Consider the following 63,850-nt stretch of genomic DNA (forward strand, 5'->3'; position numbering starts at 1 on the left):
ACTCTCCAAATTTTAGATTATTCCAATTTTTAAAAACAAAATAAAAAATAAAACACTACCAGACAATCATGACCGCACGATAAAATTTGGACGGTGATGAAGATAGACAAAATCACTATTCATTTTCACCTATAGGCGTTGAGAAAACTTTATATATATATATATAGGAAAATGTTGAGATTAACCCACTAGCTCATATGAACATATGAGCCCAACACCCCAGATCGAATCTGGACCGATCTGGCGATCACGACATCATTTCATATTTTAATTTAAATTTTTTTTCTACGGATCCAAATAATTTGAAATTTTTTACGTGTATTCTTCTCATCAAGGTGCACCTAATAAAAATATTTTAAAACAAAATCGTAAAACTAAATTGACCAAAATACCCCCGAAATGTTTCAAAGGTATTTTGGTCAATTTATTTCTTGCAAATTAATTTTTTGATATTTTTATTAGATTATCCTATTTTTGAAAACAACACACCTAAAATTTTAAATTATTTAGATTCGTATAAAAAATTAAAATTCAAATAAAAAATAAGGTCATGACCGTCAGATCAGCCCATATTCAATCTGGGTTGTTGGACTCATATGAACACATATGTTCATATAAGCTAATGGGCTAATCTCAGCATTTTCTATATATATATATATATATATATATATATATATATATATATATATATATATATATATATATATAAATTTAAAAACTGAAAAAAAAAAAAAAGGTTTATGAATAAAACATTTAGACTATTAGTTTTAACTTTTCTTCAAGAGACTGCCACGTGCATACATCTTTAAGATGGATGTTTGATACAAATATAAGAATTCGTCCCCCAATGCATTCCACTCAAAAAATGGTGATATCTCAAACAAGAGTAATGATCCTATGAGACCTTCTTATAGTCATGTGTATAGGACCCTAAAGGATGGCCATTAAATTTGACACAGATCTCTAGAAAAGTTATTACATGGGTGTGGGATTTGACTTTTCTAGAGATATGTACCAAATTTAATGGTGATCTTTTGGAGTCCTACACACATGGGTGTAGGAGGGTCTCATAGGATCATTAATCCGCAAACAAAATAGATTTGAGAAAAGGAAAAAAAATAGAAATCTGGAAAAGATAGAAGTCCCTCCGACATACATATGGAAGGAGCCTATACTGGTACTCATGTAGATGTACATCATACTAGTATTTCCTCACAATCAAAAGTGGACTATGTTGAAGGCCCAAACTACATCGTAGCTTCTTCGGTTTTTTTCCCTTAAGGGTCAAACTACATTTTTTTCACCACTTTATATGTAGTTCGATCCTTGAAGAAGGGCCATAATCATTGTTCTCCAAAAACGTTTGGAATGTGATATCTAGGTTGATAGGCCAAAAACGTTTGGAATGTGATATCTAGGTTGATAATCCTATTACCCTTCTCAAAATCTTGAACATATATTGAATAATATAGAAAATGTGCCAAATTACCCTTCTCAAAATCTTGAACATATATTGAATAATATAGAAAGTGTGCCAAAAACTTTGGTAACACAGGACCAATAAGGGCCATGTCACATGCCTTCTTCTGAGGAAATAACGGGGGTCTGTCAATGGCAGAAAGATATGATTGGCACACAAGTTTTTGAAGACCTTGCTCATATTGTGCATGGTGAGAGATTAAATGAGGATATGGTTGGCACACAAGTTTTTGAAGACCTTGCTCATGTTATGCATGGTGAGAGATTAAATGGAGGTCTCGAGGCAACTACATGAGGAGGCACCTTGGAGGGGTGAATAGTAATATTTTTAATTTTCAAGAGAGTTACGTTGGAGGCACCTTGGAGGGGTGAATAGTAATATTTTTAATTTTCAAGAGAGTTACGTTGGAGGCATCCAAGAGAGAAGTTGTAATTTAAGGGCTTATTTGATAAATTGAAGCAAGTTCATGAACTGTAAATTGGAAATTTTTAAGTTCTGTAAACTTAAGATGTTCGTAGTTTATATGTTTGATAACCTCTCTAAGAAGTTAAGAAGTTCTTGGTTTCTGTGTTTGATAACCTCCTGAAAAGTTAAGAAGTTCCTGGTTTTTGTGTTTGATAACCTCCTGAGAAAGAAGAACTGAGTATCTATATTGGATTAGAGAAAAAACTGGTTTTCATCCCATTGGCAAGAGTTACATTTTTCATATGTCCACCACTAACACTACATGATTAAAATGCATTTTGGTTTCCAAACCGGCCTATAGTCCTTACCAAAAAAAACATTATTGGGGGTAGATATCATCTTGAACTGGGTATCTGTATTGGATTAGAGAAAAGACTGGTTTTCATCCTATTGACAAGAGTTATATTTTTCATATGTCTACCACTAACACCACATGATAAAAATGTATTTTGGTTTCCAAACCGGCCTATTGTCCTAACCTAAAGAAACATCATGGGGACAAATATCATCTTGAAGTTTCCCAAAATCAATGGCAGTCATGTAATTTTTATTAAGTGTATATTATCTTGAAGTTTCCTAAATCAATGGCAGTCATGTAAATTATATAGAATAGGTTTTGTTTTCTATTTCTTTATTTGTAAAGAATAGGTGCACATAATTTCCATCTGTAGACTTCCACAACAATAATATGTCATATGCAGCCAAAATTAAAGCAGCCTATAGACAATGTTCCATGATAAACTTCCACGCAAATGTTCCATGCTAAACTTCATTGCACCTCAAAATTAAAGTAGTCTATAGACAATGTCAAGCAATAAGAAATCAACCCGTTCAATAATAACTTGAGCACTACTTATATTCAGCACGGATGCATCTGTATCAAGCAACATTCACAATTCATGCATCCATAAAGAAAACTATGTATAAAACCAGCCCATTCAATAATAACCTGTAATAGTTTAAACATACATCATTCAAAATGCAATAGAATGAACACAACATAAAAAGTTAAATGCAGAACAATGTTTAATTACAAGTGCTAGCGACTTAACTAGGCCTCCCACAACTGCGTCGCTATGACATCTCGCAGATTGACGCCAACGTCATGATCAACGTGGCGCTGAATCAATTGCGAAAAACCATCTTCTCCGTCAATTAAGAGTTGACTCTCAACTCTCCTTCGAAAACGTGGTTGTCTTCTGCTATCGGCTCCCCGAGGCATCATGATGTAGTTGTACAATATTGCACATGCAATAACTACATCAACCTGTGTTCGTAAAGGATACTGCATTTGATTCCTGAGTACAGGAAATCTAGCTTTCGAAAGTCCAAATGTCCTCTCCACCACATTTCTAAACATAGAATATTGTTTGTTGAATAACTCATTGTGATTCTGAGGAGCTCTTGGGCCTGAAGTAAATTCGTTTAGATGGTAACGGACACTTCGATATGGTCCTATGAATCCACGTATAGTAGGATACCTACCATCTACAAGGTACTATTTTCCTGTATCATGTTTGTGCAATGAGTATATTGTAAGGTCAACTATTAAACTAGAAATATTGTACAAACCGAAGCAACGAAACATAAGAAGGAATGGAGTTACCCTCAGGTGCTGCAAGCATACTGCCTTCATTACTAATTGCGTCATATAGGACTTTAGAATTTGATGCACATCCTTCCCAACCTGCAAGTACAAAATGGAAGCGCATATCGAAACCAACCGCAACCATAACATTCTAGCTTAGAAAACATTTTCTGTTTCGGAAACGATTATGCAATCGACAACGAACTCGAGCAGGGAGATGAGTGCCATCAATAGCTCCGACACAATCTTATTAAGAGAAAAAATTATACTATTATGTATTAATCAATGGATGCGAGAACAACAATGTGAATTACTTAACACTCGCATACCTTGAAATATGGGTAAAATCGTAGTGTATCACTAGTAATGTGGGCCGGTGTTTTGTTGCTTGCTAGTTGCAGGAACAACGGTTCCAATTGTAAGATGGCTTGTAAAACTCTATAGAAGTAGTAACTTATGATCTGCTTTGAATGTTGGAACCGTTCCTGGACCACCCTATTCCGTTGATCATGTGTGACGGTACTTAAAAATATGGTTACTTGTTCATCAACTGCCAAATATCTTGTATCTGTAATGTTTGTCCTCTCCTTTAACAAATTACATAGACTGATAAAAGCACAACTTTTCATTCGTAATTGATCGAAACACTTACGAAGGTGCCCTGACAGCAAATATTTGACATAATTGGCCCCAGTAAAAATTTAAGTATGAACCCACGTTCTCTTCTTTTGCGTAGCGATATAGCAACATACAATGCACAACATTATATATGCAACATATAATATTACCACCAACCGACGCCGTTGGGGATCCATAACTAGAAATAGAAGAAGGCACCCACATTAAATTAAAGTAATATTTTTAATCAAACCATAATATGAAAGAAGCCATCCACATCCATAGAGAAAACCATGAAACAACATTTGACATTAAATTGAAAGAAACCATCCACATACAAATGAAAGAATTTATCCAATACATATTTGTAAAATGCAAACCATAAAATAATCTCTATCAAACCATAATATGAAAGAAGTCATCCACAAAACCATGAAGGAATCTTTGATATTAAAATGAAAGAAGCCATCAAATTACAAATGAAAGAAGTCATCCACATACATATTTATAATATGGAAACCATAAAGAAAATATAGTCAATCAAGTATTTAGAGGTTTTTCATCTCTTCATCCAAGTAAGACTTTCGTATCCTTTGATCCGACAAGTTTAATGTCTTCAACAATCTTTAAGGCATCTCTCCTAACCTTGGACGGACCATCTACCATAGGAGTACTGTTGTTATATGCGGTTTCACGTGCTAGCATCTTAATGCTTTCGGCCACCTCTATCATGACTTTAATCATGGAGTCATTGAAGGTGGGTTGATTTGATCGGCGTTGTGTTCCTATCGGAGTATGGGACCGTCATTTTTTTAATCCAGATGACACTGAGTCATCAGATGAGGATGAGCTAGATTGGACCTGGACTTCTACAAGGGGAGGGTGTCATTAGAAAATACAGTTTCGGGCCTTTCTGGCTAAATTGTAATGCCACCCCCAATCGATTTGTATGTCCCATCTGTTGTGTTGCCCTCATAGATCTTACTTAGCAGCAAATATTTGGGCAAAGTTTTGTTATGATATTTATTTGCCCATTCATTCTCCTACATATAAAAGATCATAAATTATTTTTAGTGATATTCGTATTTAAACATATTCAAAAAAAATTTAAGCTTATGCAAATGAGTAATTACATACCGTTAAGAAGTCAATCCAAACAGCACTCTCGGCGGTTACTATCCTCCTCCTTTCATCCCATTCAAACCCGGATACATTCATTAGTTTTTTTATGTCACTATACATGGTTTTGAAAAACTTGTACTTGTTTTTTAACTTACTTTCCGTGTTTATTGGCCCAAATTTAATTGTCATTGCTTCTACCATCTGTTTCTAGGAACTTTTTTTAAAGCCCTCCGCCCCCTTTGCCTTGGATACAATCCTACTCACTTTTTCCATAAGTTCAATGAAATGATCATCTTCTGCATGTGTCCATTGCAAGTTTCTTTTGGATCCTATATTCTCATTCGCTATGCTTGATGACGTGTTGGATCCATCCTAAAATAGGGAGACAACAATTTATATTATATATAATTATTGAACCCCACACATCCACTGCACACATCATTATGGACTATGAACCAATATATATGATACAATTATCGAATTTTATCATTCCTTACATCACCACTCATCTATCTCAAAAGAGAATTGTGAGAGAGTCATGAATTATGAGGACTTAGGGGTTTTACACTATCAATTCCGCACAAGAGAATGATTCCCATAATAATTTATACATTGTTTCTATTTTCATTTTTTATGGATTAGCTTTCTATGGATGGATTTGACTCACTTAGGAGCTTGTTTAAGTAAACAAGTCAAGCCAACACAAGCTCGAGTATCACCTTCCCTTAATCAATTGAAGCTCAAGTGGGGTGATTCAAGCTTGAATTAAGTCATGCTTAAGCTAGTCATCCAACCATACGATAATATGCATAACCTCTGTCATAAAAACACCAGTCTCTACCATTTGAGCTTGTCTCTTCTCCTAGAGTCAAAGGGCTATTATGAAGAACGAACTCGGAATTCTACACAAGTTCAGACTCTTGAATAGATCATTAGAAAAATCTAAAGTAATCGAATTTCTCAAACAATTCTCATAAAGTCCCCTAAATAGTTTATATGGCATAATAAAGTGTATAAATTCAGCAAATGCCCATTTTGTCGCATTCCTTTGATGCAAAAACAACATAAATCTATGTGTGGAGTTAATCTATTACACACAGCATGTGATCATCTCTAAATTGATAAATTTGGTCAAGATATGATTCAATTACATCAAGAGAGATGATGGTCAATTAAACTTAAGATGAACACACCTCAAAATCAAATAAAAAAACGAAAAAAAAGCCATTCATTGAATTAAACAATACATTTCTTTTCAAATGTGCCTAAGAAGATATTATTTATGGTTAGTTCAGGCACTGCAGATGACTTTAACTGTAAAGAAAATTGCTATATCATTTTAAGAAATGAAAAGCAAATCAAAATGAATACCAGGTAAGAATAAAAGATGGATTGGGAACTGGTTTTGTAGTAAAATCTGTCCAATAGAATCAAAAATCTAAAATGCAGACGTGTCAGCAAAAGCTCTTGCGATGGATGACTTTATCGCAAAAACTCGAGCATGTAGTTGAAAAGAAGGTAAAATCTAAAACCTTATATGCTTTCCAAATTAAACATGTAATTTGTACCAAATTCTGATCCCAAAATCTCATCTACACTTGAAGATAGATTAAATAGCATTTGAAAATTACAACAAAAAGCAAGTACAATCAATTTACAACATTTGCATGGACAGTCCATATTGGAGTTTCCGTATTGATAGATTCATAGAACATTAAACATTCATAATTTATCAAGAAGGCCATATTGGAGTTTCCGTATTGATAGATTCATAGAACATTAAACATTCATAATTTACCAAGGAGAATTCACATCCAATACACAGAAGCTACAATGTTTAATTACAAGTGCTAGCGACTTAGGTAGGCCTCTCACAACTGCGTCGCTATGGCATTATTACGGACTATGAGCCAATATACATCCATTGCACACATCATTATAGAGTATGAGCCAATAAACATTGTACAATTATCGAATTTTATCATTCCTTATGTCACCACTCATCTATCTAAAGAGAATTGTGAGAGAGTCGTGAATTATGAGGACTTAGGAGTTTTACACTATCAATTCCACACAAGAGAATGATTCCCATAATAATTTATATATGATCTGCACAAGAGACATAAAAAAATTGCACATATGTTGTGCTCTCTCTCTCTCTCTCTCTCTCTCTCAAGGCAAGATTATAATGGCACACGACATTTGAACATACATAGAATAACCTATAATAGTTTAAACATACATAATAAAAAATGCAAGAACTAATAAATCAGCCCATTCAAACATACATGCACAATGCGAGCAGTAAGAAATCAACCCATTCAATAATAACCTGCAATAACTTGAGCACTACTTATATTCAGCACTGACGCATCTGTATCAAGCAACATTCACAATTCATGTATCCATAAAGAAAACCACGTATAAAACCAACCCATTCAACAATAACCTATAATAGTTTAAACATATATAATTAAAAATGCAAGAACTAATAAATCAGCCCATTCAAACACACATGCACAATACAAGCAGTAAGAAATCAGCCCATTCAACAATAATCTGCAATAACTTGAGTACTACATATATTCAGCACTGATGCATCTGTATCAAGCAACATTCATAATTCATGCACCCATAAAAAAAACCATGTACAAAACCAACCCATTCAACAATAACCTGTAATAGTTTAAACATACATAATTAAAAATTCAAGAACTAATAAATCAGCCCATTCAAAGACACATGCACAATGCCAGCAGTAAGAAATCAGCCCATTCAACAATAACCTGCAATAACTTGAGCACTACGTATATTCAGCACTGATGCATCTGTATCAAGCAACATTTACAATTCATGCACCCATAAAGAAAACCATGTACAAAACCAACCCATTCAACAATAACCTGTAATAATTTAAACATACATAATTGAAAATGCAAGAACTAATAAATCAGCCCATTCAAACACACATGCACAATGCAAGCAGTAAGATATCAGCCCATTCAACAATAACCTGCAATAACTTGAGCACTACATATATTCAGCACTGATGCATCTGTATCAAGGAACATTCACAATTCATGCACCCATAAAGAAAACCATGTACAAAACCAACCCATTTAACAATAACCTGTAATAGTTTAAACATACATAATTAAAAATGCAAGAACTAATAAGTCAGCCCATTCAAACACACATCCACAATGCAAGCAGTAAGAAATCAGCCCATTCAACAATAACCTGCAATAACTTGAGCACTACGTATATTAAGCACTGATGTATCTGTATCAAGCAACATTCACAATTCATGCACCTATAAAGAAAACCATGTACAAAACCAACCCATTCAACAATAACCTGTAATAGTTTAATCTACATCATTAAAAATACAAGAACTAAAAAATCAGCCCATTCAAACACACATGCAAAATGCAAGCAGTAAGAAATCAACCCATTCAACAATAATCTGTATTAACTTGAGCACTAGTTCAGGAAATTGAATCGAATACCAATAACATGCACATAGTTATGATATCATTGCCCAATTATCATACAATCTCAGAGTAAATAAAAAACAATTACTATATACATCATCTAATATCTTAGACCTGTTTGGACAGGCTAGTTAAAAAGGACTAACAACGATTTTGCCCCCTTCTCATTTAGGAGAAAAAAATTAGCAGAGCATTGCCCACTACTATTCATAGCAAGCCCATTATGCAGCACCACTTTTTCCAAAATGGCCCCAACAGTGGGAAAAAAGACTTCTTTCCAAATTTCTTTTAAACTACCTTTAAATGGCCCAAACAGTGGGAAAAAAGACTTCTTTTCAGATCTCGTTTAAACTACTTTTCTTACTAGAGTTGTTTGGCCATCCGAATGGGGCCTTATTTTATTAAAGAGCCAAGCTGATTGAACTCCAAAAAAGGTAATGAAATGAATCAATTCAACAAGGATTATGTAGTCGCAAATTAGCTTGCTCCATCTCATTATTCTTCTTCTTCTTCTCTTTTTTCTTTTTTGTTTCGCAACTTTGTTTTTTCCCTATTTAGTTTGAGTTCAATCTAAAACTCATTTTAACACATTATAAAACAGAAGAAAAAGATAAATTAATCCATGGAATTGTGAAGTATATTCCACTAGCTAATTTTGCCATAATCCAAACAGTAACACAAATCATCTGCAGTTACATAAGATAGAGCAATTATCATGATATGAGACATAAATTAAATGAAAAATTATAATGCAATAATGAAGAGTTAGTGTAAAACCACTAGATTCATGGATTAAACATGAGTACAAGAAACTAAGAACTAATATCACAAAAAGGAGAGCCATTCCACCATAAAAATAGGGGGAAAAAAAAAAAAAAGCAGAAATATAGCATAAGCTGAGAAACAAGCTTAAATCGTGTAATGACTCGAACAAACCCATAAAACCCTAGAGATTTCTAATGTTTAAGCTCAGATAAAAGCTTAAAAATCAATTAATTGATCAGAGAGAATATCAGAAAGCCCTAGAAATGGTTAAGGAGAAGCCCTAGAAATAGTTTTTGTTTTTATGTTCAAATCTAGGAGATCCGAGCTCTTGAAAACTTGGATCAGAGCTCAATAAAGTTTTTAATGTATTCGTACTCTGATAAAAGTTCAAAGATCAGAGCTCAGTGAAGTTTTTAATGTATTCGTACTCTGATCAGAGCTCAAAGATCAAGCAACCCTAAACTCGAAGAAGAGATAGAGAGAAAGATTACAAAGAAAGATTATTATGAAAGTCAAAGTCAATAACATACCTCAAGATCAGCGGGTAAACTCGAAGAACAGAGGGGTCGCGCTGCGAAGAGAGGGGTGCTTAGCGGTGAAGGGGTGCTCAGCGGAGAATGCGTGCTCAGTGGTGAAGGCGTGCAAAGAGCCTAGGGTTATCGAAAGGTAGGAAGTAACGAACTTCCTATTTTGAGTTCTGACCTTTGGTTCGGAAATTTTTTTTAACGCGAGACAGGAAGATGGAAAGTTTTGATACGAAGTTCCTTTTTTTTATCAAACACAGAACTTGAACAGTACTGAGAACTTCTCAACTTCCAAGAAGTGTCTTCCTATTATCAAACACGCCCTAAGTGTGGGTGTAATGGATGTGGGTTGTACGATCTGGTAGGCCATGAAGTTTGAGTATATGAGAGAGAAATGTATGGGCTATGAAGATTTTCGAGCAGATGACAACGAAAGGGGCCTATGAGAGAGGACTCCCTTCTGGGGGTAGAGCGTCTTTACCCTCATTTACTGTTTGTGATGATGTAATTTCTTTTGAGTAGTTTATGAATAAAAGTAGATAACATTCTTCAAAAAAAAGAAACAAAACATAATAAAACAAAAAAGAGCTCATGAGAGGCACATAAAACCAACCCAACAAACCCCGATCAAATTAATCTGGAAAATGGAAATGGCATTGCAAAACCAGGAAGTGCAATTCAAAGCTGCAGTCCGACTAATAAAGAACCAGAGTCGTATCATCAATTGACACATACGCCACTGTAGAAGGTCTCAATAACCACTTTATTTACTCCATCTCTGATACCATGAAACCGTTGCTTCACTCATAGCTCAATTAACCAAGTATAACAACCCAACATGTTCCACAAAAAGGAAAGGATAAGAGAAGGAAAATTGAAATCATCAAAAACAAAAAAAACCAAAAAAATAAGAAAGAAAGAGAGAGAGAGAGAGGAAAAATTGAAGCAACTCCACAAAGTTAAATGCATAAAAGTTATTTTTGGTGAAAAGAGGACTATAATAGGATAGGGTGATTATGCCATCAACACCAATCGCAAACTACCCATCAAACCCCTACAACAAGGCCAAAGCTCTACAATATGGCAAGCCAATATATGTTTTTGGGGGAATGATCTTATGAATTTTCAATAGAGTGGTATGGTGTAAAAAACATTTCATACCTTTTCTTTTGATAAATTCCTTAGGCCTTTGCTCTTTTCTTACTTTCCTGCTCTTAACCGTAACAAAAAGAACCATCAGCACCTCTTTTTTCTCCTTCTCTCTCAAACTCAGTGCTCTCTCTTCTGCTTGCTCTCGCTCTTCAAAACTAGACATATTCCCCCACTTGCAATATCTCTACAAAGCAAGATTAAAAACCATGTATTGCTCCCTAAAGCTATGTTGAAAGACCTATATATCTCTTTTCAAAAACCACACATACATCCGCTAAAGAGAGGAGCTACCGCCTTCTTGAAGCTCAGCCTTTACCCCTCTTCCTCACCAACTTCAACCACTAAAAGAGCTTAGGTGCTGCACCCTCTTTTCACACATGCTAGCTTTTTCTTAGCATCATTTTGCCCTTTTTTTTTACTTTTAAAGTATTTGCAAGTTGGGAGACCACCCAGTCAACCTCGTGTTTTCTCTCCCTTGCTCTGCAGTCTGCACCATCAATGAAGGTGAAAACTCAAAGTCCTTGTAATTTTGTGTTTGCATTTCCTTTTCTTCTCCATTAACAAGACGAAAATAGAAAAAACCAAGCCTCTACTAGATCTCAATGGATTCCTCTTTCTTGACTGAGCATCTCGATCACTCTTCTACCTAATGTAGCCTAACACAAATATTTCTCCCAAAATTTCATCACTAGTTTCAAGACGGCAACAAAAACCGTCGCAAGGGATGAAAGTGCTAGAAAGGTAAAGGGAGGAGAGGGAAAGATGAGGGTTTTAACAGGAAGAGAGATAAAAGGCATTCATTTCTTTTGATTCCTCTACTTAAGAGAGAGAGAGACCCCATACTTGCATCTTTGGCACCCGAGGGGGAAGGGGAGGGGGGAGAGAGATAAAGACCCTCCATGGATGGATCTTTGGCACCCATAGGAGAGAGAGAGAGAGAGGTCAGTGGGGGAGAGAGAGAGATGGGATGACATTTGGGGAAGAGAGAGAGTGGTTATTTGGGGGAGATAAAAAAGGGGAGAGAGAAATGGGATGACAGTAGGGAAGAGAGATAAAGGGGGAGAGAAACAGGGAAGAGACCGGCAGTTTGAAAGAGAAGAGAGAAAGGCAAAAAGGTAAAAGTACAATTTGACTTAAAAACACCTTAAGGTGGCATTTGAGAACTCTCTTTATAGTTTTCCTGGGAGACTCCCTGCTGATTTTCTTGGATTCTGGGAAGTAGGTGAAAATTTGGTAGCCTGAAAGCTGGGAACAATGTTTGATAAACTGTGGTACTGGTATTTTCACTTATTTGGTAGAGGAAAAACTAGAAACTGCCTGTCTTAACCATTCATTATGTATTTCATTGATTTGATGAGCAAAATGCATATTGTGAATAATATTTCCTTGTTGCAACCCAACTAATGCATTTCTTATAAAATTTATGAAGGAGATTGAAACATAATAGCTGAACATAAAGTATAACCTACCAATATACTTCTCATTGTTTGGTAGAGGAAAAGCTAGAAACTGCCTGTCTTAACCATCAATTATGTATTTCATTGATTTGATGTGCAAAATGCATTGTGAATAATATTTCCTTGTTGCAACCCAGCTAATGCATTTCTTATAAAATTTATGAAGGAGATTGAAACATAACATCTGAACATAAAGTATAACCTTCCAATATACTTCTCATTGCTACAATTCTGTCTTTGAGAAAGAAATCACAAAACAATAAAAAGAAAAGTACTAGAGAGAGATAGGAATGAGCTCAAGGGGGAAGGTCAGTGTTGCAAGGCACCACAACACGACTTTGTAAGTTTCATTCCTACATTCGGGTGCTTGGAACTCTTCCTAATCCATTTAAACAAAATAATAAGTAAAGCTCTTGATTTATGTGATCTCGAGTGAGTTTTTTTTTCTTTTTGGTCTTTTTGTTCATCTTTACCCCACCAATTTTGTACAAAGCAGTTTATTGATGCTAGCGTATGACACTATGGTAATGCCTGTAACACGTACATACATAAAGCTAACATTTTCCGGAGAAAATGGCAGTATATAATCAGGAAATTAAACAAGCAAGTCTTTATAGAAACTGGTACAACTAATATGAAAGGGGAGCAACACAAATCCTCAAATTATCTAGCTATGTAATAGTAAACCAAGAGAATGCAACAATCTAACAAGTATTGATAAATGCACTAAAATGCAGAAAAAGGATACATATCTTGCGATTTAGATTAATATTGGAATACAAATCTTGTATCAATGAAATGGAGATAACGGATGCAAGGTTTTGACACAGACTTTGGATAATTCAATAGTTGGTCTCATCCTTTCAAGGCAATATTGGGTAACGGGCATACCATCAAGTGCCTGCAACTTATTCTGAACAGCTGATACACAACCGTCACACTTCATATCAACTATGAAATCTGTCCACAAAAAAGCATCAATGAAATGGAGATAAAGGATGCAAGGTTTTGACACAGACTTGGATAAGTCAATAGTTGGCCTTATCCTTTCAAGTTAATATTGGGTAACGAAACTTATTCTGAACAGCTGATATGCAACCATCACACTTCATATCAACTATGAAATCTATCCGCAAAAAAGTCAATGGATTCAAAATTTTGCGTAGGAAAAGTTAGTCCAAATTTCACCTGATTTCTTTTACTCTTAGCCATAATTTTGTTAGAACTTTGTCAAAATTTTCCCCAACTTTTTTTCTCCAAGATTTTGTGAAGTGCTTCCAACTTTCTTGTAAATTTCAAAATTCCTGAATTATGAAATACTAGTTTACCTTTCACTGAATGGCCTAAAGTAATTGGATTAAGCTCCCATAAGAACAACATATTCACATAATGAACTATGATTCACACTTCAAGAATATTTCAGCAAATTTAAGTATTCATTTTTCCTGGAGTTCACTATGAAGTTTAAATACATTTTTCTTGGATTTCAACCCAAATTTTCAGTAATTCCCGCCAAAGTGTAACAAATTATCTACCCAAACTTATTGAAACCATGTTCAAAGACTACACTTACCAGCATCTTAGGTCAAAAAAGTCCACCATCCTGCAAACAAAAGGAGATGGGAAACAAAAAGGAAAAAAATGGAAAACAAAGAGAAAAAAAAAAAAACAAAATATCATAAAGCTCAATTCCACAACAAATATTCCCTAAAACAAAAAAAACCCAAAAACCTTGATCATCATAAAGAATTTCGTTTTCTTAATCTTACCAGTTGATTTCTATGGGATTGGTATCAGATGTTGCGGGATCCATGAAAAGAGAAGCTCTCAAAGGCTTAAATTGTCCAAAAAATTGAGAAGCGATCTGTATCATGTCCGAATTTCACTACTTTTATTGTTTTCAAACAAGTGAAAACCACAGTAAAAAGGAAAGTAGGGTACTTTCCACTGTTTACGCGTTATCAAACGCCACCTAAAAGTTATCATGTTTTGACATTTATTAGAGATTTGAGATGGACGGTCTAGAATTCACACCCCACTACTAGACCAAGATTTTCTTAGTGAGGCAGTTGCCGATATGGATGATAATGTGAATGTTGCAGCATCCAATGAAGGACATGACAATGGACATGGATGACAATTATACACAGGATGAAGATGAGCCACAGGATGATGAAACAGATGGGATAATGGAAAATAATTGACAAGAACCAATCATACAGGAATGTGAAGGGGTGCAACAGGATGCGGTGCCTGACGAACAAGAAGATTTAATGAGATTGGCTTGGGAGGAAGTCCAGGCATTGAGGCAAAGGAGTTACTCAACAAGGGAGAGACGAAGTCGTAGTCGTCACCGTAACCTGGTTATTCATGATGATGACAATATTGAAGATGTTGAGGGTCATAACACAGAACAGGGTTGGGGTAACACAGGAGAAGGTGCGGGTAACACAGAACAGAACAGGGTGGGGGAGAGTATGAAGGCTAGACGAGTCTAGGAGACTTTGGCCAAGGCGGTACCACAAGAAATATTCCTGACTGGCAAGGGGGCACAACTGCGGCATTACAGACTCCACCAGGCCTTACTCAGATTTTTCGCCCCGTAAATCCTGATAGTGAAACACAACAATATCATGATCCCCCTCGCCACTCTCATTACTACTAGTATTGTTAGTTGGACATTGTAACTACATTAATTGAATTAATGTCAAATTCTAAATTGTCTTGCATATCTTCATAGTATTCAAATATTAATTTATATAAAAAGTTGTTTCAATTTTTTTTGTAAGATAAATGTATGTAATATAATAGTATACACTTAATCTAAGTTTTTCTATTTTTTTTCAATTTTTTTTTAATTGTTTTGGACCATTTTTTTTTTAAAAAAGAACTACTTGACCGGTTAAAACGGTTAACTGCCACGATTAGTCCGGTTCCGGTTCAAACAGCTCCCAGCCCCAAAATCGGTTAACCGTTCCGGTTCAATTTTGCGAACATTGTTCTAAACCCATATGGGAAATCTAATATCAATACAAAGTAATAAATGAGTCTAGCAGAATGATGAAGCATCTCTTCCTTTATCTATCTACATAACTCTTCCACAAAAAGGAACCCACTGATCCACATAACCTCTTAAAGAAGATGGCAATGCCTTCCTCTAAGCCTCTCTATCAGGTAAAGGGCCCGTCAAAGCAATGCAACTCTCTTCCTTAGCATAACCCAGTTGCAAGATATGCACTTGTCCCAGAAAAACACTCTCCATTACCTTCAATGTCTCCATCATAATCGAATGCCCATCTCTCGAAGAATCCTCAGGCTCCACAAACTTTCCCCCATAATTGATCATTATTCTTCCCCTATTTCTCAAAACCAACTTCAAATTCTCCCAAGTTTCTCGTTCCTGTAATTCTGGTATGACCCTACCCTCCGAGAACAAATCAATTAAAAGACCTGTGAATCCTCCCTTAACATCAGCTTTCAATGCATCCCCCACATTAATATAAAGCCTATGTTTGTGTTGTTTCTCTAGCTTGTAAAGACTGAAAAACTCTCTGGCCATTGCAATAACAGATGGGTCAATCTCCCAACCTATGATTTTCACTTCAGACCACAGCTCCAGCAAAAGTCGAGCAGCTGAACCAGCTCCAAACCCTAGAATTCCTATGGGTCCAGAGTTCAAAATTGGAGGAAAGGTGGCAAAAACATCAAAATAAGTAGCCGTTAAAAGTTTGAAGAGGAAAGCTACGCTATGGATATCTGGGTTGTCGAGGAGGAGAAGGCGGGAGCCGGCGAAGGGGTGGTCGGCACTTCTAGAAACTTCAAGAACCCTGATGAAGTTGTATCTAGACTTGAACCTGGCTAGGGTTTTGACAAAGTTCGCAAGAATGCCCTCGTCTGGTGAGACCTCAGCGTGGGGGGTTTGGTCTTGGGTTTTGGCTCTTGGGGTTGAGGAATTGGGCTGGGGGCAGAGAGAGAATGTCAAACCCCAAGAATTTACAATACTGTTATTCCTGAGATGTGACAGACAAAACATATATACATCTATTGATAGGACAAATTTACAGTGGCAAGGTCTTACAAAGTAAATAAAGAAAGCTAGTACAATAACAGTATCTTCCAAGGTTGATCTTGACTATCACTCAAAATGAATCCGCAGCTATCCTGAAAAAATGTTTACCATAGTTTGATGAGTTTGGCTACTCAGTAAGTGATCATCAGAATCCTAAAAATAATCATGATTGAAAGATATCAATATTTTCCAAAATGAGATCTATTAACCGAAATGCATCAACAGTTTCACTTTCAATAAATGCATAATTAAGTCTAATCCGAGTAATTGAAATGCTTATAACACTTTTAACGGCAGTACATAATTCAAATGATTTCACAAAATACCCTACTGGCGTCCCAAGTAGGTCACCTATATACCCCATCAGCGTCCTGATGGGTCCACTTAATCCCTATCGGCGTCCCAGATAGGTCCACTTAATCCCTGCAGGTCCACTTATACCTCACCGGCGTACCGGATGAGTCCACTTAATCCCTACCGGCGTCGCAGATAAGTCCACTTATACCTCATCGGCGAACCGGATGAGTCCACTTGCATACTTAAATTATTTCTAAATCTCTTTAAACATTCGAAAGTAGCAATATCATGTACTCAACATATCACTGAAACCATTAATATGAATTTCACTTAAACCATTAATAACAGTCACTCTCTATAATATTTCAAAAATAACCAATCAAATATTTTGGGCTCAAATTTAGAAAGGTAGCAGTTTGTAAAGGCATTCTAGCATAATTGCCAATTTAATATGTATAGAAAAACTCTTATAAAAATTCAAGAATACGGAATTATCACAATTTATGAAATATCAATTCACAAATAAACGTTTCACAACAATACTATAATCAATTGCAAAAATGTCAATTTTTAAATAATAAGGCAGTCATTTGCACATGAATTTTACAATGTCTAAATATTCAAAACAGTAGAAAGAAATATTACAATTTTACTAAAAGCAGAAATATCACATTTATTTCTAACAATAGATAAGAAAAATAAATAAATTTATTTTTCTAATTTACAGCATTCAAAATTTCTAACATAGATAAAATATCACAATTTTTATTAAAAAGATTATTTTTCAAGATAATGAGGTCACGTGCGCATAAAATTTATCGCGCCTAAAATTCATGCTAATAAGCAGAAATAATTATTTCATTTCATTTTTAAAAAGAATGGATTATTTTTCGAGATAATGGGGTCACTTACACATAAAACTTATAAAATAAAGATCCTGGACGGAAATATCACTATTTATTAAAAATAGACTATTTTTCAGAAAGACGATGTCACTTACCCACAATTATTTGAGAGGGAGCTTCCGATAAAAAAATTCGGTTCGAGAGAGAAGTTCACTGTGTTTCGACCAGAGAGAGAGATCTCAAAATTTTGTTTTAGGGTGGGAGTGCTCACATCCCCTATTTAAATTCTTATAACGTATTATTATATTGTTTTATTACGCTCTACCTCATACCTAAGGTGTCGCGTTAAAAGCAGACTTTTATCGTACGAAAACCACATCCGCTAAAGGACGTTGCCAGCTGCAAGCAGCAGGAGGCAAAAGCAGGCAAAAGAAAAAAAAGTAAAGGCAAAGGCAAATCTTTTGAAAATAGTGATGGTCCTCAAGGACCATCATATTCAAACAGAACATCACCTATTTAAAAGCATATTTTCTCCTTTTTCCTTTTTCCTTTTTCTTTTTTTTTTTTTTTTTTTTTTTTTTTTTTGAAATTTTAGGATTGTTACATTCTTCCCTCCTTAAAGAAATTTAGTCCTCTAAATTTGTGTACCTGATTACTAAAAAAGATAGGGGTATTTTTCTCTGATTTCGTCTTCTCGTTCCCAAGTCGACTCTTCTCTTGAATGGTACTGCCATAATACACGGACTAAAGGAATCTCCTTGTTACGCAACACTTGCACCCTTCTATCCAGTATCAAAATTGGCTGCTCAATGAAGGATAGGTCCTTCCTGATCGGTAAAGGTTCATATTTTAATATATGGGACGGGTCGGGCTGATATTTTCGTAGTGAAGATACATGAAAGACATTATGGACATTTGCCAATTCGAGTGGTAAGGCAAGTCTATAAGCGACATCTCCGATTCTTTCTAGGATTTCAAATGGTCCGATGTAACGTGGGCTCAACTTTCCTTTCTTGCCGAATCTCATAATACCCTTTATTGGTGAGATTTTTAGGAAAACTCGATCACCTTTCTCAAATTCAAGATCTCTCCTTCGGTTATCGGCGTAACTCTTTTGCCGACACTGAGCTGTCCTAAGCCTTTCACGAATTAATGCTATTTTATCTGTGGTTATCTGGCCAATTTCTGGCCCCAAAAGCTTTCTTTCACCAACCTCGTCCCAACATATGGGTGACCTGCATTTCCTTCCATACAGAGCTTCATATGGTGCCATCTGAATACTGGCTTGGAAGCTATTATTATAAGCAAACTCAATCAGGGGTAAATGGTCATCCCAGCTTCCTGTAAGGTCAATAACACAGGCCCTCAGCATATCTTCCAAGGTTTGGATGGTCCTCTCCGATTGTCCATCAGTTTAGGGGTGAAAGGCAGTACTAAAGGTGAGTCTCGTCCCCATGGCTGACTGTAGTCTAGCCCAAAATTTAGAAGTAAACCGAGTATCCCTGTCCGATACAATACTGACAGAAACTCCATGCAACCGTACTATTTCCTTAATGTACAACTGAGCCAGTCGATCCAAAGTGTATGTCGTGCGAATCGGTAGAAAGTGGGCAGCTTTGGTCAACCGGTCCACAATGACCTAAATGCTATCATGTCCTGAATTTGTTCTAGGCAAGCCAGAGACAAAATCCATAGAGATGTGCTCCCACTTCCATTCTGGCACGGGTAAAGCTGTAACAACCTAGCGGGCCTTTGATGTTCAGCTTTTACTTGCTGGCATGTTAGGCATTTAGACACAAATAGTGCTACCTCTTTTTTCATATTATTCCACCAAAAGGTTTTCTTCAGGTCCTGATACATTTTAATACTTCCGGGATGTATCGTATAACGAGAATGATGTGCTTCTTCTAAGATAGCTTTCTTTACACTCTCATCATTCGGGACACAAACCGGACCTTTGAATCTTAGCAAATCCTCACTACATATAGAGAATTCAACTATCTTTTCTTGTCCTCACCGCTTCTATAATTGTTATAAGCTGAGGGTCTTTCTTTTGTGCCAATCGAATCTGTTGGATTAATTGGGGTTCCGCCTTAATGTTGGCAATCATTCTTACCACACCATTAATGAACGGAGTTGGATGCCAATCCACTATTTCCTTTAACAATCGTATTTCTTGGATCATTAGATGAGCTAAGACTCCCGTAGATTTTCTACTTAGAGCGTCGGCCACAACGTTAGCTTTTCCTGAATGATAATGGATTGTACAATCATAATCTTTTAAGAAATCCATCCATCTTATCTGCCGCATATTTAAATCCTTCTGAGAGAAAAGGTATTTCAAACTCTTATGATCGGTGTATATTACGAATTGCTCACCATATAGATAATGCCTCCATATTTTCAAAGCGAATACTATTGCAGCTAGCTCCAAATCATGAATTGGATATTTTTTCTCATATTCTTTCAACTGTCTGGATGCATATGCCACTACTTTCCCATATTGCATTAATACACAGCCCAAACCTTTATGTGAAGCATCACTATAAATCACAAATCCCCCACTCCCCTCAAGAATAGTTAAAATAGGTGCTGAAGTTAATCGAACTTTTAGTTCTTGAAAACTCTCCTCACATTCACTTGTCCACTCAAATTTGACATTTTTCTGTGTCAATCGAGTCAATGGGATTGCGATTCCAGAAAATCCTTCTACAAATTTTCTGTAATATCCTTGCCAATCCCAAAAAGCTTCGAACTTCAGTCACATTACTTGGTTGTTTCCAATTAACAACGGTTTCAACCTTTGAAGGATCAACTGATAGACCTTCTTTTGATATGACATGTCCTAAAAATGTCACTTGTTCAAGCCAAAATTCACATTTACTAAGTTTGGCATACAATTTATTTTCTCTTAATATTTGTAATACCATTCTTACATGCTGCTCATGTTCCTTCTGATTCTTGGAATAAATTAAAATATCATCGATGAAAACCACAATAAATTTATCCAAAAAGGGCCTAAAGATTCGATTCATCAAATCCATAAATGCAGCCGGTGCATTAGTTAATCCAAAAGGCATAACTAAAAATTCATAATGGCCATACCTTGTTCTGAAAGCTGTCTTGAGTATATCTTCACCTTTAATCTTAAGCTGATGGTATCCAGATCTAAGATCAATTTTTTAAAACACTTGTGATCCTTGTAATTGATCAAATAAATCATCAATTCTAGGTAATGGATACTTATTTTTCACTGTCACTTGGTTCAACTGTCGATAATCAATACACAATCTCATAGTCCCATCTCTCTTTTTGACAAACAGTATTGGAGCACCCCAAGGTGACACACTGGGCCTGATAAAACCTTTATCTAATAATTCTTCCAATTGTTGTTTCAGTTCTTTAAGTTCTGCAGGAGCCATTCTGTAAGGTGCCTTAGAAATTGGTGCTACCCCTGGCAATAATTCAATGGAGAATTCAATTTCCCTGTCAGGCGGTAATCCTGACAATTCTTCAGGAAAAACGTCGGGAAATTCTTGGATAACCGGAGTGGTATCCAAATTTATTTTTTCCTTCTTATCTTCTTTGATATAGGCAAGAAAGCCTTGACACCCTTTTTGAAGGAGGCGATTAGCTCGAATACAAGAGATTAAATATGATGGGGAGTCTTCTTTGACACCATTGAAGTAAAATACTGGTTGATTCGGAATACTAAAGGTAACAATTTTCTTATAACAATCAATACTTGCATGGTATGTAGAAAGCCAATCCATGCCTAATATTACATCAAAATCTTGAATTTTCAGGAGTATTAAATCAACCAACAGTTCCTTTTCTTCTATCTTTATTACACATGATTTGTACACTATATTGGTGTTAATTGAATCTCCCATCGGTGTGGCTACCTCTAGAATGTATTCTAATTGTTCTGGTTCTACCTTTAAGTGGCATGCAAAGTGTTGTGACACAAATGAATGAGTAGATCCAGGATCAATCAAAACATGAGCTACTTTTTGGAGGATAGTAAGAGTACCTTGGATCACTGATTTTGAGGCCTGAGCGTCTTGCTCGGTAATCACAAATACTATTCCCTTCATATGAGGCTTTGGAGCTATCTCTCCCTGCTTTGGAAGCTGTTGTGTCTGTAAGCTAGGACATTGTTTAATCTGGTGGCCCAATTTTTCACATTTAAAACAGGCTCCGGTATTCCAATAATAATGGCTTGATCCATGATTTTTCCCACATTTTCTACATGGTTCTATTGGGTTTTGAAATGGAGAGCGCCTTGGCTTCTTGTTTGGCCTTTCAAACTGTTGTCGATTAGATGATGTAGGTCTAACATGACTGTTCTGATTTTTCTTCTTTTGGTAATCTTCAAAATCTTTTTCGACAATTTGGGCATGATCCACTATTTCAGCATAAGTTCTTAATTTCAAGACTGATATTCTGCTTCTAATAGCTGGCCTGAGACCCCTTTCAAATTTCTTCACCTTTCTTGCCTCATTGTTAATCATATGTGGTGCAAACCTAGCTAATTCAGTAAACTTGGCCTCGTACTGTGCTACTGTCCTATTTCCTTGGATTAATTCTAGAAATTCCATTTCTTTTTGGTCTCGAATAAAAGCTGGGAAATATTTTTCATTAAATGCCTCTAAAAATACTTCCCAAGTCAAGGTTTTATTTTCTTTGACCAATACTCCTTTTGCCATTCGCCACCAGTGTTGTGCCTCACCTTCTAACATAAAAACTGCCAAGGCCACCTTCCTATCATCAGGACATTCCATAACCTCGAATATTTTTTCCAATTGCATAATCCATCCCTCGGCCTCCAGTGGGTTTACAGTACCCTTAAAAGAAGGTGGGTTTAATTTCTTAAATTGTTCGATATTACTCCCACCATTTCCTGTAACTGACTGCCTGGGTGGATTGTTGTTTTCCATCTGATGTTGCATTAGAGCAACCATATTTTCCAAGGCTTTGTGAATTCCTTCCATATTGGCTTCAGCCATTCTGGATCTTGACTTTATCCCGGTCTGTACACACAATAAATGTGATTTTTTAAGTACATTCTTTTTAAATTTTCTAAGGATCTTAAACCTATTGCTCTGATACCATAATTGTCACACCCCAAGAATTTACAATACTGTTATTCCTGAGATGTGACAGACAAAACATATATACATCTATTGATAGGACAAATTTACAGTGGCGAGGTCTTACAAAGTAAATAAAGAAAGCTAGTACAGCAACAATATCTTCCAAGGTTGATCTTGACTATCACTCAAAATGAATCCGCAGTTATCCTGAAAAAATGTTTACCATAGTTTGATGAGTTTGGCTACTCAGTAAGTGATCATCGTAATCCTAAAAATAATCATGATTGAAAGATATCAATATTTTCCAAAATGAGATCTATTAACCGAAATGCATCAACAATTTCACTTTCAATAAATGCATAATTAAGTCTAATCCGAGTAATTGAAATGCTTATAACACTTTTAACGGCAGTACATAATTCAAATGATTTCACAAAATACCCTACTGGCGTCCCAAGTAGGTCACCTATATACCCCATCAGCGTCCTGATGGGTCCACTTAATCCCTATCGGCGTCCCAGATAGGTCCACTTAATCCCTGCAGGTCCACTTATACCTCACCGGCGTACCGGATGAGTCCACTTAATCCCTACCGGCGTCCCAGATAGGTCCACTTATACCTCACCGGCGAACCGGATGAGTCCACTTGCATACTTAAATTATTTTTAAATCTCTTTAAACATTCGAATACAGCAATATCATGTACTCAACATATCACTGAAACCATTAATATGAATTTCACTTAAACCATTAATAACAGTCACTCTCTATAATATTTCAAAAATAACCAATCAAATATTTTGGGCTCAAATTTAGAAAGGTAGCAGTTTGTAAAGGCATTCTAGCATAATTGTCAATTTAATATGTATAGAAAAACTCTTATAAAAATTCAAGAATACGAAATTATCACAATTTATGAAATATCAATTCACAAATAAACGTTTCACAACAATACTATAATCAATTGCAAAAATGTCAATTTTTAAATAATAAGACAGTCATTTGCACATGAATTTTACAATGTCTAAATATTCAAAACAGTAGAAAGAATTATTACAATTTTACTAAAAGCAGAAATATCACATTTATTTCTAACAATAGATAAGAAAAATAAATAAATTTATTTTTCTAATTTACAGCATTCAAAATTTCTAACATAGATAAAATATCACAATTTTTATTAAAAAGATTATTTTTCAAGATAATGAGGTCACGTGCGCATAAAATTTATCGCGCCTAAAATTCATGCTAATAAGCAGAAATAATTATTTCATTTCATTTTTAAAAAGAATGGATTATTTTTCGAGACAATGGGGTCACTTACACATAAAACTTATAAAATAAAGATCTTGGACGGAAATATCATTATTTATTAAAAATAGACTATTTTTCAGAAAGACGATGTCACTTACCCACAATTATTTGAGAGGGAGCTTCCGATAAAAAAATTCGGTTCAAGAGAGAAGTTCACTGTGTTTCGACCAGAGAGAGAGATCTCAAAATTTTGTTTTAGGGTGGGAGTGCTCACATCCCCTATTTAAATTCTTATAACGTATTATTATATTGTTTTATTACGCTCTACCTCATACCTGAGGTGTCGCGTTAAAAGCAGACTTTTATCATACGAAAATCACGTCCGCTAAAGGACGTTGCCAGCTGCAAGCAGCAGGAGGCAAGCAGCAGGAGGCAAGAGCAGGCAAAAGAAAAAAAAAGTAAAGGCAAAGGCAAATCTTTTGAAAATAGTGATGGTCCTCAAGGACCATCATATTCAAACAGAACATCACCTATTTAAAAGCATATTTTCTATCTTTTTTTTTTTTTTTTTTGAAATTTTAGGATTGTTACAGAGAAAGATTGGGATGTTGAGACATGGAGGATTTGAGGTGGGGTTGCAGAGAAATGAAGGTTAGAGCGGGGATATTGAGATGTGTTCTTGGATAGATAGACAATTTGAAGTGGGGTTTTGGAGTTATGGCAGAGTGGAGGTGAGTTTTTTGAGAGAAATTGGAATGGAGGCCGGGATTGGATATGGGGAGCGACTGTGGAAGAGGAATACATGGTGCCACATGACCCTATCTCACTTGAGGTTTCATTTGCATGCTTTCCAAGTATAAAGGATGATGTGAAAATACAACTGATTGAGAGAGAGCGGAGGTGTACGCAGGCGTACGAATCCAATAAGAAACGGATTTATGTTGGAAAAGTGTAGAACGCGGAGATGCATACAAGAAGACGGCTTAATTTAGATACAAGGAGGTCCCTTTAATTTGAAATCGGGTGGTTGAGCATGAGTTATTGTTTGGGCACAATGTCCAAAATAAAATTTTGTAAATGTTGTGATGTAATATTTTCTGCTGGATTTCATATCGAATGGCTAAAAATAATGGTGACTTATTTGCACCAAAAAATTAGTAATCTTGTAGATGTCATTATAAAAAGTGAGCTTTGCATAAGGTTGTAACCTTAAACAAACAACGTCACACCGCCAAACTCTATCATAAGCTGCAATTTTGGTGTTGAAATTCTTAAGATGGCTCAAGAGTCTATTTTCATCTCTAATTATGATTTTGAACTCCAAAAGCGGCTCAAATCTAGCACATTTATAAACACATGAAAATCTCTATAGTTCCCTTTTCCTCTTTTGGTTTCCTAGAGCTGTGCCTTTCTCGGTTCGAGTTATGACTTGGAATGTCTTACTATTAGGAAGGCTTTCTACTAGGAAGATTTTTCTTAAAATTTTCGGGTTTTTACTCTTTAAGAAGTTAGAGAAGACGACAACGTAATTACATCATGTATGGCATGTCGAACTCCTTCGTTTTATCAACAATTACATCATGTATGGCATGTCGAACTCCTTCGTTTTATCAAACATTTTAGAATTTTGAAAACAAGGAGAAATTTTGATAACAGAGGTACAAATTGAGAAGGAACAACATAGGACATCTTTGACATGACTTAATGTGATTAAAGGAGATATATTAGTAGCAAAGTTCTCAGGTCAAAGTGGTTGAAAAAAGGGGAGTTGAATACAAAGTTTTTCCACTCGATGCAAGTTCTAGAAGACAGCATAATGACATCTATGGAATTGTAATGGAAGGGGTAGAGGGAGACCAAGAGGGGTAAGAGACATAAATTATTAATCACTTTGATAAGCTTTTTTCTTGAGAGTTTGATTTCAATGTGAATTTGGAAGGAATTATTTTTAAGAAATTACCTGAACAAATCATATTTGATTTAGAGATAGAGGTCTTCTGAAAAGGAGCTAAGGGAGGTAGTTTTCTTTTTGCTACGAGACAAAGCCCCTGGCCCAAATGGTTTCCTATTGCTGTTTTTTCAAAAGTTCAGGTAATGGTGAATTATTAAATATGGGGAAGGATTTTATGGAAAGGGGAATTGCGAATAGGAATATTAACTCTACACTTATAGCATTAATTCCAAAGAGTTCTCCTATCTTGGGTATTGATGACAATAGGCCTACAAGTCTTATTACTAGTATCTACAAAATCATTTCTAAGATCCTTGTTAAGAGACTCAAGTCGGTGTTGTTGTTTATTACCTCAATTACATAATTAACTCTACACTTATAGCATTAATTCCAAAGAGTTCTCCTATCTCGGGTATTGATGACAATAGGCCTACAAGTCTTATTACTAGTATCTACAAAATCATTTCTAAGATCCTTGTTAAGAGACTCAATTATTACCTCAATTACATAATCACAATAGGATGATCATGGTAGCACCCTAATTGCGAATTTGATCACTCTAGACATGTGAGTGGTGAACTTGAAATTATGTTGAAGCTTGATATGGAGAAGGTATATAATATGATTGTTTGTGATGTTTGCTAAAGATAATGAAGGGAATGAGGTTTGGTAAAAAACAAAAATGGAGGATGTGGATCAGGGGATGCTTATCTAATGTTTACTTTTCAATGCTAATTAATGGCCGTCTGTAGGTTACTTAAAGCTAAGGGATTAGACAAGGTGATCATCTCTCACCATTCTTTTTTACTTTGGTGGCTGAAGCTTTTAGCTTAATGCTAAAGAATGTTGAGGCTAATGATCGGTTAAAAGGCTTAAATATTTATGAAAATAGCCAATATATCTCCCACCTACAATATGCATATGACTCAATCATTTTTGTGATCCGAGTATATATCAAATTCTACATGTAAGAAGATTTGTGATATGTTGTGAAATGGCAGTCGACTTCAAAGTTAATTTTACATAATAGTTTTGATAGGGGTTGGATGACATGAGGAGGTGTCTTATTCTTTGCCTTATCTTTTGCATTGTCAGGTTGAACCTTTCCCTATCATATACCTTGGAATGCCAGGTTTTTACTCAAGATTTCCTAGAGCAATTTAGGACTCAATTAGAATAAGGATTCATTTAAAATTAGATTTGTGGAAGACAAAATATCTTTCATTTGGGGGTGGGATTACTTTGATAAAATCATCTTTGTCAAATCTTCATATATATCAGGTGTCAATGCTAGATATGTTGAGCTCGACTGTTAAATAAATTGACAAGATCATGATGAATTTTTATAGGGATTCAATGATAATGGAAAAAAGTTCTTTTTTATTATGTTGGGTTAGAGTATGTATGCCGAAAGTAGAAGGGAGTCTTGGCATTAGAAAATTAGAGGCTATGACCAAAACATTGATTCTGAAGTGGTGGTGGAGATTGGTAAAAGGAGATACTTTTATGTGGAGACAGGTGCTTAAAGCAAAATATGACCTTAATAGTTGTTTGTTGCTTATAGGTGGGGATGAAATGGAGCAAGGCAGTCTCATCTATGGAACAGGATTACGCCTCGTAGATTTTGTGTTGCAAATTCGATAACTGGTGGGGAAGGGAGATATTATATTTTTTTGGCGCCATAAGTGATTAAGAGATAGAGCTTTGAAACTTTATTGCCTTGAGATATTTGATAAAGTAACAAACCCAATAGGACGATTAATAAAGTATGTAATTGGAGTAGTCAATGATTGCCTTGGGGTATTAGGTTGTGTGTATAATAGAGTGTCTGATGGGATATTGCTGTAATTTGTAACGTTAATTAAAGAGTTGGAAACTCAATATCTTTCACATAAATACGGATGATGAAGGGATTTGGGAGGCTACAAAGAGTGGTTGTTTTTCTGTTAAATCAGCTTACTAGATTATCTATCATGAGAGGTTGAGATGGAAGCAGCCGACGTTGTGGAAGGTGTGGAAGTTCGCACAAGGTTCGGGACTTTCTTTGGGAGCAACCGACTTATTGGAAGGTGTGAAAGTTCACATAAGTTTCAGGGTTTTCTTTGGATTTTGTTTTAGGGTAAAACTTAATCTTTTGATAATCTGAAAAAGAGGGGAAGGATTGTGGTGAATGAATGCTTATTTTGTAAAAATGATGAAGAAACTAGTGATCATATGCTTTTGCCTTGTTCTCGCTTATGATTTGTGGACGTGGGCATTGCAAAAGATTGACTTCATATTGAATCTTCCTATAAGACACTCTAATATTTTGGAGCACGTGGAATTAAATGGATTACCAAATGTTGGAAGTATGATTTGGAGGATTTTTTAGAGCTTCTTTGCTGTAGGAAATTTGGTAAGAACAAAATAAAAGGACATGTAAAGGGAGGTGTTTCACTATGGATCTTAAGAAGACCAAGATGGCTTCTACCAAGGACGGCATTAGAATTCGCAAAGCCCATGTTGATCTAACTTACAGCATTAGAATTCCCAAAGCCCATATTGATCTAACTTTGGTTCAGCTTATTACTTTGCAATTTGTGGAAGGAAGATCTAAAGGAAGATGGATTCTACCTATGGATGGATGTCTGAAATTAAAATTTAATGAAAGTTCAATGGCAATCCGAAACTAGTTGAGATTGGTGGATTAGTGAGGAATGTTGAAAGATATGTGGTCTTTCATTATTGGGGGCCTTACGGAGACATGACAGAAAATGAAGCCAAGATTCTACATCTTTCTTCAAGTACTAAAATTATTGAAGGAGAGGCATGTTGGTGGCTATTATATAGTAGAGGGCGATTATCTCAATGTTATAAATTGGTGCAATTTTGCATCTAAAGAACCTTGGTTGGACTTTAAGATCATTTTTATGGAGGTAAATCATGGATATTACAATTGAGATGTGGATTTCTTTTACGCATATTTATAAGGAGGTTAATAAGGTGGCCGATGGGTTAGCTAAGCGTGGTATTGCTGAATAAAAATTGTTTTATTTGATGTCTTAGTTCTCTAATGCACGTCATGTAGTTTTATCAATAATATCAAATGGTATATGTTAAAAAGAAACAAACAAAGAAGATGGATTCACGGGTTAGAAGATATGATGTGGGGTTAATGTTGTCCATGGGACATGGGGAAAGAATGAGAATGACATGAGGTCTTACCCAAAGGGTCCATGAAAGTTCAAGAGAGATTACCAGGCCACCTCAACTGGAGAAGATATTGTCCACAATGAGACTATTTACTCGTAGTATAAAGAGGTCACAATCAGTTTTAACCATTGAATGTGAAATAAAAAATTGAAGCGAGTCACATCATCGAGATTTTTTGTGCCCAGTTGATAAATCATATCCAACAATCAAATTTCACATCTAACTATCTATAATGATTGTGACCTCTTTATCAAGTGAATAGTCTTAAATAGCAAAGACATGCAATTGTGCAGCCGCACAAGCATACCAAAGCATCATAAATAATGTTGCAGCTTCATGACTAAGAGGATCCATCCAAGCGTGTTTTAGAACACACGCGTCCCCAACTCACAATTCCCCTAAAATTTCAAACAATACTTTCCCTCGCTGACTCCACTCAGAACCTCGCCCCTCTCTCTCTCTCTCTCTCTCTCTCTGGGGCATTGCTAAATCCTCATCTCACATTCAGCCATTCATTTCTTGCCCTAAATTCATTCTGGATATGGAAATGGTTCGATACACCCAGGCACTTGATCCATTGACCACTCATGCATTTTAAAGGTGAATTCTCACTATTTTACAATACAAAAATTTACTTAATGTTCTCGATAATTCCTGGAACCTCTCATATCTCTTTGTTTTTAAGAGTTGGGAAATCTAGTGTTTTCTTGTGCATCTTTTCTAACATCGATGAAAATGTTATAACTGAATATTGTTGTGGATAGAACATTAATTATCACATTTTTCTCCAATGATCCTTTGTTTTTTTTTTTTTTTTTTGAGTTTTTGGTGATCAATAATAGTCGTTTTATGAATCGACTCTCCTATGCTTGCATTTCCTCTGTTCTTTTTCATTATTTTTTAAAAGCCAATGACTTTGTTACTCGTCTCACCTTTAATTCGCTTTGTCAATCAAACGTTCTTTATAATTAATCTTCGCTTCTTATCTAAATTTTCTTTTCCATTGATATCAAAATCACTTCTTTTGTTATTTTTCTACCATCGATTTAGATTGGCTGATCTTATTCTTACTTGTAATGTATGAGTGAGTAGCTTGCATCATATTGGTTAATTTACTACTGTTCTTTTGTTGTTATGCAGAGAGAGAAGTTTTATTTTATTTTATTTTTCGCTATTTATTTATTTTTTTTTTGGGGGAGGGTGGGGTGGGATAGTTAAGAGGGGAGAGGAATTTATGCAGGAATTGTCGGATTTTATGCATCTTGGTTAGAATGGCGAAGGTGGCTGTCCATGATTTCTCCTCTTCATCAACAATTGCACATTGTGCCTCCAAACTCCAATTTGAATCCACCACGAAGAGAAAGACACCTTTGGAGCTGAGAGTAAATTCATGAGCCTATCATTTCGTATTTTCTAAGCTTTTATTTGGTATTCATAAGGGATTTACTTGGTTTTTGACTTTTTTGTCATTCAAAGATCAAATGGTCATTGATACCTTTTGGAATTGTGTGAGAGAGGTTTACATAACCAAAATTGCAGATGGGCGAAGGTATCAAAATCAGAATGGATGTTATTTTGGGTTTTCTTTCTGGACCTTTGAATAATGTGTATGCATTAGTGTGAAGTATATATTTGTTACTTTTCTGTGTATGTTTTACCATTGGAAATGATAATTTTGGGCTTGAGTTATATAAAAATATATTCTTATATAAGTGTAATTGCAGTATTTCTGACTGATGTGATTTATGTTTGTAATTATGAATTCTTTGCGATGTGCAATGAATATCTTAAGAGAACAAAGGTTTTGCTTGCAATCTAAGATAAAAATTTAAAGATTTTAAATCAAATTCAGACGCATTGATACAATTGGGTTTATCTAATTTCAAATTTTAAAATACGTCTTCTACTTGGACCATTGTTTAGAGAGTATCCAGGCTTACAAAGTTCATGAGGGACAATAATGCTTAGAGCTGTGTCTAGAAACGGTTAATGTGTAATTGCAATCACCTTTTGATCTATATGTTTATCTAACTAGTGACAAGTACTTCTTATAACACGTGGCCTTAGTTAGCACTATTTTCAAAGGATTGTATTTGAAGCATTAATACCCAAGTGACTATCATACCATTTCAAACTGTAGTATTGGGGAAAACCACCAGCCATATGGTGGAAAACCATTTGCAACGACTATAAGTGGAAAACCATTTTCTTTTCTCTTTCACCTGCAAGTAAGCTGCTAGAGGAGGGCTACCTTTACCGTGTCTTTTTTGGTTTAAATCTTCTGCCATTCGTAAAGCATGGCTAACTCCTTTTTCTTCACCACTAGCTGGCATGGACTTGCTTTCCAAATGTGATTTCAATTGCTAGCCATCAAATGCAAATGTTGCCCATTCTTTAAACAACACTCTTTGCGTAGGTCACTAGGTGTTGATGGGTGGTAGTGGTTCTTTGGAAATATGATAGAATATTTCATATCACTAACAAACTTGCATGAGATATATGACACTAGGATATGTAAAATGTGCATGTATTCCTCACATACCAGGCATTCAATTTGGGTTAGAAGTAAAGGTTTCAGTTTGAAGACTTAAGTGTTTTTTTCTTTCTTTTTCTTTTTTTTCAAAGTACTCATGATACAGCAATGTCAGCATTATGTAATTAATATTTATCAATATTGAAATTGCAATGGCTCTGAGGTCCTAGCGATAGGATGCCACAGAGGAATAAAAAACTTCTATGAAATCTTTGTATTTCATTACAAACCGTATATAACTGAAAAATAGTTTTATGTAGTCTGTGGTTGCATTTCCTAACATGGTTCTGTTACACCCTTTGTGTTTCTCTTTATAGTTCCTCAATAAGGAACATATACTTTTCGACACTCTTCTCTTTGTTTGATCGTGGATACTTGGACAGTGGCCAAACCTGAATAACAATAGAAGTTCACAACCGCACATTATTCACTTGAGCCCAAGCACAATACAAAAAAATATTCTAAGTCTATTAGCTCCCAGTGAAAATTTTCTTTATCTTTAATAAGTAATCCTCCAATGAGCCCCATTTAAGTATACCAGTTCCCTTTGGATGCAGTGAAATTTTATGTCCTTTAATAAGGAATCCCCCAATTGGTCAATATGCTTGGCTAAGATAGACACTTGTCCATTAATTCATCTCTGATTGGCTAATTCTTGGTTTTGGTTTATTTTTTGCTTCTAAGAAGATACTAATATTCAACAAGTATTGTAATTGTATTGCACATAAACATATATGTTTTCCAACACAATACAATTCATATGTTAGTGGCAAGCCTGTTATTAATTTCTAGATCCATTCCTTAGCTGATTTTGAGAGTAAATTTCGCTGACAATTAGCGAAGTTGTTTAATTGCAGAACTTTTGGATCCTTGTGTCATAGTTGTCTTCCATTAAAAATTCCTAATATAACTGTATGAGATAAGATTCTTGATTCTATACAGAACTGGTTAAGTTTTTGATGCGTACCATTGTTCTTTCCTCTTAGGAAAGTTTAAACTTTGAAATAGGTGGGACAGTAATAACTGTCAGTTATGCTGTATGGTAACTGTTCTTCTATTGGAGAGGATAGATCTGTCTTTTGTGATTGGACATCCTCCAATTTTGAGTAACATATGCACTTCTTGGTCATTACGTGGTTGTAAGGGCAGCCTAGTCATTGTGTATAAGGCCAAAGGGGTTCAGTTAATTTTCTTTTTTAAATCTATTAACTGTTTTATATTAATTATGGATAGTTACAAGTAACAATGACATAACAAAAAAATAGGCACATTTTTTTGTTTAGTAGCTCAAAAAGGTGTTGGAGGACGTCTCTGAAGAGTTGTTAAAAGCTCCCTCCCTAGTGAGAAGATTGGCATCAGCATTGGCTTCCCTCCATACACGCCTCCATGAGATGCTAAGAGAGTACTAAGTTGCAAAATTTCATCGAAGAGATGGACCAAACACCATGGGCATGGGGAAGAGGCAGAGGCCTAGGAAATAGTGTTCTTAGAGTCACCTTTGATGATCAAAGCATTGCCTCAAGTCGGATTGAACTTTCTGAGACCAACAAGGAGAGCAAGGGCCTCAGGAAAGGTGGATTCAACGTGGCCGCTGGGGATGGAGAAGGAGATGAGGTTATTGCCATTATATGTTCTAAAGATGCCGTCAATATTCGAGGGGGCCCGAGTTGTCGAGAGAGCAACCATCAAAGTTAAGTTTGATTGTGCCCCTATCGGGAGGTCTCCACAAAGAGGCATGAGAGCTTCTGGTGGGTCGCAAATTCAGCTGGGCTGCCAATTCTGGAGGAAATCTGAGTAACAGAAGTTCCTGAAAGTCTTATGGCCCAAAAGGTAACGAGGTCAAGGATCTCGTCAAAGCAGTGATGGGCCGTGCTTCTTTGCCCTCCGACAATTCTATTGTTTCCCTTTAACCAAATTGTCCAATTTGTCGCTGCAATAGAGTCTCTCCAAGGAGTCCGGATTTAGACCATGGGGGTGAAAGTGAGGTGCAAAAGACATGGGGAATGGACTTTGGGGTGACCCATGTCCAATGGAAGAGGTGCAACAGTTTACTCCAAAGGGTGCTAACGAAGTCACATTGGAGGAAGACATGGTCATTAGTTTCGTCGTCTATGGTGTACAAAGCACACCTATTGGATAAGGCGAGGCCCCTACTTTGGATTTGATTGACGGTGAGGGCTCTATGGGAGAGGGAAATCCAAGCCAACATCTGAATTATGAGGGTTCAGTTATTTATTAACTGTAATAGGTAATTCACTTCCATCTCATTACCATATATAAGGTTTTAGGTGTCCTTAATGCAGTTATGAATGCTTTAGGAATGCATACGTTGCTGGTTATCCTTTCCATGGATATGATACCTTCATTTATGGGGTACTCTTGGGTCCATAGCTTACATCTTCGAGTAGCAAAAAGTAGCTCATTGTCGCTTGCCTATGTATCAATGTGAGATGCTGTGAAATGCCTTGCATTGCAGCTTGACTTCTTTCTACTTCATCCAAGATCTCAGAATTTGGTTCGCTTGTCCATAATATATTGACTGTTGTGACAAAGAAGCCATATGAATGGATGCATGCATATGTATTTGGTTATGTATATGCATTGTTTGTCCATATTCATCTATTGATTTTGTCTATAAATTTATTTATTCTATCTATCTATCTATTGGTCTGGATCTATATGCGTGTTTATCGCTTTATCACTCTGTCTATACACATACATGCAGAGAGAGAGAGAGAGAGAGAGAGAGAGAGAGAGAGAGAGAGAGAGAGAGAGAGAGAGAGAGAGAGAGAGAGAGAGAGAGAGAGAGAGAGAGAGCGAGAGAGAGAGAGAGAGAGGGTACTTACATAGTACATACATATATACAATGAATTTATATGCTTAGAGTGATTATCAATTATGTATCAATGTTGTGGGAATGCAAACTAATTTGTTGGTCATTATATTTGTCCTGCATCTTGGTAATTCGAAAAAAACCTTCTTGTTATGCTTTTGATATACTAGCCTGCATGCACGGTAGAATGTTACAAGTTTGTGGTATCTCATGCTATCTGTTTTCTTTAATCCACAATATGTTTATGTTTGTGTCTTCTCTACCTTTAAAAGTCCATCGAGTTCTCCCTTTGCTTATTCTCTTAGGCTATTTTTCATCTGTTTATCTTCTTATATCTATTCTCTTGACATATTGTTGTGCTCACTTTGGAACTTCCATTTGTTGATGTGCTGGATTGCACATGTCGTGTTCATTCTTTGAGTTGGGTTTGTTTCAAATATCTGTTCTTGATTTGTCAGTTCATATATGTTGTTTCAGCTTATTTGAAATGGATTTTTGTTTGGTGACTTTGCTCTGTAGAAGGTGTTAGTTTCCTGTGATTATTCCACATATTTCGTTGCATTTCCTATTAAGGTTGTAATGACTATGTTTCCTTATTGGCTTATCTCCTCTTTTATAGGGGGAGCAGTTGAAGCGGAAGCAATTTGGAGATCCTGTAGAGGGATCTTCCTCTCCTCTTTTTGGTGGTGATTGGTAAACATGAATGTTATCTTCTTCAGGCATTCTGGATGTCAAATCTGTCCAAAGAAATTTATTGTGACTTGTGTTTTTTGGGCACATTAGTGAAATACGCCATGGGCAAAAGAAAGCAGAGTCAACAAAGACACCAAGATACATTGATACTCGTGTTGATGATGTTTTCCCTGTTAAGAAGTTCAATGACTTGTTGCGGATTCATAGTGAAAAGCAGAAGGTCAGATTCTTGTTGAAAGAGATTTTTTTCTACATTTTAAATTCTTAATCTGTTTGACTTGACACATAATCTGTAGGTATCAAATCATGGAAATATATTCACAGATAGCATTTAATTGTCCTTAATAAAAAGAATCTTATGTAGAAAACTTTTGCTCATCTCAATCAAGAAAATGCTCTTTCTGCACGAGGGATTATTTTGAAAAGCCCATTCGAGGCTTGTCATTTGGCAGTGAAGAAGGAAGGACCACTTCCATGGTATGTTGTCCTTATGATGATATATTGTTCTTATTGGAGTGAAAGTTTAATTTTGTTTAGATGTTGTTGGAGCTCATTCTTGATGGAGTTCTTATTTAGTGTGATTTGAGGTTGTTGGGGGGACTTTATTGAGTGTCTTAAACTTCTTTATTTCTTGGCAAGGCAAGCACTTCAGGTTCACACAGTGGGCAGAAATGCTCTGAGAGCACATTTCGTAGTGTTGCTGAGCTTTCTCGTGGAAGTGAAGCATCAGGAAATCCACTTGACTTTGATATGGTAAACATTACAATTTTAGTTGTTTCATTTTGTAGTCGAAATTGCTATTCTTTGTTCTTCTTCAGGCAGTAACCTTTATCTTTTTTAGGATAAAGCACTCAAAGGACTGGGAACTTATAACCTTTTCACAGTCTTCCCTATGATTGCCAATTCCACTGGAATTTTCGGAGGGTTCCTCATCATCACACTCTTTGAGAATTGCTTGTCATGAGATTCACATTCCCACAGATAAAGTCCTTCTAGATTTTACTTTGAAAGTATGCTTGCGATTGGTTTCCTCCTCATCGATTAGTCCTTCTAGATTTTACTTTGAAAGTATGCTTGCAATTGGTTTCCTCCTCATCAATTAGTTGGTGAGTGTTATAGTTTATGTCTATGGTTTAGTTATGCATCTATCTTTGAATATGATTTGGTCATATGCTCATAATTGTTATATTGCCTTATCCTGTGTATTAGTCCATCGTTCTTACCTTTTCAATAACTGTTATGTGGATCATGCTTGCATGAATGCATACACATATTTATGCATCTATTTGTATGTGCTTATTTGTGTATTGTTTGCTAGTTATCTATACTAGTGTTGGTTTCAATATTCATCACCATCATCATCATCCGAGCCTTATCCCAACTATTTGGGGAAAGGTTGTCAAAATTTTTGGGCTTCTTATTGTGCAATTGTTTTGTTTTTACTGGTGAGATCTTACTTATCGTATCTATAATGGCACAAATTCATTGTAAATTTGTACAGTAATTCTAGGAGAAATACTTTGCAATATTAGTATGGTTTCCATATTTCCATAGTAATTCATAGTAAATTTGTACAGATCTTTGATAGTGGATGTTATCCTGCCTTGGCTTCCTTGATATGTAGTGTGATAATTGACCATAAAGGATTGGATCTACTATGTGCACATCTGTATAAACAACATTGTCCAGGGTTAAAGAATTAACTGGATGGCTAATGTTTCTTCAAGGCAAAATAAGTCACATTTGTTTTTGGTAGAAGTAAGCAATTTTCATTAAAATAAAATAAAATAAAAGATACAGAGGGTGGTTTGCATTGTAATTGAGTAATCGAAAACAAACTCCCAGATATTATCGCCTACGGCATAGCCATTAGCGATTAGGACTGTAGTCCTGACAAAAACAGTCTTAACTCACGCTCATGATCAAATCTACAAGATAATTTTATAACCACACGAGAAATCAATGACCATGATTTTTCATCATATAATCCAATACTTAAATCTGTATCTCGGTCTTCCAGTTGCATCCCATGAGATATGATATCCAACAGAATTTGGGTATGTATCCCACTCCTGGTATGAAGTCATATGGCAACCAATATTCTCCATTTTGTCTGCTGCGGTATTTGCTTCCCTATGCACATGTGGAATTTTCCATGTGATTTTGTTTAACGAAGCAATTACATTTTTCCATTTGGTTTGAACACACCAAGGTACCAAATTGGATCTTTTGGCCAAAATAATACCAAAAGCGTCACATTCAATCCAGACATTTGTGAAACCTTTTGTAATGATATATTCCACACCATAAATAAATGCATTAAGCTCCACGAGATAATTTGTTCCCATAGGAATAGGTCCTGAAAAAGAACCAAGCACGAATCTCTTAATATACCTCCAAAGCCCGACCTTCCTGGATTCCCCTTAGAGCATCCATCTATATTGAGTTTGACACATCTAGACACAGGTGGAAGCCATACCACCTCCAAAATCAAAGGATCTTTCCTTGGATTTTGGGTTATACCAAGCCTTCTTATGAGTAGTAAATCACTCACAGACTTTGCTTTCAAATCTCTCCAATAGACATGATTTTTTCATCAATAGCAATGGCATTGTTTACAACTTTCCAACTCATCAAGGAAACTCTGGGATGGATGCACTTACCAGAGATAGTATGTTTCCAAATTCTTTGATCCGGTATAGGGGCGTGGGGCAAATCAATTCCAAATGCAGCTCTTAAAAATTCATTTAAAATTGTAGAATGAACCATAGGAAAACACCATGCTTGAGGGTTACCTGAGATGAAATGTGACACCCTTGCTTTTGAGTTCTTGAATGCTGACAATAGAAGACCTGATTGAGAGGCAAGTGATGTATTTCCTACCCACACATCCTTCCAAAAATCAATAGATGAGACATTTCCAATTATCCACCTACATCTTGAAAGTAATTTCGGCCATACTTTTAATAAACCAGGCCTCACAGAAGAAACATGCGGTGTCGATCTCATAGAAGTATCCTCCTTGAAATATTTAGCAAAAATGAACTTTCGCCAAGTTGCATTCCTGTTTAAAACATTCTGGGCCAATTTCATCAAAATAGAGAAATTAACATCTCTTAGCCTTCTTAATCCCAAGCTACCTTCTTTGATAGGTTTACAAACTTTGTCCCAAGAGACTGTTATTCTTTTGATAACTCATGATTCCCAGTCCAAATAAAGTTCCTCATCTGTGTTTCCATCTCTTTTATCAGATTTGCTAGCCATTGATAGATTGCAAAGGAATGAATAGGCATACTCGCAATAACATAATGCGTCAGTTGAATCCTTCCTGCGAAACTTAAAATCTTACCTTTCCAACTCAATAATTTATCACGAATCCTTTCTAGTAGAGGTCTCAATAATCTTGCTCTGGGGCTCCTAAAAAAATCGGCACACCTAAGTATTTGAGAGGTAAGCATCCAATAGAAACCCAACAATCTTTTGATAACATATTGTTTGGATTGAGGGATCGACCCCCAAAATAACTCTGATTTGGAAAAATTTATTTTTAAACCTGAAGCCCCTTGGAAATTCAAAAGAAAATCCTTCAATCTTTTCAGCTGACGATAGTCTGCTTTCACAAAAATAAAGACATCATATGCAAACATAAGATGTGAGGGTACAACCACACCTCTAGGCCCATTCAAATATCATTTTCTTTTGAACCATATTAGCAATTCCTTTACTTGAAACCTCTTCTACTAGAATAAACAGAAGAGGTGCTAGAGGATCATCTGCCCAAAAGGTCCACCATTTACCAGAACCGAAATGTTAGCTGAATGCAGAATTTGCTTTACCCAAGACACAAATTTCGCTATAAACCCAAACTTGTTTAGTACTTCAAGAAGGAAAGGCCATTCAAGTGAATCCTATGCTTTTTGAAAATCAATCTTCAGCCCACAATGTCCACCATGAAGCTTTTTTGGAAAAGAGTTTAGCAGTTCCGAAGCCATGCAAATATTTGAAGATATTTGTTTGCCTTTGAGGAAAGCACCTTGTTCTTCCGATATAAGCTTTGGAGCAAATTACTCTCAACTTGTTGGCTAGAATTTTGGGAATAATCTTAAAAATAAAATTCCCCATACAGATTGGCTGAAATTTAGATAATATATCTGCACTTTGTTCCTTGGGGATTAACGTGATGAAATTATTGTTGTAGCCCTTAGGAATACATCCATCAATGACAAAGCTTCTACAGCCCGACAAACATCATACTTCATAATCTCCCAACAATGCTTGTAAAAAATTCCACCAAACCCATCTGGACCAGGTGAACTAAAGGCATCCATTTGAAAAACAATATCCTTTATTTCCGAGGGCGAAGGAACAACTTCGAGGAAGCTATTATCCGCCAGGTCTACCATATTTGGAATGAGGTTAAAGAGATCATTATTCATGGAACAACTTTTTGCTTTGAAAATTATTTTATAGAATTCCTCACAATAAGAGCCAATAGAGTTAAGATCGCCCAATTCCTAGTTTGATTCAGTCTTCAGAAATCGAATAAAATTTTCGATTTTTGAATTTTTTCCATTGAGTGGAAGTATTTTGTATTTCTATCACCCAATTGTAGCCATCTAACTCTAGACTTGGAAGCCCAGAAATTTTCCTGAATTGCAAGAGCATTGTGGACCTTCGTTTTTGCCAGACGTTCCAGCTCATCAATCATAGAATTGGCCCCAACCACTTCTTGTAATTCCTGGATATCACCTAGTTCAACCATTGCCATCACAGCATTCCTATCCACATTTCCAAAGATATTCTTGTTCCACATCTGTCCAATATGGCTTTAATGTTTTTTGTACCCTTCTTATTATTTGTCCATGAATGCCTTAGACCAGTGGTTAAAAAATCGGTGATCTGATCCGGAATTGGGCGATCTGGATCCGGTATCGCCCAAGTCGTTCCGGTTTTAATGAAAAAACGGGATGTGGATCAGTATTATTTTATTATTAATAAAACCTTGAACTTTGCTGCTAACCTGCTCTTGCCGCGTCAGCCAATTATTTTATTATTAATAAAACATTGAAATGCGCTACTGACGTCACATAATGTCACGCACCCACCCTGCTCCTGTTGTGTCAGCCAATTTTTTAATAAAACATCCTACATAATAATTATACCCCACATGGTGTAGCCTTCTTACACATCACACATGGCCATGCCACTCAACTCGTACGTATAGGTGTATACAAGTAACTTATATGTGCCATTCTTATCCCACATCTCTTCAATGTGGGACATTCTCTTTCAGATAGCCCAACGCTTGCACTACAAAACATAAAATACATCGGAAATTTTTCAATATTTTTAATGTAAGGAATAAATTTCCCAAATTTCTATCTAAAATAAAAAACAGCTACTACTCCAACTTAAAATGCAATAAATATTTTATTGAAATTTAATGTTCAAATAAAATATTTTTTTTAAAATAAAATACTTTCAACCCGATGGAGTAAATTTACAAAATGCTCGTGTTGGAGCACAACCGAATTAAAGGTTTGCTGGTATAAAATTGGCCTAAACCTCCGAAGTTATTTTTTATCAAATTCTACCCAATAGCATATACAATATTTTTATATAAAATATATATTTACCTACTTTTATTTACAGTATAATATTTTCAATCTCAGTTGGCTGGTATCTCAGTTGGCTGGTCAGTCCAACGGTCTGATGGCCAGTATGATATGAGGAATGGCTTCCACTTCTTTATTCTTATTTGTATAGTAAAATGATGATAAAAAAATGATGATAAAAAAATATTTGTATAGTAAAATGATGATAAAAAAATATAATACAAACCAATAATTCTAATTTCAATGTATAATAATGTGTTTAGTTAGGTTTTAATAAATGTTTAATTAGAATCATCATACAGAGAAAGAACATCTCAATATTCGCATGTTGATTCAAAAAAATGAAAGTTATTAAAGTCGTACACTCATTTCATATTGGATTCATATAAAACAACATTTATAGTGATGTTTAATAATTTTTTTGGATCTTTTTAAAGCTTCATCCGGCTGATCGGCAGATTCCCGATCCTGATCACTGATTCACCGATCCGAATGGGTTTTCGGGGTGTCCAATCGGTCGCACCGATCCTTTTTTTAAACCATTGCTTTAGACCTTCACAAGTGGGCTGAATAAGATCCAAAGAGTTTACAAAATTTGCAAACTCCTCACAAGAAGTTCTAATAGGCGGATTTCTCCCCACTTTCTCAGAAGAGACAAGGATAACATTAAAATCCCCCATATAGCTCTTCCCATATGATGCTACACCTAACCAAACTGGTTTGAGTATGGATTATACAGAAGAGCATCGATTCACCATTGCCATAAAAAATCACTGAAATACTTTGTTTAGAACAAGCAATAATATTCGGTGCTTTCATTGTGTTTTTCCAAAAAAGCTAGAGATTTGACTTTTGATTATTCCTAGAATTATGAACAAAATTTAAAATCAAATTCCAAGGAAGATAAAAGACATACAGGAGCCTTTGAAGGTATAATCATGGGTTCTGCAATGGCTAAAATTTATGTATTTTCTGATTTTAGCAAATTGTTGAGTGCAGCAATTGCCCTTTTATAAACTATCCCCCTTACATTCCAGAAAAAGATCTTCATTGGGATAACTTTGTATTCTTTAACTGCACCTTTGCAGCAACTCTGTCGGATCTCCTAGAGGGTGATATATCCACCCACTCAGACTTCTTTTTTCTTCCTCTTTTTTTCTCCCCCTTGACAACTTCCTATGAGACCTGATATTTAAGAGCCTCATCCTCTTCACCACGCTGTTGTCTTTCATCCTGAGAAGAAAGTTTTGTATCCTCTAGATCATAATGCACATCTTCATTATCTTTTTTCCCGCTCATCTCTTCTGCAAAAATCAGCTGTGGCTGCTGTTACTTTGGAATGAGGTCATCAATTTTTTGTACTTCTTGTACAAAATAAACAATGGCCATATTTCCAACCAATTTGGTAGAAACCACCTGCCTCTGACTGGTTCCTTGGGCAATTTGTCCCTGATCTTGTGTCTCTGGTACAATCTTCGATTGGGTTCCTTTTTTTGAACTGTGTTTCTTCCTTTGAGCGGACCATTCTTGATCTGTGGTTCCATGGATAGTAGAAGATGCACTTGCAGCCATATTACACTGCCAAGTATTAGATAAATCCGGTGTTGCATCAATTCTCTAATTATTATCTTCATTAACCCGTAAAGTGGCCAAACTGGTAGATTCAAGTTCCTCCACAATCGGGGCCGCAGCTTTTTCCTTTTTTTCTATCAACTGTTGTTGCATATTATCACCATCAGTAATTTTCTCATGATAGAACTAATTACTTTGTCTTTCTTTAGTGTGCACCTCATCTCTCTTTAAGTTTTTGCAACGTTTTTGCAATTTACCACATCATGGCCAATCAATTTACAAAAATTGCACTGCTTCGGTGGATTTTCCAAAACCACTTTTTGCATGAAAGATACTACCCCTGTTCCATCAATCTTTGGTCGCTCCACCATTATCTCTCTTGGGTATTCTTTATTGATATCAATATCAATACAAACATGGGCGAAATGACCACATGTTAGAGCTCTAGTATTTTATCACTATCGATTGGCGTACCAATAGCTTTGCCAAAGTGTACAAAGTCTCTGGCTCCCAATATTCTTGTTCAAGGTCCAGGAAGCAAACCCAAATCAAAGCATGATCCATCCTTTGCATTGATGGATTAAAATCCGGCCTCCACTGCTGTAGCCAAAGAATTTGCCCATCCAATCTCCACGGTCCTCCCTTCCACACAAGAATCATATCATTTTGATTCTGGAATTTTATATGTATGAACCCTCTTCCAAGAAGAATCAAATTGATTGGTGAAGTTAATTTCCATAGATCTTTTACAATAGATCTTATTTTGAAGATACTGGTAGCAAACAAATTTATTCTACCAATTAAAGAGAACTTACAATATTCTAAACCTCTTTGATATGCCTGATTTGGCACACAAACTTTCACGAAAGCTCCGACTCTATCAGGAGATGGGAGATCTTCGACAACAATTGATCTTGGCTGAACCCCCGCTGTAACATCAGCAAATGATCTAGGTTTTTTTGGTAGATCCTCAACACCTACCAGTGATTCAAAAAGCGGACCACCCAGCGCTTAGGCAGTCCAGAAGGAATGGGCGCATCGCCTAGGTGTGGGCGCATCGCCTAGTCCTAGGCGGCCAATCTGGGCGGTAGTCCCTGAGCCTAGGAGGTACAGAACCCGCCTGTGCCCCGCCTAGGCGGTACGGAACCCACCTAGGTGGGCGCCTCGCCCAGAGGTGGAATTTTTTTTTTTGTATTGATTTTTTTAACAAAAATATAAAAGGTTAGAAGGATGGTTTTAATTTTATTTGAAACCTAAAACTAAAAGGAGCCCATTTTAGAAAGAGAAAGGCTCCAAAAAACTAGTTTTTGGTGATTTCTTTAGGATTGAAGGGTTTATCAAAGTCGACAAAAATTGATCAAAACATCACTCATTGATATTAGATTTAATTTTTGATGTTTTATAAATCTATTGGGGGGTTTTTTAGAAGATTTTGAGTCCTTAGAAGCATCTTTAAGGTGAAAATTTGAAGATTGAGCAGTCAAATTCAAAGTAAGTGCCCTAAATACCTAATTTTTATTTTTTATACTTTATATCTTTTTTTTATTCAAATGGGTATCCTTTTTGGATTCGACTGGGCTGCCTAGGTTCTGGGCACCCGCCTAGGCGCTAGGCGGCTCGGACCCCCCCAGGTCGCTTAGGACCTGCCTAACATTTTTGAAACACTGACACCCACACGCCGCTCCATGCTTAGAAGGAAGATGTCTAGCATTTTTTACTGTACATATTGAAATTGGGTTTTCTAGTTAACTGCTTTTGTTGTGATGTAAGCTGTTGTAGGAAGGTCATGTTTGCCAGTAAGCAGAAATACCAGATGCTAATTTTTTTATTGTGGTAGATCAGCAGAACAACTTTTCTCTAGTGGTAGGCTCTTTTGTAATATAGGATTCTGTACTTTCCTTTAGTCCGGTAATTAATCTTTTTAATTATGTGACATATTTGAAATTGATCATATAATATTGTGTCATTTCATAATATTGGTAAGCTCTATGATATTGAGTTGCATTTATGGCATACTAAAACTTGCTGTTGTGTTCGTTGTGTTGATTGCCTGCAAATATGTCGGTTTTAATTTCATGCTAACTTGCTTTAAAGATTTCATTGAAGTAGATCTATATCTTTATCTATGGGACATTTTTGGGGAAAATTTCAGACGCTTTCAATTATCATTTATGAAAATTTGTCATGCAAGTATAATCTTTCTTTACAGTATATGGAGTTTGTTATAGTATTAGTTCAGGTAGTACTAATACAGCTTATTACTAAAATAAAGAATCCGGGGTTACTTCTTGGTTATGACCTTACTCGGAATTATATTTCTTTATCTTCTTCATTTTTCTTTCTCATTTTCTCTCTCCGATGAAAAGCCTTGTTGATTTGTTCAATTTGCTATATTTGTCATAAGCTATCATTTATTTTTATAATTAAATGTTTGTCAAGATTCATCTGTGTTGTTTTTCTGTTGTCAAGTAATTTGAAATATTTTATTGTCCCTTTGTGTTTTCTTATGCTTACCTATTTTTGTTTTTATTTTGTTTGTCGTATTGTATTCACTTTAATGGGCTGGTCATGGAAATTTCTAATATCACAGAATTCCTTGACTATTTTGCAGTTTATACTTCGGAATTTGTGGTGTTATTCATTGGTAGTGTTATTCATTGGTAGTGATTTTCCAGATATAAAAAAGCACTCCTGTAATGCCTATTTTTCTCGGTCCACTCGTGGTTTGTGAGCCTTGCTTTGGGAGAATGTGAGTTATATGCTGCCATTCTTTTGCACTTTTGAGGCTTCTTGTTGTGATGCGTTTAAAGATTCCCTCCAGAACATCAATCTTGGGTTTGGCAACTACTTATTTGGTTTCTATGGTTATATACTTAATTTAGATAATTGATTTCAAGAAGGACAGGGCAATAACTAGGAGAACCAAATCTCTTTGTTCCAATTTGGGAAAGATTCATCAATATGTCAAATGTTGAAGAGACTGTAATATAGATTCATAAAAATGTTCTAAAAGAATACGGGATTTACTATCCTTGTGGTGGTTAAGTTTAAACCAGCTCATGAACAACTTAGCTCTGGCCTTTGAGCTATGCATTGACTTTTATCACGTCTAGCTTGGCCATCAATGTCATTTCCATGGGCTTTAGGCATAAACTTGCTGATCTTTACTCCTAATGAGTGGTGCCTTAAATCATTCCTTTTGTACGCCATGCTCAAAATAGGGTTGTCAATTGCATTAATTCATGATCATTTTTCTCTTTTATACTTGTCACACTTCTTTTGCTAGAAGTCACATTCTTTTGGTTTTTGCAGGAAAGCTGAGTTTATCTGTTGAAGAGCTTTGCTGATGCCTATTTACTACTTTGGATTTGGAGAATGTCTCATCTCTTAGTCTTTCTTTAGTAGTCGATGCATACAAACATAAACTGTTTACGTAACTTTCAGTTGATGTATCATCATTAGATGTCACTAACTTATACCAAAAAAGTCTTTCCCATTCACCTACTTTTGCCACTTGTATATTTCTTACTACAACAATAATAAAAGAAAGAGATACTAAGCAAAATAATCGAATCATCAACATCGTCAAAGCCTTTTTCAACTAATTGGGGTTGATTACATGAATCCTGGTCTGCCATTGCTCTATTATGGGCTATATACCCTCAATGAAGCCATAAGTTCCCATATCTTTTCTCAATACTTCCAATCATATCCCTTTGGGTCTATCCCTTGCCTTTTTTTAGCCTTCCACTTGAACTAAATTACACCTCCTAACAGGTGTTGTACTGGGTCTGCGCTACACATGGCCAACCCATCTAGGTCTATTCTCTCATCTTATCGTTTATTGGTGCCACACGTAAATTTTTCCAAATATATTCATTTCGAATTTTATCCCTTCTTGTCTTGCCACTCATCCATCTCAATGTCCTCATCTCCGCTACACTCATCCTATGAGCATATTGTTTTTTGACTGCCCAACATTTTGCCCCATAGAGGAAAATTAGTCTCACAATTGTCCTATAGAACTTGTCCTTTAGCGTCATTGGTATGCAGCGATCACATAAAATTCCAGTTGCATATTTCCTCTTCGCTCACTCAGCTCTAATTCTATGTGTGATTTCCTTAGGGCTAATTTGGATGTACCCAAAATTAGACTATTTTTGGATTGCAATAAAAAAATCTTGTGAAACCTACTTTGACTGTTTGGACAACTGAATGCTTTTCCTAGATTTTTAGTTTGAAAGAAAAAAAAAATCCCATATCAAGGAAAAAATTGCCATCCAAAAAAATTCAAGTTAGACTTGAATTTTTTTTGGCTTGAGTCACGTTTCTCACGCCTCTCTCTCTAACCCTCACGCTCTTCCCTATCCTCCCTCCTCATCTCCTTCTACTCTCTCTCATGCGCGAGAAGAAAAGCATTTGTAGGAGAGGCACAAGAGAAGGGAGAGACACCGAGTTGTACGCGGCTAGAGAGAGGAGGAAGAAAACCTACAAGAGCTTCTTCGTGCCTCTCTGTAATTTTTTTCTCTTTCTCTTACATGGACACAGAGCACCTATGGTAAGGGCTCCTTCACGTGACTCTGTTTCTGCGTCTTGCATGCAAGAAGTGTTTTTTAACTCTGAGACCTGTTATGATCAAAGCTTGTTTTTGCTTCGTTTATGTATTGAAAAGGGCGATAAATCATGATATTTATTGTAGATCTTTGCTTTGGTCGTGCCTTTTGCCTAGAAATTGTTTTCTGGAGTATGAAATGAAGAAAGCTTAGGTAGGAGCTTTGAAGACTGATTTTCCTTTTTTTTCTTAGTTTCTTCTTTGTTTATGCTTTGCTTTTGACTAAGTTACTGAGAATGATATTTGGATTGAAGGAGTTGGAAGGAAACATGAATTTATTTGCTTTATGTGTTAGCATTTTAGCACTTCATCTAATTTTCAGCAATAGATCTTCGAGTTATTTGATCGAAATAAAGTGAAAATTATGACTTGAATGAACAAAAGAACAGAGTCCAAGGAGCTTTTATTTGATGCCTTTAGGTGTTGTAGATTAGATTCTTGAAGGGTTTTGACGAATATTAAGTGGAAATTTTTGGATTAAACTAGAAAGAGATGAAGAGGACATTGCATTTATTTTCCTTTTTTTGAGTTTCTGAGTGCTTCTCCTTGCTTTGCGATTGCAGGTTTGAGGCAATTGTGGTGGAAAAGCTAGAAAGAGCATTGATAGTGACAAAAAGACATAGGGTGTTTGCTTCTTACTGTTTGTACACCTCTTCTATGATGTTATGGTGTTGAATTGTTGGGAGCGGGAGCTTTTTATATAGTCTATGGTTTCTTAAGTTTGACAAAAGTATAATACATGGTAAGGAGAAGAATTATTGAAAAGGGCACAGAGGACAAACTTACCTGCCATGTTTACGTATGTTAATATTAGCAAAGTAAGGAGCCAGGACGTTTATCTGTAGCAATTGAAGTGTTTGGAATTGTTTTACCAAAGTGAAGAACCATACAGAAGAGGTTCAACGAGCAAATAAGAGCAAGGACGCTCTATTTTGGGTCCCTTTTGTTTATTATTGTGGAGCAAATAGGAAAAATATGAATTTAGAATTTATTGTAATGCATCCAAACAAACATATCTGGCAAATAAAATTTTCTTCTCATATTTTAATAGACATCAGAACAGTCTACCAACACAATAAAATAAAACGATAATGTTTTTCAATTGAAGAAGAAAATAATTGCATTTTTTTCAATGTGTATTTTTTTCTTTGACATCCAAATTAGGCCTTAATCTCTCAATTTTCTTAGATTATCAATCAAAGATATCGAAAGTGTGCTCTTTTTGGTATTTCTTGGCCATCAATCTTAATTACTTATTGTCTCTACTCCTATTATTACTAAAATTGCATTTTATATACTCTATCTTAATCCGCCAATTCTAAAACTTTTAGATTTTAAAGCATCCCTCGAAAGGTTTAACTTTGTGTTGATACCGTTTTGGGTTTTATCGATCAAAATTATATCGTCTACGAACAACATGCACCACAATACATCATCTACCTCATCTTGTAGGTGCTTAGTTAAGTTGTCTATAACAGAAAAAAAGGTATGATCTCAATGCTGACCCTTGATGTAGACTTATTATTATTGAAAACTCACTCATCTCTCCACTAGTTATTCATATCCTAATTAGCACTCCATCGTCTCTCAATAAGTCGATGTAGTGTCTAGAGACTCCTTTCTTCTCTAACACTAACCAAATCAAATCTCAAAGTAATCTATCATAAGTTTTATTTAGATCAATAAAAACCATATGGAGCTATTTTCCCTTCGCCCTAAACTTCTCAATTAGTTGCCTATGTAGGAAAATAGCTTCAGTTGTTAACCTCTTCGGCATAAAACAGAATTGGTTTTTTGATACACTCATTTCATTCCTTAGTCATTGCTCATTCACTCTCTCCTAGAGCTTCATAGTTATTGATCCTTCAATAGTTCGTATAATTATGTGTCTCTCCTTTGTTCTTGTAGATAGGTACCATAATACTTTTCCTCTATTTGTCGAACATTTTCTTTATTCAACAATTTGGTCAACTAGTCAATGCCAAGCTTTCTCATGCACTTTCAAATCTCTATTGGGATACCATCTGGTCTTAAAGACTTTTCTATCTTCATCATTTTCAGAGTTTCTTTCACTTCCGATATCCTAATCCTACAAATATATCTGTAATCTCTGCCTTCATTTATGCCAACGGTTCCTTCTACCGCTATGTTCCCATTGTGTTCATCATTTAATACTTTTTAAAAATAAACTCTCCACCTTTTGTTGACCTCGTCATCTTTTACCAAGAATTTTTTTATTAATGCATTTAATATGGTCTATATCTTTGCACTTTTGCTCTCTCATTTTTGCTAATTTGAATGCATATTTTTTATCTTTTCTATTGCACTATTAAGTTTTATAACATGATCGTTTTTTGCTAATGGCCTTTTGAACTTCATCACTCTACCACCAAGTGTCTTTATCAGAATTTATTTTCCCTCTAGATTATCCAAAAATTTATTGTGCCATTTTCTTGATATAGTCAGCCATCTCATTCGTCATAACATTGACCTCATGTTCAAAGTTCTATTTTGCTTCTTTAGCTAATTTATGCCTAAATAAGTTTATTTTTTCATTTTTAAATTCCAACGCCTAGTTTTTGGACACTTATTAATTTTACCCCTTCTCTTCCATGTTTTTATACAAACGTCCATAACCACGAGCCTATGTTGCCCAGTGAAACTCTCTTAAGAGATAATCTTGCAGTCTTTACATGATGGTCGATCTACCTTCTTAACTAAGAATAGTTATTAAATATTCATCTCCCGTTTTAAAGTAAGTATTTGCTATTGCTAGATCGTAGGCTATAGAAAAATCTAGAATAGCCTCATCCATCTCATTTCTTTCACCAAATCCATATCCCCCATGTAACCCTTCATGTCCTCTACTATCTTTCCCTACATGACCATTTTAAGTCTCCTCGTAAAAAAGTCCTCTCTTCATTGGTATGTCTTGGACGATTCCATCCATGCCCTCCCAAAATTGTCTTTTAATTCTATCATTTAATCCTACTTACGGTGTATAAGCAGTAATTATGTTAATTATCTTTTCCCCTTATACAAGTTTAATTAATAGGAGCCTATCACCTATTCTCTTGACATTAACTACTTTATTTTTTTAATTTTTATCTACTATTATGCCTACGCCATTTCTATATTTATCCTTTCTTGTCTATCAAAGTTTATACGAATCTATTTCTTTAGCTTTCTCTCCTTCCATTTAGTTTCATGTGCACATGCTATGTTTACTCTCATTCGTCTCATTGTATCCACTCATTCCATATTCTCACCTGTAAGCGTTCCTACATTCTATGTGGCTAGAGGAATCCTATTCTCTTAGATTAACTTCTTTACCCGTGCTCATCCAGAATGTCGTAGGAACCCTTGCCTATTTTTTATCATTTTGGAGAGCGCCCTAGCCAACCCTTGCTCATTTCTCATTGGACGCAGGTTGCAGTATAGCGCATCGCCTCTGGGGATCGTCCTAGCATAAGCAGATAGTGTAGTTTTAGGATTCATGATAAGTTTTGGCAATGTTTTACGTTGGCTGCCTACCCTATTACAACCCAACTTATTTACCCAAGCATAGGACGGGTTAAGGACAACTTTAAGGTTCTCACCCTTCTTAGACCAGTCCTCCAACAAAGGTTCTCACCCAATCTAATCCTAAGACTGATGGGTCAGGCATAACTTCTCCAGCTGTGTCCAGATAACTGGAATGATCAATTTTATTCAAGAGTCAAGACGTCAATTTATATAATGACATATAAATTAAACTACCATGTCATTTGCTTACCTTGATTCCATATTTGAATTCAACCAAATGTAATAGGAAGAGGACCAGCCCAAGTAGGTGCAACAACAACAACTGATGATCCCTTCACCAAACCTTTATTTGCTGCATGAAGCGCTATATAACTAATACACGAGGGCAATATTATCTTTTTGAGAAAATTGCTCTTTACTCAAATTTCTTATACTGCATCGAGGAAAAGCAATCCAAATCTAATGATTCATCTATAGAACTAAGAATCTGTATCATAATAAGTGAATCTGATGCCATCCCCTCTTCATAATTTTAGTCAAAAGAATCCCGACACTTCCTTGTTTCATTAAGAATCCAAGTCATGATAAGTGTGAGAGAGAGTATGTTGGGGGCCAAATATTGTTGGTGGTATAAGATCAAGGAGCTAGAAACTCAACTTAAAAATTTTCGGTTATTTGAAACCATAAGGATTTAAATGTTGAAAAACTTGAGGGAAGAGATGGATCCACTCCTAAGATTAGGACTAGTGTCTTGAGACTATCGATCGCAAAGATAAGGCTTTTACCAGATCTGTAAGAAGTTTGTAAATTTCAATGTCCCTTTTCATGGCCATGAAACTCTTCTTAAAGAGGGATGAAGGAGGTTGTTCTCCAACGTTCAGCTTCCTCCTGAAATCTTTGAGAAAACGTGGCCCTGTAATTTTGGTAAGTGGGTGGTTACTTTCTAGCCATTAGATAACGGTACTTTCTCTCTCTGAGAATCATCCCTCTTTTAGTGATAAACATTAAATTATAAAAGAGAGAAATATTGCATGTTTAAAGGTCTCATGGCCATACACACGTACCAACATCTTCTACTTGGCCATAAGGGCCAGATATATTGAAATATCATAATCTTTACCACTTAATGAATTTAACATTTATGTGCATATTTTTGTCATGAGGCTTTCATGCAAATGCGGTTATACATCTCATAACAAAAAATATCCAAAGTCATGTCATGGTTTTTCACGCTAATTGGTTTTTCCTCTCATGACCAAGACATAAAAAAATATCCTATTTGGGCGTCCCTGACTTAAATATTTCTAAGTCTCATCAAAGCTATATGCTTTGATAATATTTCTGCACTCAATCCCTTTGTTAAACTGTAATCATATATGAAGATGGCAAATAACTTATAGTTATTTCATTCTTTCCAATAATATCATAAATATAATGATAATCAATTTCAATGTGCTTATCCTTAGAACTATAAGCTCCATTTCTAATTAATGAAATAGCAGCAAAAAATTTTAACAGGTCCGTTAGCTATATCAAGCTTCAAATCATTTATGAAGCGTTTAATCCAGATGGCATAAGTTGTAGCAATGCTACAAGCAATATACTCGGCTTCTGTAGTATACCGAGCTACACAACCTTGTTTCTTACTAGACCAAGAAACACATACACCTTCAAAGAGGAATACAATTCCTGAGGTCGATTTTCTATCACCTGGGTTTCTTGCAAAATCTGCATCAGAGTACCAAGTAACCTCTAAGTTGTCAGCTTGGAAGCACAACTTGTAATTTTTAGTTTTCTGAATATATCTGAATATCCTTTTTACAGCTTGCCAATGAGCCATCATAGGATTAGTCTGAAATCTACTTACAAGACCATATGCATGACTCAAATCAGGTCTTTTACATAACATGACATAATTTATGCATCCTACTGCTTGAGCATATGGAATTTTTTCCATTTCAGCTTTGTCACTATCATTTAATGGACACATTTTCTTTTATAATTTGAAGCCTTTATAAACATGTATATCTATGAGTTTGTAATTTTTCATCTTAAATCTCTTTAAAATACTTTCTAAATAATTTTCTTGAGATAAACATAGAAGTCTTGTATTTCTATCTCTTGTTATCTTAATGCCCAATACATAGCCATGATTTGGTATGGTCAATCATGCCAATATTATTACCGGCTATCAAAATATCATCCACATATAGTGACAATATAACAAAATTGCTCCCACTAGACCTTTTCCTTTAGGGAAAGATTTCGTAGTTAATTTATCAGAAATACATGGCTCACATGTTTTGAACATAATTTCTCCTAAATTAGGGAGCAAGCCTCTTTTAACCATTTGATTCATTTTATCTTTATTTATATGTCCTAATCTTAAGTGCCATAAATATGGATCATCTATACATATGAAAGCATCAAAAGAAGCATCAATATAATTAGAAAATGATGAACTTTCATCAATATTCAGTCGGTACAAATTGTCAACTTTAGTACGTACACCAAAGCTCTAGAATGCTTCCCAATGGTAACCTGACCAGACCTGAACCTTATTTCATAACCCTTGTCGTCTAGCCTTGGGACAGAAATCAAATTGTGTCTCATATTGGACGCATACAAATGTATCAGTCAATAAGAGATTTGTTCATCCTGGTAAACATAGCTTGAAAGTACCAACATCTAAAATATCGCAGTAGGTGTTATTTCTCATATAAATCCGCTGGTTACCGACTGCAACTCTTTCAATTATGTGAATCCATCCTTAGCCCTCAAGATATGTCGAGTGGAGGTTGAGTCGACCCACCAATTTCTCAGGTCATGATCGACAACTATTGATTCTAAGACTACGTAGATCAAGTCCTTTATCTTATTTTGATTATTTCGAACATGATTGTTATTTTGGTTTTTATTTTTATTTTTTAGCTTAGGACAATTAAACTTGATGTGCCCAATTTTCTTACAATAAAAACCGGTCTTTTCAACCTTATTCTTTTGATTTTTAAAATTTCTCCTCATTCCCTTATACCTATTATTTTTCTGATAATTGAAAGGATTTTTGAGGATCTAAGAAGATGAACTTTGGGCAAAGTGGAGCTCATTTGATTTGTTCATCATTCTTCTTGATTTCTTCATCATTCTTCTCTTAGCTTCAATACTAAAATGTATGGGAAGATTTAACATGGTTATCCCTTGTACATAATGGTTCAATGCAATTACAACAGACTCCCAAGATGGAGGGGGACTGTTAAGGCCAATGGACATTTGCATGCGATCGGGGACTGGATTCCCAACTGAAGCAAGGACCTTTGTGAGCACTGACATTTTATTGACATGCTCGGTCAATGAGTCTGTTTCTTTCATTCTGCAAGAATTGTATTTTTCTAACAACAATTGTACATGGGTCTCAGAAGTGGTCCCATACTTTTCAGATAGGGCGCCTATCATACTTTGAGCTGTGGTGTAATCCTCGAAGACTCTAATTAAATCATCTTCCATAAAGCTCAACATAGTAGTCCTAGCTATTTTGTGATCTTCTAACCATTTTTCAAGTCGCCTTCTGGCTTGACCATTGGCATTAGGCTCTAAAACTGGTGGTTCTGTTTTTAGGACATAATCTACCCTATCTTGAAAAAGAATATATCCAATTTTTTTTTTTCACATAGAAAAATTGGTCCCATTGAGTTTTTCAAGTTTGGATAATTCTGGCATTATTAGCCTAGATGCCATTTTAAATTTTTAGATAGTACCTAAAAGTTCAAAAACAAATTTAATTGTGTTTAAGAAAAGGTTGTCTGCTAGCTAAATCAATAAGTTTGCCGACTCTCAGTGAGTTGCAACTTTAAAGAAAAATTTTCTCAAACAGTTTATGTTTGCATTGCTGTGTTGCAACAAAAAATTAATAAAGTAAGGCAACAACTACTTTTATGTCAAATCTTGCATAAGAATAATTTTCATAAATATGTGAATATGTCTTAGGACAACATAGAGAGTCTACAATGATATTTGATATTTTTCAACAAAAATATGGCATTGCATAATCATCACAAAAAAAAAAAAAAAAAAATTCACAAAATCAAGATCATGAAATTTTCTAACTTAAAGAGACCAAAGCATAGGATAATTATGCAATGCAATAACAATTATTATGTAAATAAAATATGTCGATAATCCCTAAATTATAGGTCACAAAATAAAATAAAATAAATAAATACATGCAATTGATATGTAAGCCTTTACTCCAATAGAATTGGCGTGTGCATAATAAGATTCAATAATAAAAAAAATATGCACTTAATTTTCAGCAACAAAAAGATGGAAGAAAGAAAATGTCAGCCGCCTGATTTCAGTAGTCCATGGTCAGTAAAAAAAGTTTATAAGAATACACAAATTTAGATGCTCAGCTACCGTGCATAAAGTAAAAGAAAATTTTGGATAGTCTTTACAAATTACTATTATTATTATTATTATTATTAATTTTATTAGAAAATAGAGAGAAAAATTATTTGCCTTATTTTCTGTTAGTTGACCGTGGGCTCAAGTATATACTATATCAACAACTTGATCTTATAGAAAGAGAAAATAACTACACAACTTGTTCCTACTCTAGAGAGAGAGCCTAATATTGAGGCGTTTGCTAAGTCAAGATAACTTTTCTGCAACAACCTTAAACTTATTTTCTCTCTCTTCCTATTCTTTTGATGATTCTTCTAGCGTCTCTATCTCTTTAACTTTTTTCTACAAAAGATTAAACAGAGGATTTATCCGAGTACGCTATGATCATGTAAGCCAAATGCAATCTAGAGAGAGAAAATATGGCAAAAAAAATTTACTGAGAGAAAATATTACAGAACCAACAATACCAGTAAAAACAAATACTGAATTGCAAATGAGGAGCAGTAAATAAAGAGAGAAAAATTCATAAAAATAAATAAATAAATAAATAAATTCAGACTACTAAATTTAAGGTTAGAAAAAATTTACATCAAGATATACGTGAATGACCAAGCACAATATCAAAGTTACTGTAACTTAAACTCAAGAAAAAAAATAAGATATAAAATACCAAAAAAAAATTGGGACTTATAGGTTATGAGCCCACACGCTTCCACAACCTGCTCTGATACCAACGTTGAAAAACTTGAGGGAAGAGATGGACCCACTCCTAGGATTAAGGGCAATGTCTTGAGACTATTGATAGCAAAAATCAGGCTTTTACTAGAACTGTGAGAACTCTGTAAATTTATGTGTCCCTTTTCATGGCCATGAAACTCTTTTTAAAGAGAGATGGAGGAGGTCGTTCTCTAATGTTCGGCTTCCGCCTGAAATCTCTGAGAAAACGTGACCTTGTAATCCTGGGAAGTGGGTGGTTACTTTCTAGCCATTAGATAACGTTCCTTTCTCTCTCTAAGAAGCCTCCATTTTTTAGTGATAAGCATTAAATTATACGATAGAGAAATATTGTACTTTTAACGGCCCCATGGCCATACACACATACCAACATTAAATACACTAACCTTTTAAAACAAAACCATAATATACAAATTTCAATCAACAAGATTGGCTTATACTACCTTTAGAAGTAAATAAATACAACTCCAATAAGTTCCTTTTCAAGTCCCAACAATGAAAAATACAAAATTCATCATACTTCTCAGTTACATAAATACTCTCATTTACAAATACAAAGTACATGCTAAAAAATCCTCATCGTTTCCAAATCACATGATGATTTCATCTTCAACATTCATCCTCACAACATTATACACACATATTACATGTGAACATGATTAACCAATCACAATATCCACTTGCATGAGATAAGGTTAACATTTCATTGTAAGAGTTCACCATATGAACATTAGAACAAATACTTACATACATAATATGCTCGATTTATCTATAATATAAAAACATTATATGATTATAATTACATTAAATAAACGAGAAATGATCCTATAGGACCCTCCTCTACTCATGTGCGTAGGACCCCAAAAGATCACCATTAAATTTGGCACGGATCTATAGAAAAATCAAGTCCCACTCTCATGTGATAATTTTTTTAGAGATCCATGCCAACTTTAATGGTGATCCTTTATAGTCCTACACACATGGGTGAGGGAGGGTCCCATAAGATCATTACTCTAAATAAACATGCAAGGAATTATTTGGGAAGCCATAGGTCAAACCTTTTGTATTCGAGTCACAAACGGACCTTTTAGAAACTTAGTGTTATCTCATAGAGGAGTGCAATAGTGGTTTTATTAGCATAATATGAGTAATCCAAATGGGAACCTTAATACACTTTTAAAAACACTTCATAAAGTCTAATTGGAGTGAGTAATATGATAGACATCAGTTTACATGAAGAAAAGAGATTAGACTCAAAACGAGCCAAATATGAGCATACTACATTATATGGTCCACCGGTCCACCAATACTTTTCTCAATGTGAAAAGATGAACTTTAATCCAACAAATAAACTTCTAATATGGATATTAATTATATTAACTTGTAGATTAACATAGGATATACTCAAGAAAATTTAGATTGAAAGGATCTATCAGAAACTAGACAAGATTCACAAGTAATCAAGGTACTCATGATCAATATGAAGGACCATACTATGTAATTCCACATAGAGGTCATACAAAACTAATAATAAAAGGAGTTTAAAACTTCTGTAAATATGAATTTATAGCAAATTTGATCATGATGAAATGAAGATACGAAGGAAAAAATCACAAATAATTAATACCTTGATGATGTCAATTGATGGACTTGACATTGTAAAAGGAGGGAGCACCATTAAAGATCATGTTATGATCAAAGGGAACCAAGAACATGAACCAAAGTGGGTTGGACATAGAGCTCAAGTTTGTGATCTCTTTTTACTCTCTTAGCTTACAAAGGTTGTTTCTTTATTTAAGGTTTCAATTGGACTTATGGCATATTTATATAATGGAAAATATCTCCATACCTCTCATTTTTACGTTTATATCTCAATAGACCCAAAGTTTCAAAACATATATTTGGTTATAAAAATTCTAAGTTTTTTATCTTTTAACCTACTAAGCTAACTTTATCTCCTTTAAACCTATTTTTTTGCCCCAAACAAATATAAAAAAGACGTATCTTTTCTAAACACTATCATTTCTCTCTCTTCACATGATTTTCTCTTAAATCTCTCTCTACCTATTTTCCCACTCTCTCTTCCCCGTGTCTCTCACTCACTCTCTCCCCCATTAGAGAGACAAAGAGCGTGAATGTTAGAGAGAGAAATTTGGGAAGAATATATCACGTAAATAGATGAAGGGTTTAGAATGAGCATGTCTTTTTTATATTTGTTAGCGCTAAAAAAAAGTTAAAAGTGGGTAAAGTTAATCAGGGGGTTAGGAGATATATTTTGAATCTTTGAGTTTATTGAGATATGAAAACAAAAAATAAAAGAGGATATTTCCCCTTTATATAAAGTGTTTAAGTATGAAATAGATGCAATCCATTTATGACACATGAGAGGTCATCATCTTAGCTACTCATCCCTGTCCAACCACTAGGATGAAGGGATGAGATTAAATACATTTTCACTCCCTTCAACCCAAGGTCAAGCCATATTACCTTTAGGTCCTTTGTCCCATACTTTAAATCCAACCATATCCAACATGGTGTTTAAATAAAACCCCTTGATTTTGATTAAATCCATTAGTGTAGTAAATGGACAAGGGCAATGGCAAAAAAGGTAAAAGGTAAAAGCCTTCATGAGAAAGGTAAACATGCTTATGACACCACCAATATAATTTAATCAACCCACATCCTTCACATGTACCTTACGCCATTGACATAGGTGACATCCACATGTTTTGTTCATATGCCATATATCCCATGTGGAATGTAATTTCAAAAATAAATTTTACTTTAAAATTTTCTTTAGTTTCACAGATGCCAAGCATGTCACATATGTGACAATTAATTGTTACGTAAGTTATAGCAAAATATAACAACTTAACATAAGATTTCAAATGAAACCAACAGCATAATGCCACCAAGGCCCATTACCTAGGGATCAATGCCCAAGATGACGTGACTAGGCTGGTGGGGCCTTGGGGTGCCATGTGGCCCCCTATGGCCACTTGGGTGCCACATGGCATCCACGTGGATGTCCTTATACGGTATTTTACTCAAACAAATTTGAAAATCACATTGTTAGTGATTTAAAAAGTTCAATTTTTTTTTCAAAAATCCCAATAAATATTTAAAACATATTTGAACATTAATACATCATTTCTCATAAAAAATAAATCGGACCAAAGGTATATGAGATCTATTAACTTTAACTCTAGGTATCAGAGTACTCCATTAGGTTAGTACCGAATGATTTTCGCAGTCTATGATATAGACACATAATTGGTCATATCAAAGTCATTGAGGTAGAGCTTCCCATAATTAGGTTCTCAATAGATTACATGTGCATCTTTATGGGACATACTATTGCTCTAATACAGAGGCCCTCTCAAAGCACATATACATTGGCTTTTCTATGTCGGATAATACTTTAAAAGAGTGGCTTCTCATGCGACTGGAAGTACATATGTCATGGAATGGTCTCAGGTCAGAATAAGAGCTCACGTCTTATAAGCCATAACCATTTCATACAGGACTAACTCTCAATAAACACTCGAGTTCTATTATACTAAATTGGATTCTCTAAGCTCCGGCTAACCGACACAACTATGATGCATCCTAATTGATATAATCCTGACTCGGAGGTGATCCTTACACCTCTCCGAGATATTAATCTTGCAAAACACAAACTCTCCATACCTTATATACTCGGGGTATGAGAATCTAAAGCCTCAGTTAGCTAAACACCCAAATTCTATCTCTCTTACTCCCACTGAGTAAAAGAATCTTGGCTTTAAGGCCTTGAAATGTCATATTGCCAATAAAGACAAATCCTAGATCTGTCTCTTATGTATGCATACACAAAAATAATTTACAAATAAAACATTGTCATATTGATATTACAAAAGTACTAATCGGTTTTAAATAATGATAAAAACCTAAATGTGTCCTTAGAACCATATATACAAAATAAAGACGAAACATACACACTCTCACATGAGTCTCTAGAACCACATATCTAAAACAAACATAAAATATAACACTCTTAACAATAGGAATGGATAGACATGCTTTTTTGGGGATTTTGGATTGGAGTTGCTGTGATGAACCCAAGAAAGAAGGGAAGTGGATCTGCCACATATTCAACGTTCTCCCTCAACCAAAGACTAGGTACCACACGCTCTTGCTAGATGTGTTTTTCTTTTTTATTCTTCTGTGAATGTCTCTTGTTTGGTGTGCGGATATGAGTAGTTCTCTTAATTTATTTTTATGTATTCAACCAATGATTAAAAAGTAGTCTGCTCGACCCCCTAAGCGGATTTTTGGAGAAAATACCTTGGTGTTCTTAATGCACCTAATTTATTTTTATGTATTCAACCAATGATTAAAAAGTAGTCTGCTCGACCCCCTAAGCGGATTTTTGGAGAAAATACCTTGGTGTTCTTAATGCAGACACTATTAGGCGGCCAGAACTAAGCACCCTGCATGAATTTGGCGGAAAAGTTTTTTGAGAGGGGGCAAAAAATGTTATTTCATCGCTTTAAAAAATAATATTAATTTGTAATTATTGATTTATCAAAAATTCTTTTTGCATGTGATAGTAAATAATTTTTTAGAAATCCAAAAATAATAATTACGAATATGATTTTTGCATGTAACATTAATTATTAATTTATTGGAAAACAAAAAACATAGTATTGATTCTTAATTACTAATTTATCAAAAATTCCTTTTGCATGTGATACTAATTAATTCATTGGGAACCCAAAAATAATAATTATGGAAATAATTTTTGTATGTAACAATTAATTATTAATTTATTACTAAATAAAAAATAGTATTAATTCATAAGTACTAATTTGTCGAAAATGCCTTTTGCAAGTGATAGTGACTTATTTATTGGGAACCTAAAAATAATAGTTACGAAAATGTTTTTTGCATGTAATATTAATTATTAATTTATTGAGAAATAAAAAAAATAGCATAAATATGTAATTACTAATTCATCGAAAATGTCTTTTGCATGTGATAGTAATTAATTTATTGGGATTCTAAAAATCATAACTACAAAAATGATTTTTGCATATAAATTTAATTATTAGTTTATCGGGAAACAAAAAATATATTTCGTAATTACTAATTACTAATTTATTGAAAATTCCTTTTGCATTTGATAGTAATTACTTTATTGAGAACCCAAAAATTATAAGTACGAAAATGTTTTTTGCATGTAACATTAATTATGAATTTATTGGAAACCAAAAAAAATATTATTAATTCTTAATTACTAATTTATCGAAAATGCATTTTGAATGCGATAGTAATTAATTTATTGGGAGCCCAAAAATAATAGCTATGAAAATGCCTTTTGCATGTAACATTAATTATTAATTTACTAAGAAACTAGAAAAATATTATTAATTTGTAATTACTAGTTTATCGAAAATAAATTTTACATATGATAATTTATTGGGAACCCAAAAATATTAGCTATGAAAATAATTTTTTATGTAATATTAATTATTAATTTATTGGTAAACAAGAAAAATAGTATTAAACAATGCCTAGTCGAGCACGCAGAACTTGGGCGGCCCAGTAGACAGAAAAATGACAATACAATTCGAAATTTTCAATAAGCGGTGTTCTTAAATAAGCAAATAAACAATTACAACCACTGAAATCATAAATAAGAACACTTTAAGACATGAATACCACTTACAAATGACTCTATAACAGTCCCTTTAGGAGGCACAATACATATATTTGCCTACAAATCAAAACTATGTCACAAAGCATGGTATTTTTACAAGAAATGAGCTTATGCTCTTACATAACCAAATGACATAATATAAATACTTGAAACAAAAATTACAAAATTGTTCTAGACTTGCAACAATGAGTTGAGTGCCAATATTAAGTGGGGAAGCTAATGGATTTGAACCCTTATGCCCGGGTTACAACCGTACCTTTTGAGGACTTAATATTATCCCAAGGATAAGTGCAAGAGTGGTTTTGTAATTACGAGGTGATCAATTCAAATGGGAAGCTTGAAACACTTTTAAAACAACTAATAAAGCCCAATGAGAGAGATTTAAATGATGGAGATTCTTTTGCAAAAAGAATGAGAGAGATCGAACTCAAAACAAGTATGAACAAATTACTTCATATGGTCTACTGTCTACTGGTCCACCAATGTTTTGTTCAATGTAAAAAGAGAAACTCTAACTTAACAAATGAACTTTTAAAATGGATATTAATTCTCTGAACTTGAAGATTAATAAAGGATGTACTCAAGAAAATTTGGATAGAAATGATCTATGAGAAACTAGACATGATTCATAAAGCAATTAAGGTATTGAACTCATGATCAAGGTTAAGGGGCACGCCTTAAAATTCCAGCTTAAAGATCAAGCAAAGCCAATGATAAAAGGAAGTTAAACTTTTGTAAACATGAATTTACAACAAGTTTAGATCATGAAGAAGTGAAGCAATGAACTCTTTAAAAAAAAAGAACAATTGAAGCAATGAAGGAGAAATTCACAAATAGATGATATCTTGATGGTGACATATGATGGACTTGACATTGTAGAAGGAAAGAGCACCATTAAAGATCATCTTGTGATAAAAAACATGAACCCAAAGGGGCTGAATGTGGAGCTCAAGTTTTGATCTCTTTTCTCTCTCTTTGATTCATGAAAAGTATTTTTTTAAGGTTTGAATTTTGGGCTTTAACTATATTTATATGAAGTGTCTAAGTTATGAATTGATCATGACCCTTTATGCACTTCATCTAATGGCATATGAGAGGCTAATTATCTTAGCTACTCATCCTCATCTAACCATTAAGATGAAGGGATGAGATTTAAGCACCTTATCACCTCATAAACCCTAAATCAAAGCCACATTAACCTTTTGTCCTTGTCCTCAGGTATTAATTTAATTCATATCCAAAAGGGCTTTACATAAAGCCCTTGAATTTTAGTAAATCTATAAGTATAGAGAATAGTTAAGGGTAAGGGCATTTGGTAAAAGTTATCAATTACATGGAAAAGATAAAAGGGGCTTATGATACCAGCAATTAAATTAGCTCAACCCACACCCTTCACATGCACCTTACACTCTTCACATGGGTCACACCAATGGGGCACATCCACATGAAATGTTCACATGGCATATGTCCCATGTGGATAATAATTTTTAAAACATTATTTTATTTTAAAATTGCTTTGGTTCTACACAAGCAAAGCATGTCATATATGTGACATTTAAGCATGTGACTAAAATCCAACTTAAAGTCATAACAATATAATATAAATTTGAAATAAAAAAAAAGAAAGTAAGTGACCAAGTGCCAAAGGTTCTCCCATGCATGGGAATCTGCTCCCAAACAAGGGGAACCCAATGTGAGGGGTCCATGGTGCCACATGGTCACCCTATGGCCACTCGGGTGCTATGTGGCATCCACATGGACGTCCTTACATAAGCTCGAATAATTTTGAAAATCACATTTTTGGTGATTTAAAAAATCCAAAAAATTGTCCAAAAAATTTCAATAAATATTTATATAATATTTAAACATCTTTACATCATTTCTCATTAAAATAAAATCAAATAAAATGAATGTGAGATCTTGAGGCTTTCATTCTAGGTATCGAAATACTACAGTGGGCTAGTCTCGAATGATGTTCTGTTGTGTCTTAAGTTGACCCATTGCACCTATACTTCGCAGTCTATGACAGAGATACATAATTAGATATATTAAAGTCATTGAGGCAGAACGTCCTATTATCAAGTTCTCAAAGGATTACATGTGTACCCTTGCGGGACATATTCCTACTTAAATACATGGGTCCTTTTAAAGCACATGTGTACTGATTCTTCTAAGTTGGATAAAACTTAAGACGAGTGGTTTTCCTTGCGAATGAAAGCACACAAGCTATGAAATGGTCTCATGTCAGGTTACAGACTCAT

At 35.1% G+C, this 63,850-nt stretch overlaps 3 protein-coding genes across 18 annotated transcripts; 1 reads left to right on the forward strand and 2 right to left on the reverse strand.

The window, feature by feature from the left end:
* Positions 1-2,866: 2,866 nt before the first annotated feature.
* On the reverse strand, positions 2,867-13,699 carry LOC110006946 (uncharacterized). The gene is made up of 4 exons (XM_020665102.2): positions 13,557-13,699; positions 3,863-4,194; positions 3,552-3,632; positions 2,867-3,451 (listed from the first exon to the last, which is right to left on the reverse strand). Exons 1-4 carry the CDS (start codon positions 13,609-13,611, stop codon positions 3,434-3,436), a joined length of 486 nt encoding a protein of 161 aa, XP_020520761.1. The 5' UTR covers positions 13,612-13,699; the 3' UTR covers positions 2,867-3,433.
* Positions 13,700-15,750: 2,051 nt separating this feature from the next.
* Positions 15,751-28,717, reverse strand: LOC18430616 (S-adenosyl-L-methionine-dependent methyltransferases superfamily protein). The gene is given in 2 exon segments (XM_006840766.3): positions 15,751-16,623; positions 28,694-28,717. Coding segments are annotated over 2 exon segments (897 nt in total).
* Positions 28,718-29,667: 950 nt separating this feature from the next.
* LOC18430617 (uncharacterized) lies at positions 29,668-48,166 on the forward strand. Of its 16 annotated transcripts, none has more exons than XR_016051034.1 (8): positions 29,716-29,969; positions 30,510-30,751; positions 35,355-35,428; positions 35,519-35,648; positions 35,793-35,905; positions 36,068-36,181; positions 36,270-36,438; positions 47,791-48,166. XR_016051034.1 is itself a non-coding variant. In XM_088860494.1 (8 exons), the coding sequence occupies exons 2-7, from the start codon at positions 30,641-30,643 to the stop codon at positions 45,344-45,346; spliced, it is 657 nt and encodes a 218-aa protein (XP_088716620.1). In that variant the 5' UTR covers positions 29,716-29,969; positions 30,510-30,640; the 3' UTR covers positions 45,347-45,364; positions 47,791-48,166. The 16 variants fall into 16 exon arrangements, 11 of the variants coding, with proteins under 11 accessions (XP_011622047.1, XP_088716620.1, XP_020520766.1 ...); XR_016051037.1 differs by lacking the exon at positions 36,270-36,438 and adding an exon at positions 45,227-45,364; XR_016051038.1 differs by lacking the exon at positions 36,270-36,438 and adding an exon at positions 45,291-45,364 and having other exon boundaries at positions 36,073-36,181; positions 47,791-47,946.
* The last annotated feature ends 15,684 nt before the right edge of the window (positions 48,167-63,850 follow it).

The sequence above is a fragment of the Amborella trichopoda genome, chromosome 3 (genome assembly GCF_054954075.1).
Source record: "Amborella trichopoda isolate Santa Cruz 75 chromosome 3, AtrichopodaSantaCruz75HAP2 v2.0, whole genome shotgun sequence".
Classification (NCBI taxonomy): Eukaryota; Viridiplantae; Streptophyta; class Magnoliopsida; order Amborellales; family Amborellaceae; genus Amborella; species Amborella trichopoda.

What these genes read in the sequence shown, in the direction of transcription:
- LOC110006946 (XM_020665102.2), bottom strand. Translation starts at nt 13,611, where the DNA reads ATGAAGTGTGACGGTTGTGTATCAGCTGTTCAGAATAAGTTGCAGGCA. An exon ending in TAAGTTGCAGGCACTTGATG is followed by an intron (nt 4,195 to 13,556) that starts GTATGCCCGTTA and finishes ATTTGCTGTCAG; the next exon opens with GGCACCTTCGTAAGTGTTTC. An exon ending in GATTTTACCCATATTTCAAG is followed by an intron (nt 3,633 to 3,862) that starts GTATGCGAGTGT and finishes TTGTACTTGCAG; the next exon opens with GTTGGGAAGGATGTGCATCA.
- LOC18430617 (XM_020665107.2), top strand. Translation starts at nt 30,641, where the DNA reads ATGGCGAAGGTGGCTGTCCATGATTTCTCCTCTTCATCAACAATTGCA. An exon ending in AGACACCTTTGGAGCTGAGA is followed by an intron (nt 30,752 to 35,354) that starts GTAAATTCATGA and finishes CCTCTTTTATAG; the next exon opens with GGGGAGCAGTTGAAGCGGAA. An exon ending in TTCATAGTGAAAAGCAGAAG is followed by an intron (nt 35,649 to 35,792) that starts GTCAGATTCTTG and finishes AATCTTATGTAG; the next exon opens with AAAACTTTTGCTCATCTCAA.